Raw genomic sequence first — 72089 nt, 5'->3', positions numbered from 1 at the left:
TGATTTCCTGTGCATTTCTACAGAAAGCATCCGAAAGCATATTGCTAAAAGTGAAATCCCAACTACCCACTGGCTGTTTATCAACTGTGCATATCAAACTGCCTTTTTCTCTTCACACACTGGCAGAAAATTCTGATTGAGGAAACTGAAAAGTGAATTATGTCAGAGGGCATCAAATGAGTAAAGTGATTGAAAAGTAGAGACTGTCTCCTCCAGCAATGCTTTGAATAACTCCTACCTGCTTTCTGCTTTAGAGCAAAGAGAAAACAAGAGACATTTTAAAATTATTTCTTCTAGCCTCAGACTTTTATCGTTATAAACTATTTCAATTAATACTCTTCAACCTTTCAAATTTTGCTTTGAATGAGCCCTAAGACAATATTAAATGCGTTCTTGCCCAATGCACTTTAAGATCCGATACAAGCTTTTTTTTTTTTTTTTACATTAACTTTGGAGCAGCAAGAAAATTAGAACTATTCATTAGGAACTTTTTACTTTTAACCTGTAATGTTTAGATGTTCAAAGAATAGTGTTTCCCTCTGTAGTAGTCTGTTTTCATGCTGCTGATAGACATACCCGAGACTGGGCAATTTACAAAAGAAAGAGGTTTAATGGACTCACAGTTCCACGTGGCTGGGGAGACCTCACAATCATGGTGAGGCAATGGTGAGGCGTGGTGAATGCAAGGAGGGGCAAGTCACATCTTATGTGGATGGTGGCAGACAAAGAGAGAATGAAGAGGATGCAAAAGCAGAAACCTCTAATAAAATCATCAGATCTCATGACACTTATTCACTACCACCAGAACAGTATGGGGGAAACTGCCCCCATGATTCAATTATCTCCCACCGGATCCCTCGCACAACACGTGGGAATTATGGGAGTACCATTCAAGATGAGATTTGGGTGGGGACATAGAGCCAAACCATATCACCCTCTTAGATGTGTCACTTTAAAAATCAAGAAACAGAGCACCGGTTTTACTCAGTTGACTGAAATTATTGTTTATGAACCTGTTGGGGAAAGTCCATTTGTTGTTCTTTAAGGGCTGTGTTACTATGGGGTATGTTAGAAAGGAACTGCTAAATTACAATGACACTCTACCTGTGGAATTTCTAGGTGCCTCTGGTGGCGGAGATGTGTGGGCAGGAGGGACTGGATGAGGTGGTTGAGAAAGGTATACACAGGGTGACCCCATGGGGCTGTGCAAGTTGTGATCTCACCACAGATGGGAAAGACTGGCAATCCAACCATGCTCAGCTCACCAGGCTGTGTGTCCTTGGGCAGGGCTGTATCCATCCAGAGAAAGGGCCCTTTCCTAGCTTTCACAAAGATACTATATAAGCCCAACACAAAGCCTCATTAAGGCACCCTATAGACCAACAGTGGACATTCTGATTTGTAATAATCAGTTTAATCATACGTTTACAATTGGTATAAAATTAGGACATAGGAGGTATGTCATAGAATCTGAAAATCAGAACTTGAGTACTGTGCGTAAGTCCTGTATGGAGTGTATATCTTGGGGACAGGGTCTGTTTTGCTTCTGAAATAGCTGAATTCCATTTGCAAATACTCTCTCTTTCTTTCTCTTTCTCTCTGTGTGTGTGTGTGTATCTACAAGCTGATCTCCATAATAAGCTTCACAAGGTTTGCTGTGTGCCTTGAGCTGCTCTATATTGCATATTCCCATGTCTGAAAATTTCTCACTACCTGTAAAAATACTTTAACATCTTGCTGCGAAACAGGAAAAGGTTTTGTTTCCTGGTTTTGGAAAAATTTGCTTAATGCATATATTAGTCTTTTGGGGCTGCCTAATAAAGCTTCTCCTTTATGATCAGAGAGATACTATATATGTCATTTATAAATGATTCCCTTAGAGGCATGTTGGGAACAATGACTTTCACAATTGTTCTTCGTAGCATCCAGTGTCTTGGTTATTTATGTGTGATATGGTTTGGCTGTGTCCCCACCAAATCTCAACTTGAATTGTATCTCCCAGAATTCCCATGTGTTGTGGGAGGGACCCAGGGGAAGGTAATTGAATCCTGGGGGTTGGTCTTCTCTGTGCTGTTCTCATGATAGTGAATAAGTCTCATGAAATCTGATGGGTTTATCAGGGGTTTCTGCTTTTGCTCCTTCCTCATTTTCTCTTGCCACCACAGTGTAAGAAGTGCCTTTCACCTCCCACCATGACTCTGGGGCCTCCCCAGCCATGTGGAACTATAGGTCCGATTAAACCTCTTTTCTTCCCAGTCTTGGGTATGTCTTTATCAGCAGTGTGAAAATGGACTAATACAATGTGGTTGTCACCTCCACTCTTTGGTCTTTTGAGGTAGGTGGAAACCAGCTTTCTGAATTGTTCCTTCCTGATATGACAGAAAATTTTAAAATTCTGTGTGCCAAATATAGTAGGCTCTTCAAAGCAAGATCTAGGTCTCAATGGCTAGAATATTTAACTAATAGAATATCACCATCCTTCCTTGTTCCCTGTGAATGCTATCAGAGTATTTATTCATGTACCTGAGGGTACCTCATCATAGTAAGCTTAGTCTTCAATTTTATTCATACTCCCATGCCTGCAACAATTATAATTTTCCATCATAAAATGAATGGATCAGAATAAACTATTTCAAACATTCTTGATTCCTTTTCCTTTTGACCTTCAGAGATTGTTTTTATGAAAGTGAGTTTTCAGCTGACTTTCTTATTTAGCCTCCATACCAGGGAGCCAGAAGGCAGTGCTTATGAAATCCACCATCTTTCCAGTGGGGGAGAGAGGCCAGTAGCTACCCCTTTTCCTTCCCTATCAGTTTTTTGCTCATCGAGACTGCCCCCAAGCTAGGAATTATTATAAGTTCTCCAGAATTGCATGATAATTATGAATAAAAAGCTGACATGGGCCAGGTGCAGTGGCTCATGCCTGTAATCCCAGAACTTTGGGAGGCCAAGGCAGGTGGATCATCTGAGATCAAGAGTTTGAGACCAGCTTGGCCAACATGGTGAAACCCCGTCTCTACTAAAAACACAAAACTTAGCTGGGCGTGGTGGTGCATGCCTGTAATTCAAGCTACACGGGAGGCTGAGGCAGCAGAATCACTTGAACCCGGGAGGCGGAGGTTGCAGTGAGCCAAGGTAGTACCACTGCACTCCAGCCTGGGCAACAGGGCAAGACCACCTCAAAAAAAAAAAAAAAAAAGCTGACACGATAGGTATCTATGGAATGGGTCACAAATTTGAGTTCGCATTATAATCACCTGGAGGTCATCCTAGGCTACCGAGTCAGAAACTCGAGGTGCCCAGGCATCTGTAATCTTTGAAGCTCTCCAGATGATTCTGTCACCTCCTGCAGACTGAGGACCGCTGAGCTACCATCATTTCTTTGTTCCTTTGTTTTCTCTTACACAAAACTTTATTGCCCAGTGAAAAAAGGCTTAAGCAATTCCCCTTCCTTCCTTACTGGATCTAGTTTTCAGTACAGATTATATGCATGCCTGAAAAGAAAATTAGAAAGCAGAAGCAGATTTTTGGTAGTTGGTTGTCAATTTTCTTTTGAATTCTTCACCGCCATGCAAATTGAAGCAGGACTTATTTTTAGCAACTTGATGAATGCAATTTACCAAAGTTTATTACATTATCTTTTATTGTAATAAGACAGCAAGGTCAGTGGAATTGTCTGATGTTTCTTTCTCATTTGCCATAGTTCTCTTTCTGGGAACTCATAGTACAGAATCAAGCTATGGGATATATAGGTTATTTTGATGCTCTATTTGTGCCCACTTCTATATTTTTGTATAACCTCAGCAGTGTATACACTTTTCACCTTTTTGGAGACATTATTAGGAATAGCAGTCTCCTCGTTGACTTTCTGTTGTAGTTTTCCTAATGTTTGCTCCCTGGTGACCAGGAGACCTTCTATGTCAGTGGAGACAACTCATCTGAGGCTGGCTGAGCCAAGAAAGGTGGGCAGGAAGGCAAGGTGAAGGTCCCTTTCCCTCCTTCTTTACCACACCTCAATAGAGAATCTTTATGTCTCCTGTACCCTTTCTTTTTCTCTTATTAGCACATTATGGACTTGCACCTTCACATGAGCTTGGGCCTTTGCCTGATTTATAATTTGTTATCTATGACTTTATGGTTGTTCAATCTTGAGAAGGAATGACTGTCCCTGGACATCTCCCAAAACCATTTTCTATATGGTTGAATTGTACTTGACTCTTCATATTGTGATGAGATGATTTCCCCCAATAGCTTTTTAATGGCTCTAGGAGAGCAATACAGAGCACAGGACCTGTCTAGAATGAGCAGGATACATACAAATGATCCCTAGTGTCCCAGGGCATGGCACAGTCCCTTAACTACCCATTTCCTTCCATTGAAGTGCCTTGTAAGGCTTGGCCAACATGTAAGGAAGGCAGGCATCTCTCACCTATTCTTGCCTTGTTCATCAAAATGCATCCATTCCATCTCATCCACTTGTTGCATGGTAGACTATATTGGGTACTAACTTAAGCAGACGGGTACAGCTCAACTCTATGCAAACTAGCTAATGTGCTTTCCCCAGGTAGCATAAAATGTTAACTTGATTGCAATGCATAGACTTTTAAAAGTTGCTAAGGAGTTAGTCCTTTAAACAAATAGTATTTATTGTTTTGTGGGGGTTTTTAAATTATGAAATGTGTGTGGACATTGTAAAAATTTTGGAAAATACAGAAAAGCGAAAGGAAGCAATTTAAACCATGTATAATTCCACAATTCAAAGAAAACTATAATTAACATTTTGATGTGTATTATTCAAGTTTCTGTTTCAGAATGCTGCACATTCTCTTTCTCCATAACTACTTTTTATGCCTAATAGAGTATATATGCTTTTCATGCCATTAGATAGCTTTCTAAACTCTGTGACTTATGTAGAAGCCAGGACCTCATTATTGTGCATTTAACTTATTTCTGAATTTCTGTAAAAACAAGGTGGTGATGAAAATACTTAGAGCGATGAGTTTCATACACTTTTGCATTATATCTTTAGAATAAATGCACATATGTCAAAACAAATGCACACTTGAAAAGCTTTTGATACATATTACTAAACTGTCTTCCAAAAGATTCTATCAATTACCAATTTTTTAAAATAATGAATAGATTTTATTTGCAAAATCATTAAGTTGCAAAAACAAAGACACCACAGGAGTTTTAAATTAGACTATTTTTTTAATCTAGAAAAAAAATTTAATGTAATTGCTTAGTTCAGCAGAAGCTGAGAGAGGTCTCAGGACCCTGAACAATAATATTGATTTTATTATTTTATTTTATGTTTTTGAGTTCTGGGGTACACGTGCGAGATGTGCAGGTTTGTTACATAGGTAAACATGTGCCATGGTGGTTTGCTGCACAGATCATCCCATCACCTAGGTATTAAGCTCAGCATGCATCAGCTCTTTTCCCTGATGCTCTCCCCTCCCCTGCCCTTCCCCCACAGGCCCTACTGTGCGTTATTCCCCTCCCTGTGTCCAGGTGTTCTCATTGTTCAGCTCCCACTTATAAGTGAGAACATGCAGTGTTTGGTTTTCTGTTCCTGCATTAGTTTGCTGAGGATAATGGCTTCCAGCTTCATCCATGTCCCTGCAAAGAACATGATCTCATTCCTCTTTATGGCTGTATAGTACAGTGTAACATTGATGGGCATTTGGGTTGGTTCCGTGTCTTTGCTATTGTGAATAGGGCTGCAGTGAACATTCACATGCATGTGTCTTTATCATAGAATGATTTATATTCCTTTGGGTATATACCCAGTAATGGGATTTCTGGCTCAAATGGTATTTCCAGTTCTAAATCTTTGAGGAATTGCCACACTGTCTTCCACAATGGTTGAACTAATTTACGTTCCCACCAACAGTGTAAAAGCATTCCTATTTCTCCACAACTTCCACCAGCATCTGTTGTTTCTTGACATTTTAATAGTCACCATTCTGACTGGCATGAGATGGAATTACCAGTATGTTTTGAGAGTTCCCAGAATCCTTACCCATTTGAAAACTTATTGTTTTTAAAAAATTCCTGCTAACTTTATGGGCAAGAAAATTCTCAGCAGTTTAATTTGCATTTCCTTGTTTAACACAGAAGTCTTTTGTGACTATATTTTTATACTTTTGCTAAAGATTATTTAGTGCAGTGGTTAAGTGGTGCTATTCTGACACCTGAGTGTTCACTTACTGGTGACCCTGAGTAAATTTCTTGATCTCCCTATGCCCACACAACTCTGATAATAGCAGTACCTACTCACAGAATCTGTATGAAGACTAAAGAGGGTATCACATGAAAGATGCCTAGAAAATATCAGGCATATATAACATACGTTTATGTTCTCTGTCATTTACATCTTCTCTGAATTGCCTGTTCACTGTCTTTGGGTAAGTAGATTTTTTGGTAGCTTAGAAATATATATATTAAGTATCTTAACCTCTTGTCTGTCACATATTATAATTTCTCCCCAGTTGGTGGTTTGTGTTTCAATTTTGTTCAAAGTGAGGAAACCGTTGAATATCAAGAAATTCAGACCAGGTGAAGGCATAGTTTTGGTCCAGGGTGGATCTTTTTTCTGCCTGTCAACCATACTGCTAGGAGATTCACCTTCCCCATCATTGAGAAGGTCTGGTATTGATTATAGCCACCAGATATCAGAAATGGCACTTTAAGCAGCTTACATTGTTATATTAAAAATCACCATCATAGAATAAAACTTCTGCATAATTTATGTAAATAATGATCACGGTAGATGAAAGGACATGGTTAATATTTCACCATTTTCCATTTACCACCAAATCCAACTTTTCAGAATTCCATTAGTGGTGATATAAAATTAATTACTTCAACTTGAAAGAAGCTTTTAATCTGAGACCAAGAACCCTGATAGATTGTGTAACCATTAAGTGTTAATACTTTTCCCCTCTTTGCTGCAAATTGTGTAGTAGAAAAAGAATCTTTCTCATCATGAAGTCTCGTGTATAAACGCAAGATGTTCCCTATATTAGCATATATACATGCTACTAAAAATGAAAGTTTATCACTTTACTGAAAAGCAATATGGACATAGAGACTATTACTTTGCCTTACTAAACAGAGGAATTATCAGAACCATCCTTGTGAAATCATGAACATTCTGCTTGAGCTGCCAACTTGTTTCAAAAAGCTGTTACAAGTGGGCAAACATTGCTGCTACATGATGAATGAATGGGAGTGTGTTATTGCTACTAGGCCACGTATGATTGGAATTTTCCATATAAAAGCATTTCTAAAAGCAGTGTTATTTACGATGCTTATCATTAGGGAATGATATTGAGGAGTAAGGAAGCCTCAACTTCTAAATTTTACACTTAGATTTCTGTATTTTGTTGTCATTTTACTTCAAGCATGTTTTACTTTTACAACATCTTCAAGAGAAAAAAACTTAAATCATGATTTGCATGGTAACTATTTTAAGAGTTGTTAGTGTGTACAGGAGCGGATACTTCCCAGTGCTGAAATAGACACAAAATAGGCAACATTTAGATGTTGGCCCAAAGCCTTGTAGATTGTCCTCAATTAAAAATACTTAAGTTTGCAAGTCTTTCTTCTTCTTTTTTCTTTTTTTTTTTTATGTGTCTGTTTTAATTTGCGATGATTGGAAAACATAAAGCAATAAAAAGAGATGGTTTCCCAATGCAATCTAAAAATTTCACACACCAGAGCCTGTTGTGGGGTGGGGGGAGGGGGGAGGGAGGAGGGGGAGGGATAGCATTAGGAGATATACCTAATGTAAATGACAAGTTAATGGGTGCAGCACACCAACATGGCACGTGTATACATATGTAACAAACCTGCACGTTGTGCACATGTACCCTAGAATTTAAAGTATAATAAAAAATATATATATATAAAATAAAAAAATAAAATTTTAAATTGCTGATTGAGTTCTGGACAGCTATGATATTGAACTGCAGGTGCCTATAGGCCTTAAAATACAACTGTTTCATGTTGTTCAGTCATCTTATTTCTTTCCTTATAAGCAAAATGTCAGAACACTTAGCTCCTTTAATGCACTTATTGCCCACACCGAGGAATACAAAATTGGGACTGCTGAGTAAAATGTTTAAGTTTCAATCCCTTGAAGGTAAATATTTGACTCTCAATAGAGAAATTTAACTTCATTATCCTTACTTGCAGGCAAAATGAAAGACCGGCTAGCAGAACTTCTGGACTTGTCCAAGCAATATGAGCAGCAGTTCCCAGACGGGGACGATGAGTTTGACTCGCTCCACGAGGACATCGTGTTCGAGACCGACCACATCCTGGAGTCTCTGTACCGAGACATCCAGGACATTCAGGATGAAAACCAGCTGCTGGTGGCCGACGTGAAGCGGCTGGGAAAGCAGAACGCCCGCTTCCTCACGTCCATGCGGCGCCTCAGCAGCATCAAGCGCGACACCAACTCCATCGCCAAGGCCATCAAGGCCCGGGGCGAGGTCATCCACTGCAAGCTGCGCGCCATGAAGGAGCTGAGCGAGGCGGCCGAGGCCCAGCACGGCCCGCACTCGGCGGTGGCTCGCATCTCGCGGGCGCAGTACAACGCGCTCACCCTCACCTTCCAGCACGCCATGCACGACTACAACCAGGCCGAGATGAAGCAGCGCGACAACTGCAAGATCCGCATCCAGCGCCAGCTGGAGATCATGGGCAAGGAAGTCTCGGGCGACCAGATCGAGGACATGTTCGAGCAGGGTAAGTGGGACGTGTTCTCCGAGAACTTGCTGGCCGACGTGAAGGGCGCGCGGGCCGCCCTCAACGAGATCGAGAGCCGCCACCGCGAGCTGCTGCGCCTGGAGAGCCGCATCCGCGACGTGCACGAGCTCTTCTTGCAGATGGCGGTGCTGGTGGAGAAGCAGGCCGACACCCTGAACGTCATCGAGCTCAACGTACAAAAGACAGTCGACTACACCGGCCAGGCCAAGGCGCACGTGCGGAAGGCCGTGCAGTACGAGAAGAAGAACCCCTGCCGGACCCTCTGCTGCTTCTGCTGTCCCTGCCTCAAGTAGCAGGCCGGCCCAGGCCGCCACCGCCCGTCCCAGACCTTGGAGCGCGCTGGGAAGGACGCACCAAAGCCGGGAGCTCTGCCCTGCAGGGAGTTGCCCCAACTCTTTCCGGAACTGAGTCTTTAGAGAAGAAACGCCAGGTTCAAGAATTGCAAACCAGCCCGTGCTTGGAAAGATGGTTAGTTGATACCATCCGATGATTGTTCAGTAAAGATAGATTCCTACAAAGTTGTGCAATGTCATTATATGACATCTTGCACTCTTACCCTCTTGACAGAAGCCAAGTAAGGAACTGACGTATCTGACTGTAGGGTGAATGTCTGAGGCCTGCCTCCTAACAAAGACTCAAGAAGGAAGTCAATTGAGCATCTGCTAATAGAATGAACTCATGATGGAAACTTCAGTTCATTTACTTTGTCCTGAAAATTCCCTGGTTCTGTTCCATTTTGAGCGAAATTGGCCTTGGGAAAAACCACGTTTTTCCTTTCCGATTCTTCATCCGGTCTACGCTATGCAATTCCTCCCTAAATATGGATCTTATTTCTGCTCATTTCCCCTACTTATTAAAATCACACCAAACACTTACTATTTTATTATCTCTTTCACTTTTTAAATACCTTTCTCCAGGTTATATTTTGGGATTATTTTTCCAAATATTTTTAAGCACTGAATATCGAACAAGCACTCAAATTGAAGTATCAGTCATGTTTTATGTATTTTTCACTGATAAAAATTATTTAACATTTATCTTTTTACTTGATTACATATGCACATATATATGTAAATGTAAAATACTAATATTCACTAATGTATGTACATAATGATCAATTGGTTTAACTTCTTTTATGTAAGTATGGTATATAAATTTCAAGAAGAACACTTTTCTGGCTCTTGGTGTTGGTTTGCTTGTTTTGAGTTCGTTTCACTCCAGTTTGCCCCTTCCTAGTCCAGTTTGGGTCAAACTTCATGTTAAACAACTCTGCATTGTTTATGGCGGTAGACATATGGCGGTAGAAAATGTATACAGAGCTAGAGACAACTAACATTCTTGGAAATATTGTTTTTGTTTTACTGTGGACCATTTTTTTCCATGCATTGAAATGGAGAAATTCAAAGTAAAAGAATTCTGTTTTTCAAGCAAGGTTAATAAACATTACATTATACACATATTTTTATACACTTCTGTCTTGACCATTTAGTTTACTTTCTCAATTGTTAAAATTTTTTTTTCCTTTTTTTTTTTTTTTCGAGATAGAGTCTCACTCTGTTGCCCAGGCTGGAGTGCAGTGGCGGGATCTTGGCTCATTGCAACCTCTGTCTCCCAGGTTCAAGTGATTCTCCTGACTCAGCCTCCTGAGTAGTTGGGACTATGGGCACATGTCACCATGCCCGGCTAATTTTTTGTGTTTTTAGTAGAGACAGTGTTTCACCGTGTTAGCCAGGATGGTCTTGATCTCCTGACCTCATGATCCACCTGCCTCAGCCTCCCAAATGCTGGGATTACAGGCGTGAGCCACCATGCCTGGCCTTGTTGTTATTTCCCTTTTGAGACAGGGTCTCCCTTTGTCACCCGGGCTGAAGTGCAATGGCATAATCATGGCTTACTGCAGCCTTCAACTCCCAGGCTCAAGTGATCCTGCCACCTCAGCCTACAAATAGCTGAGACTACAGATATGTGCCACCATGTCCAGCTAATTTTTGTATTTTCTGTAGAGACAGGGTTTGCCATGTGGCCCAGGCTGGTCTCAAACCTGTGAGCTTGAGCAATCCGCCCACCTTGGCCTCCCAAATTGCTGAGATTACAGGCCTGAGCCACTGCCCCTGGCCAAAATTTTTTTCTACTAGCTACTGAGCTGCCACATCTGGATGGAACTGAGTGGAGGGGGAAAAGAATGAAAAACTCAAAAGAATTCCCATGCGGGTGTCTTGCTTTCTCTCCTGAGTTACAATATTTAGCAAAATCATCAGGCTTTAGAGATATGGTGTAGTCTGCAAACTTTTTAATGCCCTTACCCACATTTAACGTGTTTCCCGGCCTTCCTCTGTGTCAACTCTTAGCTCTTCCTAATCATTATTTAATACATGAGTGAGTATAGTAGTGATCATATTTCTCAGGTCCTTTAGAAGGTGGAATTTTAAAAGAATTAGAAGGAGGAGTATATGAATTCTTTGGAGCTCACTGCCTGACTTGCTTATGGCCAGGAAAATCTATCTCCTGTATCTAATTTTAATTTCATGGTTAAATTTGAGAATTGTGGAAACCAAGTTCCACAAGGCTATTCTCAGATTTCTCCCAATTTCTTTTTCAGCTAACTCCAGGGATATGTATCACCTTTGACTTAATTCCCTTTCTCTAAGGAAAAGGGGAAAAAATGTTCACATAGCTCCATTGCAATGTTTTTTATAATAGAGGAGAGATATTGTAAATAGAGACTGCCAGCCAGTTTCCACAAAAAAAACGAAGAGTTCATAAATTTGACATGTTGGAACCCATAAAGCATTTTCTTTGCTTAGAACCATTATAAAAGTAAGTGAGTTTTAAGGCTCTGTATACATTTTAATTCCCCACGTTTTATATTGGAGAGTTCGGTGCAGACTGTCCATCACTGCACCAAAAGAATGAGTGAATTGTTGCCTATGGAGAAAGAACACTTCTTCCTGCTGTTTGGGAACCATCTCAGTGTGGCATAATGGTTAGGAGTACAGATTCCAGACCCCGTTTCTTAGATTTAAATCTTGACTCTGCCACATACTAGCTGTCTGACTGAACCTTAGTTTCTCTGCGCTTCAGTGTCCTCATCTGTAAAATGGAGATAATAGTACTTAACTCGTAGAGCTATTGTGAAAAGTAATGGCTGAATATGTAAAAGCACCTAGAACAGTGCCTGGCACATGCTAAGTGCTTTGTTCATTATTTTTGTTATTATGTAATTTTCTCTTAGACTGAGAGCACTGTTAGTGACCCAAGTAAATTTATAGTTTTTAAGTTCAGAGGAAAAATAAAGCCTATTTTTTGTTAACAGTCTTAATAAATAATAAAGTGGAATAAAGAAACCAAGACCCCATCTTCTGTGAATATTAGGGCTTTTTTTTTTTGACAGTGATAAAGATGTTTTCACTATGGCATTTCTATCCGTGTGTATATCCAAACATGACCTGAAGAAGAAATGAGATATTCCACCAAAAACACATAAGCAGGAAGTAGCTGTTCTGCTCAGCTTGGCAGGTGTTCTTTCCTAATTCTTCCCAAGCTGTGAGTCAGAAAGTCCTGGAAGGAGTTGTAGGAAGTTGTAGAGGCTGGGTCACAGACCTAAGGGAAGGGATCATTTGGCCCACCGCATGTCCCGGCCTATTCACCAAAGCCCTTCCTGGCTCTGACTGCCACGCCAGGTAGTGGGTGAAATGCTGGCTTTTTCCTTAAGAAAGTGTGTTCTAGTGCCACCAAGAGATGCTGTAGAGCTGCCTTTACCAATCTCATGATGCTTGCTTGGCAACTCTGAAAGGTGGCTTTGGCCAAGAAGACCTTGTGGCAATTCTGCAAGTTTCATACACTAACATCTTTTAGGGTAGAAAATGAAAGAACAAATCACAAAGAACAATAGATCCTTCAGGGGCTGAAGATAAGAATCTTTTATCGCTATTTTGACATATACAGTGACTACTTTCTACTAGCCAAATACCAAATTTTACAACTACAACCAAGCCATAGATTATAGGTGGTGACAACTCCAGAAATGTTGTAACTAGGAAAGGTGCTCTTCTAGGATGCATTGGTATCCAGGATAATATGCGTTAGAATTTTTAAAATGGCATTCAAAAATATTTGAACTGTGACATCACAGAAGTAATTTTATGGCCTTTTAAGGTAACAACTTAGAAAGATAACAGCGCTCTTTTTATATCAATGCCTTTACATTTATTTAAAAACAGTCCTAATGCTTTATAGTTAAATGTCATATGCAAATATGTTCAGGTTCTGACATATAAAGTTCCTAACTTGACAGGAAACTACTGAAGATTGTGTACAGCTTAAAAATAATAAAATAGGGTAACTATAGTCTTGATTTGTATGTATAAATTCTGTCATTCTATATTTTACCATTAGACATATTTCTACTCCTTTCTTTGAAATATGCAAAGTATCTCCAACTGCAGCATGCAACTCATTTATTTGTAATCAAGAGGATAGTTTGAAACATCCAATTGTAAGCAGAGCAACAGCTGACTTACTTTTGATAGCAGAGTTGAAAATCATTGCAATTAATAAAATGGGGCTATTAGAAATGGAAAATGAATAGGATCTAGAATGTAACTTCATCATATAAATGATGAGTGTCTTTATTATCAATACATGTTATTAAGAATGGGCAAGATGTCTTTATATACTAGAAGCTCTTGTAAAGTCATGTATCTATTGATAATAAAGATTTTCTGAACTGATGTTCTGAGCGAGACTACAAAGGATGCTTTAAAACCAGTGATACCTGGCTGGACAGGGTGGCTCCCACCTATACTCCCAGCACTTTGGGAGGCCAAGGTGGGCAGATCACTTGAGGCCAAGAGTTCAAGACCAGCCTGGCCAACATGGTGAAACCCCTTCTCTACTAAATATACAAAAATTAGCTGGGCATGGCGGTGCATGCCTGTAATCCCAGCTACCCTGGAGGCTGAGGAACGAGGATCACTTGAACCAAGGAGGCAGAGGTTGCAGTGAGCTGAGATCGCACCACTGCACTCTAGCCTGGGCAACAGAGTGAGACCCTGTCTCAAAAAACAAGCAAACAACAACAAAACCAGTGATGTCCTGCAAAATGAGGATTGAGAGACAAGTCCCCAACACTATGTTTTTTTATTCCTGATGTTTCTTTTTAAGTTATACGTTATATTCTATTTGAAGCATCCATAGATACTTCTTGGACCTCTTCTATTTTTCTTAATGTATATTTCTACATTTTCATGGTCCTATAGCCAACTCTTTAGACGTATCCACCCTTCTGTATCTCAGCATCCTATAATGTTTGAAAGAGGGTAAAAATAACAGAGTATATACATATACACATATATATACATGTATACATATATACACATATATATACATATATACATATATACACATATATACATATATACACATAGATACATATATACACATAGATACATATATACACATAGATACATATGTGTATATATGCATCTATGTGTATATATGTATACATGTATGTATATGTGTATATATGTATACATGTATATATATGTGTATATGTATACACTCTGTTATTTTTACCCTCTTTCAAACATATGTTTATATATAATATATACAATTTATATGTATATATATACACACACACATATATATATGTATATATATACACACACAGAATCTACCATCATCCCCATCCTCTGCTCCTTCTGTCTATCTTAATTTGCAAATGGCAGGATCAATCAACTGCCACCTGCCCAGGTCAGACAATTATCCTCTCTTGCTTCCATTACTTCAGCAGCTTTTAATTGGCCTCTGGCCTCTAGTCTTATCCTCTCCAGTCTAATCTCTGTACAATGCTATAGTACAGTCACAGTGCCTTTTTGTTGTTGTTGTCATTATGTTATTGTTTTTAATTGCAGTATTATATACATGACTTAAACTTACCATCCTAACCATTCTTAAGTATACAGTTCCTGTATTGGTTGGTTCTCATATTGCTATAAAAAACTATCTGAGACAGGGTAGTTTATAAAGAGAAAAGGTTTAATTGACTCACAGTTCCACAGGCTGTACAGAAGTCATGGCCAGGGAGGCCTCAAGAAACTTACAATCATGGCAGAAGGTGAAGTGGAAGCAAGCACATCTTCACATGGTGACAGGAAAGAGAGAGAGAGAGACAGAGCAAAGGGAGAAGTGCCACACACTTTTAAACCATCAGATCTCATGAGAACTCACTCACTGTCACAAGAACAGCAAGGGGGAAATCTGCCCCCATGATCCAATCATCTCCCAGCAGCTCCCTTCCCCAACATTGGGAATTATAATTCAACATGAGATTTGGGTGGGGACACAGAGCCAAACTATATCAGTTCCCCTACTGCTAAGTACACTCATATTGTTGTGCAACCAGTCTCCAGGATTCTTTTCATCTTTCAAAACTGAACTCTATACCCAATAAACAAAAACTGCTCATCCCTCCAGCCCCTGGCAACCACCATTCTGCTTTCTATCTCTATGAGCTTGACTACTCTAGATACCGCATAGAAGTGGAATAATACAGTATTTGTCCTGTCGTGTCTGGCTTATTTCACTGAGCATTTTGTCCTCAAGCTTCATCCATGTTGTAGCACGTGTCAGATTTTAAAGCTCAATAATATGCCATTGTATTTATAGACCACATTTTGTTTAGTCATTCACCTGTCAATGGACACAGGTTGCTCCCACTTTTTGGCTGCTGTGAATAGTGCCGTTCATCTGCTTAAAACTCTATAATGGCTGCTGATTGCTGTTGGGACAAAATCTCATCTCCTTAGTGAGGTTCTTCACGGCCCTGAAGGAGCCAGGCCCCACTTACTTTCAGCTTCATCCCCGACACCTTTCATTGCTTGCTTTCCTTCCTTCTTGATTTCCTTCCTTCTTGCTTTCCCTTCTTTCTTTCTTTCTCTTTCTTTCTTTCTCTTTCTTTCTTTCTTCTTTCTTTCCTCTTTCTTTCTTTTCTTTCTCTTTCTTTATTTCTTTTTCTTTCTTTCTTCTTTCTCTTTCTTTCTTTTCTCTTCTCCCTCTCTCTCTTTTAGAGAGAGAGTCTTGCCTAGGCTGGAGTGCAGCGGCACAATTATAGCTCACTGCAGCCTCAAATTCCCAGGTTCAAGCGATCCTCTCACCTCAGCTTCCTGAGTCGCTGGGACCACAGACACGGGATACTACCCTGCCTATTTCAGAGCACTGCACCCACCCGCTCAGTTACATTGTTGTGTAGGAGTTCGGTGAAGTGCATATTTAAGGACTGCATCGCCCCCATCTTCATGGTGTTATGTGTGCTTCTGCTACTAAACTGCTTTTCTATGTTTAAGGACAACCAATAGCATCTTACTTGTTTTGGGATCTTAGCACTTTGCATAGTATCTTTTATAGGCATTTGGGTATTTGTGTTCTACGTGCAGAAATAGAGATATTCAGAATTTGTTTTCTGCTATGAGTGACTTTTTGTATACCTTTTTGAAGATGCATATTTTACAGCATAAAGCACAGTATCTAGTTTCTCCTCCCAGAGGATCTGTGTCGGGGTGCTGAGGCCAGGATGGGGTTTGGGGCACAGTGTCCTGAGAACAGGGGTGGGACTTGTTGAGGGGAGGGGACATGGGACTGGAGAAAGACTGCTTGGGAAGAAGCAGCTCATGCAGGAGAACAGTCAGTCTGAAAAGTTGAGTGGAGAAAGAATGAAGTTTTGAGTCACGGGCACCGAAGCCAGTAGAACTGGGAGCAAACAGAGGCTGGGATTGGGTGCTGTGTGGCAGAGCCTGGAAGAAATAGTTTAGTCAAGGTACAGACTCAAGTTGGATGCAAAGAAAGTTGCAAAACTACATTTTATCTAAAGTGATTTTCTTTTTATTCTTGCAAGCATGTAAAACAAAGTGTTTTTTTTTTTTTTTAATTTTGGACAAAATGTGTTGGCTTGAGTTTCAGCTGGACATATTTCCATCTAACATGGCATCCAGTAGGGTAATTTGTGCAAAGTACTTAGCTCCCTGCTCCTAGTCATACAGGGCTGTGTGGCAGCTTTGGACTTCGGTCCTAAAACGCCCTCAGCCACTCAAGTCGCCATGGTATGATAATGGTCTGAGAAGCCTCAGTCCGTGCCTCTGAGTATGTCAGGGAACCCCCCACCGACCCCACACACATCCAGAGTGCTTATGAGTCCATAATACTTACTCAGTACAAAAATGTCTAACAGCCTGTGGACTGTGCAGAATAGTAACAGCAAGAGTCTTCTTTTCCTACAAGCGTTGAAGACCAAGGAGAGAATGGAGGACCCTAAACTGCCCTTGCTTAGAGCTGCAAGTTCTCTCCCTGCTGAAGCTGACTCTGCAGGTCGACTGCTGCTTGGGCCTGAAGTGCCTTGCAGCCACCAGCAGCTGGTGCCCCAACTCTTTGAAAACATGGATTTGGGCCAGGTGTGGTGGCTCACGCCTGTAATCCCAGCACTTTGGGAGGCCAAGGCAGGAGGATCACCTGAGGGCAGGTGTTTGAGACCAGCCTGGCCAACATGGTGAAACCCCATCTCTACTAAAAATACAAAAATTAGCTGGGTGTGGTGGCGCATGCCTGTAATCCCAGCTACTTGAGAGGCTGAGGCAGGAGAATCCCTTGAACCTGGGAGGCGGAGGTTGTTACAGTGAGCCGAGATCGTTCCACTGCCCTCTAGCCTGGCCTGGGCAACAGAGTGAGACTCTGTCTCAAAAAAAAAAAGAAAAAAAAATAACCTACAAAAAACAAAACAAACAAAAAAACACATGATTGTGAACCAAATCAAGCAAAGAATCTCCAGGGGGGTAGTGCCTATAAAAGGAATGTTACCCCCAGATAAAAACAAACTATTTAGACTCTACATGACAGAGGAATTTCTCTTGTGGGTAGGAATGTTTAACTAACTCATTCCTTGGCTCTACAATGTGGTTTACCCTGGTCTCATGCACCCTTAGAAGGGCATAGATGAGGTAACATGGTTTCTTTTCATAATCTTCATCCACCCCTTGTCATCTGGTTTACGGAAGAAACCTGTCAAACAAGAAATGTTACCTAGTGGCAAGACGTTAGGACATGCAGTTACTAGGAGAAAGTAAATGGCCTGGAAGATGAAAGACGTGGTCATATTTTTAAGGCTGCAACTCCACAGGAAGGGTAGCTTCTCCTGTTTTGGCAATGCTCCCTGCATTGGCCATTATCAATATTTGAAGTGACTTTGCAAGAAGTTCTCATTTCCAAAAGGAAACCACAGCTTTATTAGAAAAACTTGCATCTCTCTTCTCTGATAAGAGTGTCAGTGCCACATTAAAAATGGCCTGGCAGAATGCACTATGGGTATGGGAGTGGTAAGGAGAGGTCCTTTCCTTCTTGCTAAGAGATGAAAAGGCTTAAAATAAATATTTTTGGAAGAAATAATACAGTGATGTGAATGAGTTTGAGTTATAAAATGAAAAAGAAGAAAGGAAGAAAGAAGGATGACCTGTTCCTAGACAGAAAGTAAGTTAGGGCTGGGCGTGGTGGCTCACGCCTGTAATCCCAACACTTTGAGAGGCCAAGGTGGGTAGATCATTTGAGGTCTGGAGCTTGAGGCTAGCCTGGCCAACATGGTGAAACCCCATCTCTATTAAAAATACAAAAAAATTAGCTGGGGGTGGTGGCATATGCCTGTAATCCCAGCTACTCTGGAGGCTGAGGCAGGAGAATTGCTTGAACCCAGGAGGTGGAGGTTGCAGTGAGCCGAGATCATGCCACTGCACTCCAGCCTAGGCAACAAGAGGGAAACTCCATCTCAAAAAAATAAAAAATAATTTAAAAAAAATTAAGTCAGAAAGCAAGAAAAACTTGTGCACTCAGAAGGGCAGACCAAGAAGAGAGGGCGTGGCTGAGTGGAACAAAACTTAGAAAGTGGAAGCTGAAAATACAAAACACAGAATCTCCTGTGAACTAGTTCAGTTTCTTTTCATCTGTGTACCAACAAAGAGAAAGAGTAAGTAAACAACTCTCTTGGCTGATCTTGTCAAAAGGGACAACAGTTACAACTAGAAGTCAGTAAGTTGTTTTCATTTTCCTCTGTGCATGCCCTGTGAGTATAATTTGGTAAAATTATATATTATGATAGTCTATGGCATAATATTGTTTGGGCTTAAATTCAATATAAGTGAGATGAAAATTTTGGAAATTTCTCCTAACAACTAAAGGTATTTACAGATTCCTAACTCAAAGCCTTTGCATTAATCTGTGTATTATTTTATTTTTCCTTTACTTCTTTTTTTTTTTTTTGGAGACGGAGTCTTGCTCTGTCGCTCAGGCTGGAGTGCAATGGCACGACCTTGGCTCACTGCAACCTCCACCTCCTGGGTTCAAGTGATTCTCCTGCCTCAGCCTCCTGAGTAGCTGAGATTACAGGTGCATGCCACCATGCCCAGCTAATTTTTCTATTTTTAGTAGAGACGGGGTTTCATCATGTTGGTCAGGCTGGTCTCGAACTCCTGACCTCATGATCTGCCTGCCTCGATTTCCCAAAGTGCTGTGATTGCAGTTGTGAGCCACCATGCTTGGCCTCTTTTACTTCTTTTGTAAAAAAAAAAAATTTAAGGCCTACCCATTGTCAGTCTGATAAAATACAAATGCCATTCTTTATCTTCTTATTGTATTACTCTTTAATAGGTAAAACTGGGAAAGAACAATGCTGTTAATTCTATTAGGTTTATTGTTATTGTTTATTTGCTTATTCTGCTTTTTTATTCAGAAGAAATATTTAAGAACATATATTTTTTTCCATTTTCAAAATTGTCACAAAGTCTTAAAAACAAAGTAGATACTGTGTTTTATACCCCAAACGAAAATTCAGAGAAATAGAAACACGTCATGTAGCAAGTAAGCAACTGAATTCCTTCTTAAACTTTATTGTAAAAAACAAGCAAAAGGAAACATCCATGCATTCAAATATATATTAGCAACTCCTCTGATCTATTTCTCCTCTATCTACAGGAGAAAGAGGCTGGGATTTGCCAACAGCCCACACACTCTGTGTGGACTTGGTTGACAGTGCTTTCCCCCTCCTTAGCTGTACCCACACACTACACAGCAATAAATCATCACATGTGCTTAAGGAGAGCAGGAAAATTTACTGCTACCCAGTGCTTGGTAGCATAAAAACACAGTTACCACATCCATTATTCATGGTATTGTGTCAAATGTGTGAGCCCACATACCGCGGTGTGAAATGGCAAGGGATTCTACCCTTAATTCTTTCCTACCTTTCTAAGTGATCTCATCTACCCTGTGGCTTTGCTACCTTATCCTGATAATTGCCAAACTTTTGTGGGGAGATGGTTGACTACTGATGACCCTGGCAGCTCTCTTTAGTCTGACTGATAAGGAGCTGACACAGAGTGTCAACATCACCCAAGATTCCCACGTACTGTCAGCATGAGTAGGCAACGTCCCTGGGTGGATGGCATCCAAGCTAGACTCATTTTCCTTTGAGTGCATGACTGGTCTCATTCTCACCATTGGTAAAAGATTGTTTTTGAGTAGTAGGGGTCAGCTCATAATGGCTCCAGTTGGGTCCTACCCAAGCATAGTGTATTAGTCTGTTCTCACACTGCTATAAAGACCTGCCCCTGGTCTAGGTAATTTATAAAGGAAAGAGATTTAATTGACTCACAGTTCCATGTGGCTGGGGAGGCCTCAGGAAACTTACAGTCATGGCAGAAGGGGAAGCAAACATGTCCTTCTTCACATGGTGGCAGGAGAGAGAAGCGCCAGCAAGGAAAAGCCAGACACTTATAAAAACATCAGATCTCTTGAGAACTCACTCACTATCACGACGACAGCATGGGAGAAACTGCCCCCATGATTCAATTACTTCCCACCAGGTTCCTCCCATGACACCTGAGGATAATGGGGACTACAATTCAAGATGAGATTTAGGTCGGGACACAGCTGAACCATATCACATAGCATGGGATAATCAGAGACTACATAAGCATCATCCATATCCTACTGTCTACCTGACCTCTCTTCTTGAAGGTCCCACAGGTTCCTCAAACTCAGTATTCTGTTTTGCCTCCTATAGGCCTTCTTCATTCTGCCTGTTATCTAGAGGCAAAAACATCAGAATCACTTTCATTTCCATCATCTCTGTTCATAGCCAAGTGCAATTAAAGAATTATTGCTAGTACTAAAAAAAATTAATATCTGTGGCCTACTATACGGCTGATGTCATCTAAAATGCACACCAGATACATGAGATGTAAAGACAACTATAATTTCCTGTCTGGATTTTTCTAATTGGCCCAAAAAGGAAGTGGTTTATACATCAGAGAATTGTGTTTTGATTCACACTTAAATTTACATAGTCCTTAATGTTAATGGTTGCTCCTTTAGTAAATGTCTGTTGGACAAAACTGATATTAATTAATTTTGGTCCTACTTTGCATATGTATTTCTTACACATTTGTAAAGTACCTGGGACCAGCTTCTTGTAGACCTGTTGTCCTGGAATGATTTTTAATAGCTACCTATTTCACCTTCAGGAGTGTTTGTGTTTAGGTGATAAAGATTATATTGTCAACCAACATATATATGATATGTAATCTGGATGTACCATTGTTTGACATTTTCTAAGTCCACTCTGCCCTTGGATCTCTAACCACTTTAGTCTGAGACCCCATCCTGAGTAATTGCAGAAAGACCCTGCCTTTAGTTAGATTGTTGCACTCTTTGCTATAAAGCAGGTGGGGACAGAGGATGTGGGCTTTCTTCACTGCCAGGTCCCAAGCCCATATTTCTTGCTAGCAAAAAACACAAGGTAAAATAAATATTCTTCATGAAGAAAGAAAAATTTACCAGGTGCAGTGACTCACTCCTGTAATCCCAGCACTTTGGGAAGCCAAGGCAGGTGGATCACTTGAGGTCAGCAGTTTGAGATCAGCTTGGCCAACATGGTGAAACCCTGTCTCTACTAAAAATACAAAAATTAGCCAGGTGTGGTGGCAAGAGCCTGTAATCCCAGCTACTTAAGAGGCTGAGGCAGGAGAATTGCTTGAACCCAGGAGGTGGAGGTTACAGTGAGCTGAGATCACACCACTGCACTTCAGCTTGGGTGACAGCAAGATTCGGTCTCAAAAAAAAAAAAAAAAAAAAGAAGAAAGAAAGAAAAGAAAAGAAAAATTTAAAGTAAAATTATATGAGAGAAAATTTTAAAAAAGCAAATATTAACATTAAACTACAAGATTAAATATGAATGTAACGATTACAAGATAAAATAATTAGACCAATGATCAAGGAAATAAAAAGGTATAAAATAGAATAAAAATATAAATTGGATTCATTAGTTTTCTTTTTAGTTTAAATGCATTTTATTTTTCGACAACCTACATAACATGTTTTTCTTAAAAACAATGGCTCCACTCCAAATAAGTCACAGTCAAAATAAATGAAGAGCTCAAGATGACATCAGTCCCATTTGCTTAAGTCCTGGTGTTGTGTGGATGACAAGCAGAAGCCAGTTACGATGACAGGTGATAGATCCAAAGTAATTGCCAAATTTGTTAACATTTTTCCATTTCTAAACCATCCTTAAAGAAAATCATATATGGGGTCACACCTTCTTCACAGTAGTCCAATAGAGTAACCATGCCATCTGGATTCATGTTTTCACTATTAAAGAACTGGTAGTTTTTCAAATTAGCAAGGATGTCCTTGATTTGTTTTGCAGCCCCGTCATAGAAGATTTTACTGTTTCTGGTCTCTGTTCTTCAAGTTGGGCTTTGATTGATTTCACGTAATCTTTGATGTACTTCTTGTAGGCTTCTTTTGTGAAACTTGTTTCCTGCAGGTGATGGTTCCTGATAATATCAACACCAGTGATTACTGTGCTTTCTGTACCTTCGCCCTAGAGGCATTCAGCGGCGGCATTTCCACCAATGAGTGAGTCATCAACGTTACCTTCTATCCTACTGACCATCTTCCCCTCCACCTCCAGGTACAGCCCATCCAAGATCTCCCAGATCTTGTAGATGTCGGAGAACATCTCATCGTGGCTGATGAGGTCCTGGTAGATAATCATGGTGGCGGCTGAAGGGAGACGACGCGGCGCTAGCTTAGCAGGAGCCTGAAGCTCGCAGCAAGCATGGTGCAGCCTGAGCGGTGCTAAGGTGGAGAGGGGAGTGGGCGGGGAAAAAAAAAGAAAACTGGATTTATTAGTCTTTTATGAAAAATATAAATATGGATTAAAAACAAAAATTCTAAGCTGAACTAGCAATAAATATAATTTCAAAAGGATGTGAAAGTACTATTTTTAATGGAAATATAAATAAAGACAAAGTAGGAAAAACAAAATAGAGACAGAATACTTAAAGAATAAACAAGTAAAATTGAAATGGGGGAAACTAGATAAAATAAATGAAATAAGATAATATATGTAAAGAGCTTCTCACAGTAAAGTGATGTTGAGACGTTGCTCCATAAAACAACATTTATCTTTTATAAAATTCAAAAATAAAAGATGAGGGGATAATGGGGGGAGGAAGGAGAAGAGTCCTAGTGAAAGCAAGTGAGGAGTCTTTGGCAAAATTCTCATTTAGCTTTGTCTAGAGTTGGGTCCTGGATAGCTGGGAGATAGGAAGCACAGAGGAATACAAGGTCTCTATCCCCTCTGCCCTCATCCCATGTCCCCAGCAACCTTGCATCTCTTTATGGTATCCATCAGAGGGGACCCAGAGCTATCTGAAAGAGCCTCACCACAAACTGGATTTGTTGACTTCACACCTGCTCAGCCACCAACTCTTTTCTTTGGAATCCATAAGAATACCACACGCAGGGATCCAAAAGTGGATTGAAAGTATTTGGTAGTCCTCGGTGTAAGCACAGATGGCTTCCCATTCTCACCCTTAGATGCAAAAATGTGTCCTAGTAGTAATGGTAGTTAGTGATAATATTCTGAAGATCTATGAGATGGCCATATTTCTTCATAATCCGTTTAAATAATGGATTTAAAAGTCACCTGGAAGTGGAAGTATTTAACTAATGTTTAAATAAAATTGTATTAGAATGATGCTAGGAAGTGAGAGATTTCTGGTAAAGTGAAAGTGAAGGTTCTATCAAGGACAAGAACACAATTTAGGAAAAGGAAGCATTAAGGTTCACACAACAATTTATGTATATACATATATATATATATAATTTGGACACACAAAATCTATATATGTATAAATATATTTCATATATAACCCCCCAACACTAAACAGCAAGTCACCCTCTGGAGATAGCCTTACTTATAAAATAAAGATAAATATTAAGAAATAAAGCCAATATCAGGCACTCAGTCAAGGAAGCAACTTCTAGGGAATACTTTAGATTTCTTCACTGGTCTGCACATATTTGTATGAAGATTCAGCTAGGAATGCCTTTGACAGAAACCGTACTGTGATCACAGTGACCCTAAAACTTGAGCATGCTTCAGTATCACTGGACTCTGAGATTGGGGTGGGGCCAGAGAAAGTGCATTTCCAACAAGTTCCCAGATAATCTTTATGCTGTTGGTCAGAGGACCACACTTTGAAAGCCACAGGCTTATATTTAAAAGCATGTTAATTTTCTTGTACAACAAGACTGGAAGTAGGTGGTTTCTGGTTGGCTGTAGCTCCATAAGGTCTTTAAAGGCAAAATCCCTTTCTAATTTACTGTTTTGACATCTTTGGGTATTAGCACATTATCCATAGAAATGCGACCTCCCTGTCCCCAATCCTGGCCCTGTGGTCACAGCATAGCCAACACAGTTCCAAGGCTTCTATCTTCACATTGTCATATCCAAGAGAAGTTCCTCTTCAAAAGTTAAGTTTGTTTAGTTTCCTTAGTCTCTACTTTCAAGGTCCAACTTCCTTATCCTTTTTGCCTCCCTGCTCCTGGTTCCAGTAAACAACTCTCCCACCAGTCCTTATCTGCAGAGCCCACATCGGCCATTCACTCTGTAATTTACCACTCCCACTGTAACAGCTCTTCCCACCAAAGCTGTCTTTCAAGTTAGCCAATTGGGTTCAGTTTAGATTGTGTGGTCCAACTCCAGCCAACAGGGACAGAACACAGTAGTAGGGACAAGTTGCGTTAGGAATAAAAACCCTTTCCCTCCTTTGTTCAGTGTGCTCTTGTGGCAACTGCGAGAAGCACCCTTCTGCAGAAGTAAATTTGCCTGGCTGAGAAATCTTTTGTTTGAGTGCTCATTTTCTTTGCGACTCTGAGCTTTGTTTCCAACAACATGATCCCATTCAAGGCAGGAAGAAAAAGGGAAGGAATAGCAAGCACACGGCTTTTACTTCCCAAGACTCTGTTTTTTAAATCCAAAATGAAAATCCTCTCCAGAACTTCCAACCAGCTTTTTCTTATCTCTCATTGGCCAGAACTGGAACACACACCACTCTGCCACTGTCTCCCAACCAATTACTGTATTGACCAAACGGATGAGATGACAATTACTGGTTTACACTAATAATGATTCATTCCCTGGGGCTGGAGAATAAGTCTACCTTCCCTGAAATTAAGGTGTCTCTGCCCACTGCCTCAATAAAATAAGATTTCTTTTATCAGGGAGAAAGGTGAGGAATGGCTGTTGGATAAACAAAAAACAATGGCTACCAAAAGAGCCCACCTCATGCTGTAGCAGTGAAACAGCAAAAGAGCTAACATAACGAACTCCATTTTTGTTTAAGAGGGCTTTGCCCATTCTTACACATAGGCTAGGATAATTTCAGAGCACTGAGACAATATGCAAAAACAACTAGTAAAGTCTGGGGTTAAAGGGGAAGTAACTATGGTTTGTTTAATATTTATTATTATTTTTTAACTTTTAAGTTCAGGGTTATATGTAGAGGTTTGTTATATAGGTAAACCCATGTTATGGGGGTTTGTTGTACAGATTATTTTGTCACCCAGGTATTAAACCTAATACCCATTAGTTGTTTTTTCCTTATCCTTTCCCTCCTCCCTTCTCCCTCAAGTAGAACCCAGCACCTATTGTTGCCTTCTTTGTGTTCATGATTCCTCATAATTTAGCTCCCACTTATGAATGAGAACATGCAGTATTTGGTTTTCTGTTCCTGCTTTAGTTTACTAAGGATAATGGCCTCTAGCTCCAGCCACATTCCCGCAAAACACATAATCTCATTATTTTTTATGACTGCTTAGTATTCCATGGTGTGTATGTACCACATTTTCTTTATGCAGTCTACCACTGATGAGTGTTTAGGTTAATTCCATGTCTTTGCTATAGTGAATAATGATGCAGTGAACGTTCGCATGCATATGTCTTTATGGTAGAATTATTTATAATCCTCTGGGTATATATGCCCAGTAATGGAATTGCTGGATTGAATAGTAGTTTTGCTTTTAGCTCTTTGAGGGACCAGCATATGGCTTTCCACAATGGTTGAACTAATTTACATTCTCACCAACAGTGTATAAGCATTCCTTTTTCTCTGCAACCTCACCAACATCTGTTATTTTTTGACTTTTTACCAGTAGCCATTCTGACTGGTGTGAGATGGTATCTCACTGCAGTTTTGATTTGCATTTCTCTAATGATCAGTGATGTTGAGCTTCTTGTCATATGTTTGTAGTCACAGGTATGTCTTATTTTGAAAAGTATCTGTTCATGCTCTTTTGCCCACTTTTTAATGGGGTTGTTTTTTCTTGTAAATTTGTTTAAATTTCTTATAGATGCTGGATATTAGACCTTTGTCAGATGCCTAGTTTGCAAAATTTTTCTCCCATTCTGTAGATTATCTATTTACTCAGTTGATGGTTTCTTTTGCTGCGCAGAAGCTCTTTAATTAGATCCCATTTGTCAATTTTTGCTTTTGTTGCAATTGCTTTTGGCATCTCCATCATGAAATCTTTGCCTGTTCCTATGTGCAGAATGGTATTGCTTAGGTTATCTTCCAGAGTTTTTATAGATTTGGGTTTTACCTTTAAGTCTTTAATCCATCTTGAGTTGATTTTTGTATGTGGTGTAAGGGAGGGGTCCAGTTTCAGTCTTCTATATATGGCTAGCCAGTTATCCCAGCACCATTTATTGAATACAGAATCCTTTCCCCATTGCTTGTTTTTGTCAGCTTTGTCAAAGATCAGGTAGTTGCAGGTGTGCAGCCTTATTTCTGGGCTCTGTATTCTGTTCCATTGGTCTATGTTTGTTTTTGTACAAGTATCACACTATTTTGGTTACTATAGCCCTATAGATAGTTTGAAGTTGGGTAGTGTGACACCTTCAGCTTTGTTCTTTCTGCTTAGAGTTGCCTTGGCTATTCAGGCTCTTTTTTGGTTCCATATGAATTTTAAAATAGTTTTTTTCTTGTTCTATGGAAAATATCATTGGTAATTTGATAGGAATAGTATTGAACCTGTAAATTGCTTTGGGCTGTATGGCCATTTTAATGATATTGATTCTTCCTATCCATGAGCATGGAGTATTTTTCCATTTGTTTGTGTCATCCCTGATTTCTTTGAGCAGTGTTCCATAGTTCTCATTGTAGAGATCTTTCAGCTCCTGGTTAGCTATATTCCTAGGCATTTTATTCTTCTTATGGCAATTGTGAATAGGACTGCATTCCTGATTTGGCTCTCAGCTTGATTGTTCGTGTATAGGAATGCTAGTGATTTTTGTACTTTTATTTTGTATTCTGAGACTTCATTAAAGTTGATAACCAGTTTAAAGAGCTTTTGGCCTGAAACTGGGGTTTTCTAGATATAGAATCATGTTATTTGCAAACAGGCATAGTTTGACTTCCTCCCTTCTTATTTGGATGTCCTCTATTTCTTTCTCTTTCCTGATTGCTCTGGCCATAACCTCCAATACTATGTTTAATAGCAGTGGTGAGAGAAGAGGACATCCTTGTCTTGTGCTAGTTTTCAAGGAGAATGCTTCCAGCTTTTGCCCATTCAGTATGATGTTGGCTGTGGGTTTGTCACAGGTGGCTCTTGATATTTTGTGGTATGTTCTTTCAATACCTAGTTTGTTGAGAGTTTTTAACATAAAGGGGTGTTGAATTTTATTGAAAGCCTTTTCTGCAAATATGGTATAATTATGTGGTTTTGTCTTTAGTTTTATTTATGCAATGAATCACATTTATTGTTCGTGTATGTTGAATCAGTTTTGCATCCCAGGGATAAAGCCTACTTGTTGGTAGTGGAGAAGCTTTTTGATGTGCTGCTGGATTTGAGTTGCCAGTATTTTGTTGAGGATTTTTACATAGATGGTAATCAAGGATATTGGCTTGAAGTTTTCTTTTTCTGTTGTGTCTCTACCAGCTTTTGGTATTAGGATGGTGCTGGCCTCATAGAATGAGTTAGGGAGGAGTCCTTCCTCCTCACTTTTTTGGAATTGTTTGCATAGGAATGGTACCAGCTCTTCTTGGTATATCTGGTAGAATTTGGCTATGAATCTGTCTGGTCCTTGGTTTTTTTGGATTGGTAGGCTATTTATTACTGATTCAATTTCAGAGCTCATTTTTGATCTGTTGAGGGATTCAATTTCTTCCTGGTTCAGTCTTGGGAGGGTGTGTATGTCCAGGAGTTTATCCATTTCTTCTAGATTTTCCAGTTTGAGTCCAGAGAGGTGTTCATAATATTCTGTGATGGTTATATGTATTTCTGTGGGGTCGATGGTAATCTCCCCTTTGTCACTTCTACTTGTGTTTATTTGGATCATCTCTCTTTTCTTCTTTATTATTCTACCTAGCAGGCTAACCATTTTATTTTTTATTTAAAAAAAAAAACAAAACTCCTGGATTCGTTGATCCTTTTAATGGTTTTTTTGTGTGAATCCTTCAGTTCTTTCTGATTTTAGTTATCTCTTGTCTTCTGCAAGTTTTGGGATTGGTTTGCTCTTGGTTCTCTAGTTCTTTTCGTTGTAATGTTAGGTTGTTAAATTGAGATCTTTCTGATGTGAGTGTTTGGTGCTGCAAATTTCCCTCTTAACACTGAATTAGCTGTGTTCCTGAGATTCTGGTGTGTTGTGTCTGTGTTCTTATGAGTTTCAAAAAGCTTCTTGATTTCTGCCTTAATTTCATTATTTACCAAGAAGTCATTCAGGAGCGAGTTATTTGATTTCCATATAAATGTATGGTTTTAAGCATGCTTTTTAGTCTTGAATTCCATTTTTATAGTGCTGTGGTGCTGTGGTTGTTATGATTTCAGTTCTTCTGCATTTGCTGAGGAGTGTTTTATGTTCAATCATGTGGTTGATTTTAAAGTACTGCCATGTGGCAATGAGAAGAATGTATATTCTGTTGTTTTGGGGTGGAAAGTTCTGTAGATGTCTGTCAGGTCCATTTGATCCAGTGGTGAGTTTAGGTCCTGAATATCTTTGTTAATTTTCTGTCTCAAAGATCTGTCTAATATTGTCAGTGGGGTGTTAAAGTCTCCCACTAGTATTGTGTGGGAGCCCAAGTCTCTTCAAAGGCCTCTAAGAACTTGCTTTATGAATCTGGGTGCTCCTGTGTTGGGTGCATATTTAGGATAGTTAGGTCTTTTTGTTAAATTAAACCCTTTACCATTATGTAATGTCCTTCTTTTTTCTTTTTTTTTTGGTTGGTTTAAAGTCTATGTTGTCTGAAATAAGGATTGCAATGTCTACTTCTCTCTGTTTTCCATTTTCTCCGTAGATTTTTCTCCATCCCTTTATTTTGAGCCTATGTATGTCATTGCGTGTGAGATGAGTCTCTTGAAGACAGCATACCGTTGGGTCTTACTTCGTTATCCAGCTTGCCACTCTGTGCAATCAGCATTTAGCCCATTTACATTCAAGTTTAGTGTTGAAATGTGTGGATTTGATTCTGTCATCATTATGGTAGCTGGTTATTATGCAGACTTGTGTGGTTGCTTTATAGTGTCACTGGTCTGTGTACCTCAGTGTGTTTTTGAAGTGGCTGGTAATGGTCTTTCCTTTCCATGTTTAGTGCTTCCTTCAGGAGCCCTTGTAAGGCAGGTCTAGTGGTAACGAATTCTTTGGCACTTGCTTATTTGAAAAGGATCTTATGTCTCCTTTTCTTATGAAGCTTAGTTTGTCCACATCGGAAATTATTGGTTGGAATTTCTTTAAGAATCTTGAATATTGTCCCCCAACCTCTTCTGGCTTATAGGGTTTCTGCTAAGAAGTTCACTGTTAGTCTGATGGGCTTCCCTTGGTAGGTGTCTTGACCTCTCTCTCTAGCTGCCTTTAACATTTTTTCTTTCATTTCATCCTTAGAGAATCTGAGGATTATGTGTCTTGAAGGTGATCTTCTTGTGAAGTATCTTACTGGGGTTCTCTTCATTTCCTGAATTTGAATATTGACCTCTCTATCTAAGTTGGGGAATTTCTCATGAATGACATTCTGAAATATGTTTTCCAGCTTGCTTCCATTCTCCTCGTCTCTTTCCGGGACACCAATAAGTCATAGATTTGATCTCTTTACATAATCTCATATTTCTCAGAGGTTTTGTTCATTCATTTTCGTTCTTTTTTATCTTTTCTTGTCTGACTGTCTTATTTCAGAAAGCTATTCATTGAGCTCTGAAATTCTTTCCATAGCTTGGTCTATTCTGCTTTTAATACTTGTGATTGCATTATGAAATTATTGTAGTGTGTTTTTTAGCTCTATCAGGTTGGCTACATTGTTTTCTATACTGGCTATTTTGTCTGTCAGTTCCTGCATTGTTTTATCATGATTCTTAGTATCCTTGGATTGGTTTCCAATGTACTTCTTCATCTCAATGGTCTTCATTCCTATCTGTATTCTGAAATCAATTTCTGTCATTTCAGCCATCTCAGCATGGTTCAGAGCCCTTCCTGGCGATGTAGGGAGGTTGTTTAGAGGAATGAAAGCAGTCTGGCTTTTTGAGTTGTCACTGGTTCTTTCTCATTTTGCTGGGCTAATGTTCCTTCAATTTTTGAAGCTGCTGTTCTTTGGATGGGCTTTTTCCCTTTTATCCTATCTGATGCTCTTAATGATTTTATTGTGGAGGAAGGTGGGTTCAGCCAACTGGCTTCATTTCTGGAAGATTTTAGGGGGCCAAAGCTTAGCTTCCAACTCCTGGACTGTATGCTGTAACTCTAGGGGACTTGTATCAGCCTCAACTTTGTTCTCTGTCTCCTCGAGATTAGGAATCCACTGTGCTGGGGGGCTGATATGCTCCCAGGTGGCTGGTCACTACACTCCAATTGGTGGTGTCACCCAAAGTGTTTTCAGTGTGGTGACAGCAGGATTGTCCTCGTTCTCACATGCAGCAGCAGTGGCAGCATGGTGAGGTGCAGGCTTCTTGGCTGCAGCAGGGTGCTAGTGGATGCCAGGGTGCCTGCCTGCCTGTGGGCATTCACAGCTGCAGTGGAGGCAGCACGCCTTGAGAAGGAGAAGGGCCCCACTGGCAACTGTACATGCAGTTGTGCTGGTGGTGGTGCTAGCATGGGGTTGGGGTGCTGATCAGTGCAGGTCTGAGTGTGCCATCTGTGCACATTCATGCAAGTGGGGATAGCTGGGGAGGATATGCTGTTCTCTGTGCCTACTTTCACTCTAGTGGCAGTGTTGATGCAGGGGCAGGGCATTGGCGGGGACAGGGCTAGTGGGCTCTATGCCCACCAAGGCTCTGACTGCAATGGCAGTATGGCGGGGGAGGGAGGCTGGTAGAGTCAAATGCACTCCTGCCAGCAGCAGTGGTGAAGCAGGGTGCATGTGTACACACATAGTGGTGGGGCAAGGAAAGCAAAATCTGCTCGTGCACATACATGCTGACAAAGCAATGTGGGGGGTGGCCATGGGCCCGGGGGCAGCTACAGTGCAGGGAAGGAGTGGGTAGACTGATGTGTGGCCATGGAGACCACGCCACTGCAGCTCTCCACTAGTCAGGCATGGTCCACCAGTGCAAAAGCTATAGTGTGGGCCCCCAGGGCACCTGAGGCTGCCCTGCAAGCAGACATTGCCAGGTTGGGGTTCCAGAAGGGACCAGAAGAGCAAGGATTACTCAGGTCAGACCAGTCCAGTCTAATGGGCAAGACCACCCTGCAGAGTTCAGGTCTGACAGTTCCCCTAGGACTAAAGTCCCCTGTGAGGGCTGGTAGAGCCTAGACAGATGGCTATCCCTGGCTGTACTCCACTACAGATGCTCCCTCACCAAACACTCTGGGCTCCGCATCAGCTGGATGCCCCTACCACTTCTCTAAGCAGCTCTCCTTGCCAACTCAGGTGTCCGTGGTGGTTGAGGGGACTCTACCTGCTGGGATTTCAGAGGTTGTGACAAAAGCAGGTTGCTCCTTACCAGTTCAGCTCACCCATTACCCCAGAGTTGCTGGGGGCCAGAAACGAGCCCTGATACTTGGTAGCCTCATGCAGGGTTCCCAGCTTCCTCCCCCTTCAGCCCAGCTTCTATGTCTTCCCTGCATCCACTCTTGGTGCCTTCCCTCTGAAGGTCTATTAGGAGTGTGCCAGTTATCCTGGTTCCTCCATTCCTCGGTGGCAGCTGTTCCACCTGGTTGTGTCTAGTTGGTCCTTGTTAAAGATTTGTAGAAGAATTATGACCAAGGACAAACAATTTCCTAACCTCCTCAGACCCTCGCTGCCACCTAGATGTCTTCAGTCATTGGTTAACTCTTGATCTCAACTCTCTCCTCCTCCCTTTGCCCTTAACAAAAAAAAAGCCTGAAATTTGTAATGACTTAAGATGGTATTTTACAACGCCAGTTCACCATCTTCTTGGTTTTGCTGGCTTTCTGAATAAACCTGCTTTTCTTCCCATCAACCCTCATTTCTTGTGTCTGGCTTAAGTGGCAAACCTGGGTTCTGTTTCAATGCCAGACAACCAGCGGAGATATTTTACATGCATATTTCACTTAATTCTCACAACACTTCTCTCAGGTAGGAATTATTATTCCCACTTTACAGATGAGACTTGAGGAAATTAATAAGTTGTCTATGCAGCTAGGAAAGAATTATGGTTTGAACTAACTCTACTGACTTGAGAGTTTAAACAATACATTTACATTACTATGCACTGCTGCCTTTTATCTACAGTTCAGAAAAATTATTGTTATCATAATGAAAACTCTCTATTATGGACAAAAAGGCAAATTTATATCCTGCCTACTGTGTAGGATATGTGTATACTCTATTTCATAAAAGTTTGGGACGAAAATTTAAACTCTACAAGTAAATAAAGAGAAAATTCTGTCGCCAAAAAGAATATATTTCTAATGATGACACAAACTGTAATTTCTATTACAGTAGAGCCCCCTTATTCTTGAGGATACATTCCAAGACCCCCAGCAAATGCCTAAAACTGCAGATAGTACTGAATTTGATATACACTATGATACTTTGATCTGACCACCAGGAGGGTTACTAAGTGACTGACAGGCAAGAAGTATAGACAGAGTGGACATACTGGAAAAGAGATGATTCATGTTCCATGCGTGAGATTTCATCACGCTACTCAGAACGATACTCAATGGAAAGCTTATGAATTGTTTGCTTTTCGAATTTTCCATTTAATGGAAAATTGCAGTTGACGGTGGGTAACTGAAACTGAGGAAAGTAAAACTGCAGCTAATGGGGGGCTGCTGTATAATGAGTAAGGCCAGGCAGAGTGAGAAGGACATTTCTGGAGTGTAATTTGGAGCTTCCCGAGTTTTGTAAACTCACACTTGTCAGTGCAGTTTATTCTTACTCCTTTGACTTTACAACTGTGTGTGTGGTGGGAAGATAGGATTTATGAGGGGCTTGGAAGAGAGTTAGGCAGGGAAGAGCAGGCATGGGAAAAAGCAGAAGAGAGACAGAAAACGGGTTCGCATCTTCAAAAGACAAGGGACCCCAATTTAGTATGACTTGGATTATACGGGTTGTGAATGAGAGGTTTCACATTCTACTTTATTTCTACATTGTTTGGATGTCATACAACGTTTACAACTTGAATCTGTTTCTGTAAAGATGTTTTCATTCTGAAAAGATTAAGAGAAAGATAAGCGTAGAAGCTACATTTCAGAGGATTCTGGAAAAAAACAGAAAGCAAATGAGTAGGCTTGGAAAGTACGGGCAATCTATTTAAGAATTTGAAAACAAATGCAAGAAGGAAAGTTGGATGTTAGCAAGGAGGTTAGCAGTATTACTCTTTCTTTTAAAATAGATGTGTAGAAACCCACGGATGCAAAGATGGGAACAATAAACACTGGAGTATTACAATGGGGTGTGAGAGAGTGGGGAAAAGGGTTGAAAAACTATTAGGTACGAAGTTCCCTACTTGAGCAACAGGTTTATTAGAGGCCCTAACCAAAGTATCATGTAATATATCCATATAACAAACCTACATATGTACCCTCTGAATCTAAAATTTTTTTTTAAAAGAAAAATTTAAAATATATATAAACAGGCCATACATGGTGGCTCATGCCTGTAATCCCAGCACTTTGGGAGGCCGAGGCAGTTGGATCATTTGAGGTCAGCCCGGCCAACATGGTGAAACTCAGTCTCCACTAAAAATACAAAAATTAGCTGGGCATGGTGGTGCATGCCTGTAGTCTCAGCTACTCGGGAGGTTGAGGCAGGAGAATCGCTTGAACCTCAGAGGCAGAGGTTGCGGTGAGCCGAGATCATGCCACTGCAGTCCAGCCTGGGCCACAGAGAGACACTCTGTCTCTAAATAAATAAATAAAATATATATAAACAACTGTGAAAATAATAAAATAAAATAAAATAGATGTAAAGAAACAAAATATATGCCTGTGAGTGCATCATCAGTGCTAGAGAAACTAACTTTGCCTAGTATTAGTGCTATAGTATTAGTATTAGAATTAGTGTATTATAGTATTAGTAGAATATTAATATTAATGTATTAGTGCTCATAGCTGTGTAAAAAATAGCACAACATTTAGCAGCCTAAAGCAACAAATATTCATTATCTCACTTGGCTTCTGAGGGTCATGAAATCAGGGCTTAGCTGGGTGGTTCTGGCTCAGGGTCTCTCCTGAGGTTGCAGTCAAGTTGCTGCCTCTTGTTATGGTCACCAGAAGGCTTGACTGAGGTGGAAGATTCATTTCCAGGCTCACTCATATGAGACCTCAGGTCCTCATGGTGGTTACTAGAGGCTTCCGTTCAGAGCCTCCATGTGGGACATCACAGCTGGCATCCTCCAGAGTGAACGATCCAAGGCAGGACAACCACAGTGGTAGCAGCAGTGCCTTTTGATGATTTCATCTCCAAGGTTGCAGACCATCACTTTCATTTTATTCTATCCATTAGAAATGAGTCACTAGATTCAGCCCGCACTCAAGGGGAGGAAAGGTAGTCTTCCCCTGTTGAAGACAGAAGTATGAAAGTATTTATGGACATATTTTTAAAACCATCGCAGAATGTATGAAGAATATCATGGCTTAAATAAGCACACATACACACTGAAAACTAGTTTAAATAGCATGGAACATTTCTCTGTAAGAAGTATGTTAAATGCAGTTTCTTGAACGTGAAGCCATTTCGATGTTACAAAATCTGTCCTAATATTGACATTTACTCTCTAATATTGTCAGTTATAAGAAATGCCATGGCACAGTGCTTTTCAGATTTTGTTCCAACACTCAAGTGGGTATTTGTCATGCCTTGTAGTTGCCAGCAAGTTTGGCAACTTTTCCCATGTTTGGGGAATTTCTTCCATTTTCAAGACTGCTTCCTGAGGCAGAAGCCAGAACTTTCTTTCCTATTCACCCTTGAAGCAAGCATCCAGGGATGGAACTTCTGTTCTTCCACACAGACACTTCCATGTACGATGTGGATTTGGAAGATGGCAGCATGGCCCTGAATTCAGTTTCTAGGAAGGATGGAGTAAACGACTCCAGTGATGGAATCAGACCTTGGACTCTCTCCATCTCGGGGTTCTGCTTCCCCCGTGCTGGCTTTATTCTCAGATCGCCTGTCTCTACCAGTGCTCCTAGTGCCTCATCACCGCACTCCCAGTTTATCATTCTCAGAATTTTCATTATCAGTTGCTTCACTTAAACAAACAAACGAACAAACAGTAGTGCAAATAATACCTATTTTATTCTTTCCACAGATTTTGTGAACCAGGAATTGGAAAAGGATACTATGGAGACAACTTGTCTACGCTGCATACATAATAATATGGGGTAATTAACTGGAAGGAATCAGTGGCTGTGGGGTAGGAGTCACTTGATGGCTAGGGGCTGGAATCAGCTGAAGGCTCACGCAGTCATATTTATAGCAGTTAATACTGCCTGTTGTTTGAGGGCAGTCACCTGAAACAACTACATGTGGCTACTTGGGCTTCCTCACAGCATGGTGGCTCAGTTCCAAGACCAAGTATCTCAAAAAAACAAAGTGAAGTACAGGTACAGCAACTTTTATGACCTAGCCTCAGAAGTCACATAGTATCACTCCTCCATAGACACAAGCCCCTTTCCAGATTCAACGAATGAGAACACAAACCTCCCCCATCCCCCCACATTCCATCTATTAATGGGAGGAGTGTCAAAATCACATTGGAAGAAAAGTGTTAGTAATGGGAGATAGTGTTATAGTTCTGCTGTGTGGCAGGTTGTATTTTTCCAAAGATGACCAAAGATAAACTAACTTGTACCAGGCCCATCCTTAAACAGCAGCCAGAAAATTTTAATACAATTTTGAGGGTTCAGAAGGCGCATTTCTAAGGGATACCCTACGATGCGGCTACTCCAAACTGTCTTATACTAAGGGCTTGTTGGAAGCTGAGTCTGGGGTTAACAAAAATATCATTCAAATAGTACTGTGGTTTGAATGTGTCCCTCACACACCTACTTTACAAGGTTGTTAAGAAATTTTTATTCATTTATTTTAGAGATGGAATCTCACTATGTTGCCCAGGCTGGAGTGCAGTGGTGGCTATTCACAGGCACAATTATGACACACACAGCCTTGAACTCCGAAGCTCAAGCAATCCCCTGGCCTCAGCCTCCCGAGTAGCTGGGACTACACGAACGCAACACCACACCCAGCTGAAAATTAAATGAGATGATATATGTAAAGCGCTTAGAACAATGCTTGTCACATAGTGACATGTTCTCAATCCATATTATTATCATCTCAGTGCCTTGAAGGCCGTTTTTATCAAGTCTGCGGCCTCTGACGATTTGGCGCCATACCATGGAGATGGCGAGTGGCAGGTGGCACTCTGGTGACTCCATGTCATCACCACGTGGCTGCCTCTTTACCCCGACAGAGTCTAAGTTCCCTTTCTTCTCTCAGCACCGCAGGGCAAGGCCTGAGGAACTGCTCTTGCCTGAGCTCTTGTCGTGTACTTTCGAGGGCCAGGCCTGGCGCTTAGAAGGAGGGGTGCTATTGAGCTCAGGACATGGGCGCAGGCCTCTGACAGCTTACAATGCTGTGTGGCAAAGTGTGAAGGGGGTGATTCTCCCGGTTACTATCCTGAGGCCCTCTCGCAGGGGCTGTTCTCTAGGAGTTGGCGGAAACTCTGAGAACCAGGGCAGCAGGCTCGTGACAGCCCGTGTTCCCAGGGATCACAGGAGTTCCAGGAAGAGGCAAGACAATTCTTACAATGTGACCCAGTAGGAGAGCCATGAGTGAGGTCTTGCACAGTGAGGTTAGTGTGTGCACTCTCCAGGCTGATAGAAGTTCTTGATGAAGAAGTCGCTGCCTGCACCGTGTGAACAAGGGCGTGGCCGGACAGTCGTGTGGCTGCCAGATCCCAGCCCAGCCACCAGGCCCTACTACTCCACAACACAGAGCCTGGGTTCTGGGTTCTGTGGTCGATATGAGGTCCTGGGTAGTGGGGAATGGAGTGGACGCCCTGGGAAAAGGAATAACAGGACAAACTGAATCTCATGTGCACAGAAAGGAAGGAGAGCACTGCAAAACAAGAAAGGGGAACAGAAATATCTCATTGCATTGTAAGGTTGCGGGGGCAAAGAGGAGGCCACCGCACTGCATCCAAGGCAGTGCAGTGGCGATGGTGCCTTCAGCCACCAGGAAGGGCGACTGTGCCACGCTCCCCGGCATGTGGCGTGGCACAGGCGACACGCAAATTTCTACAAAGCCTCCCTCCCGTGTGACTTGTGGCATGCGCGAAGAAGAAAAGCGGCCCCTAGGGGCAGGGGTCCAGGAACTCTGTTGCTGCCCGTGCACCTCATTCCTTGAAACCTACTCTGCTTAGAATAACACAAACTAAACGCCGCCCTGTGGGACGCGTCCCTGCACCACCAGCCAGGCGCCTCCAGAACGCGCTTCCAGGAACCCAGAAGTTTGCTGGTGTGTGTTTGCGGCGCCCGCGCACTTCGAAACTGAAAGCGCAACTGGAGGGCCCGGAGTCTCGCCCCAGCCAAAGGCCGGCGAGCGCCGCCGCCGCCGCAGCCACCGCCCCAGCAGAGAGCGCGACGCTCCGCTGCAGTTGTCTTCACTGCCGCAGCGGGCCGGGGGCAACAGTGAGCCGCGGCGGCGAGAAACCGAGGTACCGGCGTGGCGGTCGCCCCAGCCCGGGCTGGGAGAGCGGAGACAGTGGCGGCGAAAACTCTCGGCGTTCTGGAGGGAGGGAGCGGGCAGGAAGAGATAGTGGACGCCTTGTAGGTAGAGCGAAAGGCACATTCAGCGTCTGCACCAGGATGGCCGAGTGGTTAAGGCGTTGGACTTAAGATCCAATGGACATATGTCCGCGTGGGTTCGAACCCCACTCCTGGTAGCTTTAGGTTTTTCTCTTAAATTATTTTATTTTTTAAAAATACGAATCTCACTGAACACACCATGCCTTGGGCATTAGAATTCCGACTTCTGGCTGGGAGAAGCGCAACGCTCACACGCAAAGACCTGCTTCCCACCAAGAGACCGCGCAGGCGGCGGCCCGCAGAGCTCCGCTCACCTCCCCAGCTGCAGGGCGGGAGGCGGCCGGGAGGGGGAGGGCTGTGACCTGGAGGGTATTTTTAAAACTGCCTCTGCAAAAAAGTAAAAAATGCATCTCTCTTTTTTTCCTCTCTCTCCCTTTTTTCTCCCCCGCCACTGTTAATTTTGTGCACACAACTCTCCTATTAACTCCTAGAAGGCGGAGACTGTATCATCCTAGATGTAAAATGCACTCCAACTTGGGGTCGGCTTAGAGTTTTTAAATACAGCGTGGTCAAGTTTTTTTTCTTCTTCTTCCTTTAAAATTGTTTGTTTAATGAGAGCCATCTAAGAATTTGTAAAAGTTGCAAGTACAATGCAAATAACTTTTTTTCCTCTCTTGAATCATTTAAAAGTAAAATACTGAGTGGATGCCCAAGTACTACTATTAAAATCAGGAAATTAACATTGATGATTTAATACCATCTAATCCTCGTTTCCCATTCGGTCACCAGTTGTCGCAAGAATGTTCTTTATAGCAAAAGGCTCCTCTTCAGAATGTTGCGTTGCATTTACTTGTCCTGTCTCCTTCGTCTTCTTCCTTGTGGATCAGCTCCTCAGCCTCTGCTGACTTTCATGATCTTGACACTTCTGCTGACAAGCTAGCCGGTTTGTAGAATGTCCCTATGTCAGTCTAGGTTTTCTGGTGTTTCCTCCTGATGAGATCTAGGCTCTGTTTATTTAGCAGGACTTCCACAGAAGCCATGCAGTGTTCTCATGGCAGCCTCTCAGGCGGCATGATTTCCGTGTGGCCTGCTTCTCTGCCAGGCTTCTCCTCTACAAAGTTACTGTTTTCCCTTTGTGATTAGTACATGTTTTAGAGGGAAGTGCTTTGAAGCTGTGTAATATCCCGTGCCTTATCAAATTTTCATTTTATTCAATTATTTATGGAATTATAAGTTATGTACGTATGTACCCATGGTGCCCTATTTTAATGAATGGTTACAATCCATTCATTCATTTTGATGCTCAGAGTGTCTCAGATTGGGCCAGTGACAGCCCATTCAAGCTGACTTTTGACCTGTCTGCATTATTCTTTAGCACTTCCTTACTTCCTACTCCAAGATAGTCCAGATTTACCTTGTACTTTCCTGACCCAGTACTAGAATCAGCCGTTTTCCAAAGATCCTTGGTTCCTTTTAGTGGAGAATGGTATCTAGAAACCAAGGTCTCAATGCTAGGTGTGCTCATTGCTCTTGAGGTGTTGCTACTCCCAGGCCCTCTGGGTAGACAGAATTAAGGAGTTTGTGCGTGTGTGTGTGTGTGTGTGTGTGTGTGTGTGTGTGTGTGTGTGCGTGCGCATATTTATCTATTTGTATATTTATCTATATAAATATATATCTATGTTTATTCATATATCTTTATGTATATCAAGGAGTTTATATGTACCTCCAATTCTGATCCAACACTATAGACTTTGTTCTATTTTTTCTCCCCGTCCATGTTTGTAACTCCCTGAATTCCTGCCTCCCCAGTGCAGATCTATACATTGCTTAAGCTCATCTAATGGCTTTAGAATTGAATTGCTCAAAAAGGAAAGAGAAAAGGAGTGTCTACATATTTTGGAAATAAACATCCTGCCAGCAACTGAGAACAGGCTCTAGCCACTCACTATTAGATACTTGAGATATGCAGATAAATAACCCGGCCTCTGTCTCAGTGAGTTCAGATAGCAAGAGACAGAGATTTTAATAAGCCATATTTGTAATGAAAAAATATGAATTATGCCCAAGGTGCTAAAGGAGTGGTTTGGGAAGGCCCGACTCTTCCTCAGAGAGCCAGCTTTAGTTGAGAAGTGAAAGAAGAGAAGCAGGGATGAGGGAGGAGCAAGGGGGAGAGGGAGACAGATACAGGTGGGGTAAGCCACCTGGGAGCCGTCTGGGGGCCCTGTGAAGTATGATGCCCAGGATGCCCTGAAGGATTTGAAACAGAAGGAACCTGACAAACGTTACATTTGGAAGTATCTGTGTTTACTGAAGTAGAGAATCTTTGTCTGTCTTTATAGGCTTGGGATTGGGGGGCATGTTGAATCGGTAGAAAATATTTTGGGGGAAAATTTGTTTAATTCAGTTAACAGCCAGTTAGACTGAGCTCAGTCTTTCTCTTCCTCGTTAAAAGCCCAGGATTTTTTCCTTGAAAAGCAGATCTGTTGTATTAGACTCTTTATGTATTTTCAAAAGTTCTTAAAACATAGCGAATATATTGAAGTTAAATTTGAATCGTTAACTTAGTTTGAATTAAATTTAAATTAGTTTAAATTAAATTTGAATCATTAAATTTGTATACTGCCACTAAGCTTATAATGATTTTCTAATAATTATTTTAACAGAAAGAACTTAAGTCAGTCCTTTGAATTATAAATTAACAGTGTGGGTTTATAAACAGTCTCTGTGGGTTTGAACTAGCTGTAAGTTATTCAAAATTGTTTGATTATTTTCTACTGGGCTCTTAGATGGATCTCTGCAGGAAAAGCTGCTACCAGTGTATTTACGCAGTGACACCTACTGGTTAATTTGAGGCAAATTTTTTGTTAAATTCTGTCTGCCTTATTCTGACTATAGAATTCTGATAATTTGCTCCACAGTTACTGTGTTTGGAAGCAGATTCAGGCTATATCTATGTCAGCCAGTAAATTGACTTTCTTTTTTCTCTTTTAATGATTAATGATAAACCTGCCATTGAAAATAATCCTGAATCACTGATACAACTTGCACGAGACATTATTTTCATTGTATCAATAGAAGCTTTATCGCACTGCATCTTCTTTGCTTGTTTCAGTTTATTTTCCAACTCCAAATCTGGCTATGAAGTTGAAGGATAATAGATATCTGGATTAGCCATCAGCTTTAAAACACAGAAGTCATGTCCAATTTGAGAGATCCTGAACAAGTAGCATTCTTGGTCCTCAGTAGGAAGTTGGAATTTGGAAGCCTTAATTATTTTGCTTGTTTTTCATTTTACTTTCAAATACAATTGCAGCTAGCTAAAGAACAAATTCAATATATGCTATGAACCTCACCCATATGTTAATTGTTCAAGTGGGATAAATGGTAATGCTCCATGTTTTAATAAGTCTGTTTAGTTCAAAGATACTGTGTAAGAGGCAGAGAACATAATCCCAGGTGCCTTGCATCTCCTCATTACTCTGCTACCGGATCAAGGGTGATTGCGAACCAACCCGGCCTGTGTTTCATTTTCATCAAACTAGATTTTGATGCCTCTGAACCCTTTATCAGACTGCCTGGCAAAGAAGAATGATTCTTTTGTTGTTATTATATCATTTTAGAAGAAAATAACATTGAGGCAGAATCCCAGGTTGTAGATCAGTATTTGGCAAAGGCTAAACTCAGTATTAAGAGCTCTGAAGCAAAAAGTGGATGTCCCAGTGTGAACAGGCTGCACTGGGCAGTGACAGCCTGTGACTGTGGAATGTAAGCCAGCCAGGGCCAGAACTGTCTCATTAGCTACACCAGTCAAGGGTCAGCAGTGGGTCCTTACAGAACTGAAATGAAAACTTCGTCCAGCAGAGTATCTCCAGTACGTTACATGCACTCAACAAATACCTGCTGAATAAGTGAACTACCCCGAAATCCATTGAGTATTCATAATTCATTTTGTGTGTTGTACACATATTAATCCTTATTCAGGGTATGTGTTTTAGAATGTACTGTGGATGTATTTTAATCAGGAACAATAGGACACGACACAAAAATGACTGTCATGAAGGAAGCAATTTTTATGTTGCAGATCCCTAGACACAGGAGTCGCACCACACCATGCAGGGCCACATGGGGAAGGAGTGGAGTCAATCAGTAGCAGAAAGATTGAAGGGAAAGCATAAGTGACAGTCTTTATTATGGGTACCAAAAAAAAAAAAATAGAATGAATAAGACATACTATTTGGTCACACCACAGAGTGACTATTTTCAATAATAACTTCATTAAACATTTTAAAATAAACAGTGTGGCTGGGTGCAGCTGGTCATGCCTGTAATTCCAGCACTTTGGGAGGCCGAAGTAGTTGGATCACTTGAGCCCAGGGATTCGAGACCAGCCTGGGCAACATGGCAAAATCTATCTCTACAAAAAATACAAAAATTAGCCAGGTGCGGTGGTGTGCGCCTGTAGTCCCAGCTACTTGGGAGGCTGAGGTGGGAGGATAACTTGCGTCCAGGAGGCCGAGGCTGCAGTAAGCCGTGATCACACCACTGCATTACAGCCTGGGTGACAGAGCAACACCCTTTCTCAAAAATAAAGTAAAATAAAAAATAATCAAACAACTAAGAGTATAACTGGATTGTTTGTAACACAAAGGACAAATGCTTGAGGGCATGGATACCCGCTTCTCCATGATGTTATTATTTCACATTGCATGCCTGTATCGAAACATCTCATGTACCCACAGACATATACAGCTTCTATGCACCCATAAAATTTCTTAAAAATAAGAATGAAAAAACAGTAAGATTTTTTAAAACAGCCTTTATTGTGGTTATTGCAGGAAAAAAGGGGGTAACAAAGGGTAAACATGCTTAAGATTGGCTGCTTTGAGTAATTTCAGCAGGCTCTGAGGTGTAAGGGCTATTCTGAGTTGTCTCCTGTCTCTAGGAATTAGCTGACCTTGGGAGGGACAATCTCTGCTCAATCAGTAAGACCCCAGAGGCCAGAGCATTAAAAATACAGAAAAATTTAAAATATAGTTAATACAGTGTGGGTTCAGGCGTTCTCATACTTCTACTTCTTTTCCCTCTCCTCTTCTTTCTTCCACTAGGGTGGACCTTACCAATCAGGATTCAGAAGTCGGCCGGGAGCAGTGGCTCACACCTGCCATGCTAGCACTTTGGGAGGCCGAGATGGGCAGATAGCTTGCACCCAGGAGTTGAGACCAGCCTGGGCAATATGGCAAAACCCCATCCCTACAAAAAATACAAAAATTAGCCAGGTGTGGTGGCGCATGCCCGTAGTCCTAGCTACTCAGGAGGCTGCGTGAGAGGATTGCAGCGAGAGGATTGCCTGAGCCCAGGAGGTCGAGGCTCACAGTGAGGCGAGATTGCGCCACTGCACTCCAGCCTGAGTGAGGCCCTGTTTCAAAAAAAAAAAAAAAAAAAAAAAGCATTCAGAAGCCCAAAGAGGCAACACTTAAGTAGTTTTTGAGTCATTGAGTCATTTCTATCTGGGTAGGCTAGACAATACACTTGTGCAATTCAAGTTCTAAGTTTATCTTTGAGTTTAGGTTGTATTTTCAGCCATTTTATTCACTGCCATAGCATGGTAAGTTTGGCAGTTACTGAATAAAATAATAACTTTTTTAAGTTGCATGGATAAGATGGATTATTTAAAAGAGTGTTGAACATTTGCCTCAATTCCACAATTTAATTTATATATAAACACAGAATTGTGTGTGTTTGTGAAATACACAGCATAGGTCCTATGAGGCAACACAAGAACTGTGATTAGGAGTCTGCCAGTTCAATTTTTAATCCTAGCTACAACCCTTGGTAGCTGTGTGACTTTAGACTGGCCATTCAGTTTCTCCAAGTCCCTGTTTTCTCGCCTATGAGATGGGGTTGACAATAATAGTACCCATCAAGCAATTCATTGTAAGAGATAAATGTAATGTTGAAAAAGTGCTTAGAAAGTGCCTGGCATATAAAATGATCAATAGATGAAGCTATTGTTATACTTTAGTGATTCTTATGAAGTGTATATATGGATTGACTGTGAGATCAGTTTTGCTATAAAGGCAAAAGTTGCTCATTGAATTGATTTCGTTGGATGTACATTGTGAGTGTAAACTAAAAATAAAATTCTAAGTCCCCACTGACTAAACAGACCTCCTCTTAACCAAGGGGACCCCAGAGTAACCTTGAAAACTGAGTTGTCACTCATGGTGAGGTGAGAGGTCAGACATGCCTCCTTATATCCTCTCCCTCACTAACCAGGATAAGGCTTTCTTCCCTAAGGCCTAAACAGAAACCGGCTCGTTCAAAAGACTCCACCACTGACATCAACCAACTGCCTGACACTGCCCCTCCTTTTTTGCCTAATAAGAGACTACCAAGCATGGAGTGGTTCCTGTCAGTCTGTGGAGGAGGTACAGTAAAGGTTTTTGTGTCCTCTGCTTCACCTTTTTTTTCCCTCTGAGACAAAGAGTCTCACTCTGCTGCCCAGGCTAGGGTGCAGTGGCATGATCATAGCTCATTGCAGCCTCAAACTCCTGGGCTCAAGCAATCCTCTCACCTCAGTCTCCAGAGTAGCTGGGATGACAGACTCAAGCCACCATGCCCAACTAACTTTTTCTTATTTTTCATAGAGACAGAGTCTCACTATGTTGCCCAGGCTGGTATCAAAATCTTGGCTCAAGTGATCCTCCTGCTTTGGCTTCCCAATGTGCTGGAATTACAGGCATGAGCCACCCCATCTGGCCTCTGCTTCATCTTTTGACATCAGAGGGCTGAAAACTGCATTCTGGGATCATGCTAACACCGCCAATTTTTGTACCTAGGACCCATGAAGGGCATGAAGCTCAAATGCTCACGCACATGTTTCTCCTTTCATAAGTATGCATGAGTCCTCCTCTGGCTCATTAAATATGTATTATATATTTGCCATCCTGCCCAGCATAAATTCCTATTCCCTTTGCCCCTTCCTCAAAGTGTCTGTTTCTGGCTTCTGGCCGGAGGCTATATTTCCCTGCCTGTCATAATGGCCATCCTGCAGGCTGGAACTCTTTATGAGAAATAAAGCTCTCCTTTCCAAATTTAAGAACCTCATCATTCTTCAGCTGACGATTGTATTTGCCACAGCAATTGCAGGAGAGTAGAATGAGATCATCAGCAACAGATATAATTTTTAAAAGAGAGAAAATTGGGAGAGGGACATAGATTGCGTTCTTCTGATTTATTAAACTTTTTTTTCATTTAAAAGTTTTGAAATGTCTAATTTTTCATCATCAACAAGCTCTTCTTAAAGAAAAGTCTGGGTAATTCCCTGAATAATTTCTGAAATAGCAGAGTTCTAAACTCTAACTTTTCAAATGCACAATAAGAGAACTTATTGTTTCTCCCTGTGTATCACACCCACTGAGTTAGTCACAAATAGCTCTATTAAGGATGTTTTTCACATTTTTTAAACACTAGCAATTTGGACCCACCCAGTTCAGCTTTTTAAATGCAACCTGACTTAAAAAAAATTGTTTTTAATCCCACATAAGAAAAATAAGAAACTCGTAACACTTGGAAAATGTGCAAAATAATATATGATATCCTGCTTTTAAGAGCAGCAAAGTGCACCAGAGAGTATAAAGTGGAATTGAAGTCTATTATTATAGAGCTCTTTTACTGTGATTCAGTGTAATGCCTAATTCCATTAGTGCTCTACAAAGAACAACATGCACAAATCTACTCTTTCAGCTGCAGATAACAAATGAAGTTTTAAAGTGGCCTAATGAGTTAAAGTGACCTCAATATTATACTAATTGGGTCAATTAGTCAATTTCTTTTTTGTTTGTTTGTTTGTTTGTTTGACATGGAGTCTCGCTCTGTCACCCAGCCTGGAGTGCAATGGCGCTATCTCGGCTCACTGCAAGCTCCGCCTCCCGGGTTCTCGCCATTCTCCTGCCTCAGCCTCCCTAGTAGCTGGGACTACAGGTGCCTGCCACCACGCCCGGCTAATTTTTTGTATTTTTTTTAGTAGAGACGGGGTTTCACCGTATTAGCCAGGATGGTCTCGATATCCTGACCTCGTGATCCGCCCACCTCGGCCTCCCAAAGTGCTGGGATTACAGGCGTGAGCCACTGCACCCGGCCCAGTTAGTCGATTTCTTTAGTCTCCTGCGAGTGGCCCTCAGACGAAAGTAAAATGAGGATGAACTTGGGTAAGTCTGGGTGGAGAAGCCGGCTTGGGTGGATTTGGGGTAAAAAGTGTTTTCCTCACTGAATTTCTCTGTTCTGCTTCTATATCTCAGCACTGTGAGCCAGCCCAAAGGCTCCTTCCAGAACACACAGCTTACTGCTGCCATTTACCCATTTTTTTCAAAATGTCTAGGAAAATCTTGTAGAGAGATACAAGCACTGAAAGCTGGCAACCTCTAGTTCCAACTAGGCAATTCATTAACTCAATAAGTATTTTGAAAGTGGCCAGAATGGGCACACCCACCTATGCTGGGAGCTGGGATATAGCAATGAATAAGAAAGACAAGGTTCTGCCTTCATGGTGTTAAACAACTAAAATCATACAATTGATTATTTCATAGTTATTTCATGGATCTCCCCTTGAACTGTGGGGTACAGTTCAGAGCAGTAGAGAAGAAGCAGAGGCTGTTCACAGAAGTGATAGAATGTGAATGAGGGACAACCAGTAGTATTTGCCTATCACTGGGAGAGAGAGTGCAATCAGCCAAGGGAGAGGGAGAAGGAGGAGGAGGCAGAGAGAAGGAAGAGAGAGAGGGAGAGGGGGAGAAGTGAGAGAGAAAGAGGAAAAGAAAGAAAGAATAAAAAAAGAGCCGGGTGCAATGGCTCACACCTATAATCCCAACACTTTGCGAGGCTGAGGCAGGCTGATCACGAGGTCAAGAGATTGAGACCATCCTGGCCAACATGGTGATATCCTGTCTCTACTAAAAATACAAAAATCAACCGGGCATGGTGGCGTGCACCTGTAGTCCTAGCTACTTGGGAGGCTAAGGCAGGAGAATCGCTTGAATCGGGGAGGCGGAGGTTGCAGAGAGCCGAGATCACGCCATTGCACTGCAGCCTGGTGACAGAATGAGACTCCGTCTCAAAAAAAAAAAAGAAGGAAGGAAGGGAGAGAGAAAGGGAAAAGGAAAGAGAAGAAAAAAGGAAGAAGGTAGGAGGAAGAGGAAGGAAGGAAGGAAGTGGGGAGGGCCCCTCCCAAACCTCACTTGAATTTCTGGATCACGTTGTAGAATCAACACCATCCTTGCATTTCCAATTTAAGACAGTAAGTTCCTCTCGTGTGTAGATAGATAGTAGTTTGTATTGGTTTCTGTTATTTGCAGCTAAAAGAGTCCTGGCTAACTAATACAGCTTTTAAAGTATTGATATATATTTGAGTATCTTCATCAAAGGAGTAAAAAAATTGCAGTGTTTCAGAAGGGAAACAGGTAATGGCTACATGAGATTTAATCATGGGCTTGTTGAATGTAAGAGTTGGAAGGGATTTACTTGAACAAATCTTCCAATAAAGTAGCAATAACCCACTGATCACTTCCGACAGTGGCAAAGTAGTCTCTGAATCAGTGGTTCTTAATAGTGGTGGCACTGGCCCTGGGAGACATTTGGGGAAGTATGGGAGCACTTTTGACTTCTCTTGGCTTGTGGGGGCTTCTGCCATGAGGGACAGCCAGGGCTGCTAGGCATGCTGCAATATCTGGGAGTCCCACACAATAACTAATCGTCCTTCATCCTGCCAGACTTTGGAATGTTCAACAGGATGTTCCTGTGCGTTAAAAGGCTGTTTATCTGGACCCACAGACTAACTCTGCGTTTCATATTAAGCACAAAATATTCTTGCAAGCTTTCATTATACAGTTAGTTTTGCAAGTACTACAGCTACCATGTAAATTAAGGGAAAATTGTACTTTGTCTTACTCAGAATTTCATCAAGAGTTAGTTCCTGGCCGAGCACAGTGGCTCATGTCTGTAATCCCAGCACTTTGGGAGGCCCAGGTGGGCAGATCACATGAGGTTGGGAGTTCAAGACCAGCCTGGCCAACATGGTGAAAGTTGGTCTCTACTAAAACAGAAGTTAGCCTAGTGTGGTGGTGCACACCTGTAGTCCCAGCTGTGCAGGAGGCTGAGGCAGGAGAATCACTTGAACAGGGGAGGCAGAGGTTGTAGTGAGCCGAGATCATGCCACTACACTGCAGCCTGGGAGACAAAGTGAGACTGTCTCAAAAAAAAAAAAGTTTCCACACTGGAAAGTCACATCACTCACAGCAACAGCAGCTGTGGTATTTGAGTCCCTGGTTCAATACATTCATATCAGTGTGCATTTGCAGCTGCTGTATTCCTGTGACTTGATGGGCTCTGTCTTTTATAATCATGCTCTAGCATTTACATACTGACTTTCATGACCTTTACCCTTTGGAAGGTGCACATCAGTTCTTTTGGTTGAATGTTCTTCAATTTATGTTTGTCTCACACATTGTCATAACTAGATCCAGCAATACCACAAACGTGCTGTCATGTTCTTCTTAGTATATCATATCAGGTGGCACATGATGTCAATTTGTCCCATTTCTGGTGATGTTGATTTTTACAACTTAGATAAGATGATACTGGACAGGTTTGTCCACTGTAAAGTTATTTACCACGTTTTTTGTACTTCCTCCCATTAATGTGAGCATCCATTCATGATTTTTGTCTGAAACAATTATTCTTACCTACCTTACAATTATTGTTAAACTGTGATTCTTACCAAATGATGATTTCTATGTCCATTATTCCTTCTACATTTACTAGTTGACATTACTTGTTTATATCAATATTGGCTCATGGATTCCTATTGTATTCAGTTAGTTTTAATCCATTTTAATCATTAACTAAAATTTAGCTGTTCAAATTTCCAGATTTGGCCAATAGGAGCTCCTTCAGGCTGGTTCTTGTATTTATTCAATAGTTTTCATTGAACACTTCTTACTTTCTGATACAAGTGTTCTAGGCTCATCTAGAATATTTCCTTCCAGTGGCCTTGAATCATTCTGATTTCCAAGGAGATGATTCCTTTAGAGGAAAATGGTATTTAGAAACCGAAATCTGGTTACCAAATATGTTCATTGCTACTGGGATATCATTGCTTCTAGTCCCTTTCAGCAGATAGAGCTTTGAAATATATGTATGCATACATACACACATGCATACACATGTGTGTATGTATGTATGTATGTCTACATACACCTCCAATTCCAGTACAACTGCACAGGGTTAATTCTAACTTTCTCCACTTCAATATTTGTACCTACTTTCTCCAACAGTGAGAAATTTGCCTTCCATTATCCCCACCATATTCACATAATCTCCCAATATGTAACCAATGTCCAGTCACATGGATCATCTCTTCTTCCTGGCTCACTCCACACCTGCTGGTCAAGTAGGTCCAGTTGGCTTGCTCTGGTCATACTGAACCAACACCATCCTTAACCCTGGGCCATGCCCAGATCCCAAGTAGTTATGAATCTAAATGCTGAACTTGATAGATCTCTTTTAATAGTCTTTATTTTAGCTATTTTAAGTAATTATTTTGAATTTTGATTATGTTATCCACTGCATTCACTGCCCCTCCTAGTTTGGGGCTATCAAAAACATTTAATAAATTTGTATTCAAGTTGTTGATCAAATCTTGAACACAACTGGAATTCCTGAGGGAATTAATACATTAATATACACTTTTTGTATGTCATTGTTCAACTGGCTCCAAACTTATATTTAATGATTAACTGATCTGGCATTTATTCATTGTGACCATAAGAATATCTGGAGATGTGCTTTCTAATACTGTGCCAAAATTAAATTACATTCTGTCTATGCATAGTAACCTTACAAAAAATATTATGTCGGTTTGACCTAAGATGTTATTAATGAATCTATGCTGGATTCTACTACTCATTGCTTTCTTATGAGAGGGGTTAAGTAACTTGCTCACAGTGTAGTTAGTAAGTGAAGGTCTGAAATTTGAACCCAGGCTGATATATCACTAAAACCTTGCCCTTTCCACAATGCCTTCATCTGTTTTCACTGGGTTGGGAAAAGGTCCTCCTTTTTCTGTTTTTATTTCATGGCAATTTAATGAGATATTGTCAGAGTGCAGGTCTTGGCCTGTAGGCATGCTCAAGGGCACTGCTTCAGTTCCCTGGGGGTATACAGTCAGCCATTCTTTTTCTTTTCTTTCTTTTTCTATTTTTTTTTTTTAATTTAATGAGACAGTGTCTTGCTTTGTCGCCCAGGCTGGAGTGCAATAGTGCGATCATGGCTCATTGTAACCTAGAACTCCTAGGCTCAAATGACCGTCCCCAAGCAACCATTCTTAACAGCTTCTTGAACCCTGTACCAAGATGTCCTGGTGAATTGCTCATTTGATGTACAGATTGAAACCTAAACTAGAAAGGCAGCTGTGAGTCTCTTTACGAGCAAAGCATTTCTAAAAGACGATTATGACAGTAAATTATTTGTCCATGTGAAATATTTACTTAACATTCTTTTACCTCTCAGAATATCAATATTTCAAATGTTAAGGAGTTCAGCACAATTTTTTAGTTCGAAGGAGAGTTCAAAATTTGTCTTGGTTTTCTCCTTTTTAAACACCTTTAATCTAAGGCACATTAAAGCTTAGAAATGCCACAAAAGTCACTTAAGACATACCCATGTACTTGATAAAAGTGTCTATGCTAGATTTAAACAAGAGAAGAGAAAAGCAAAAATCTCCTTAAGTAGAAGAGTTGTCCACTGAGGCTGTTTTGCTGGATTTCATAGAACGTTGTAAGTGCAAACATCACATTCTTGAGGTTGTGGTCGTGTTGAAGGGGTAAGTCCAGAGGAAGAGGAAAGATTCTGAACAAAGGAAGACTGAAGCTGACAAGCAGGGAGAAAAACCCCCACAGAGGAGTCTGTACATTCAAGAGAAGTGGTGGGTGTCCTCACTGGAATACTTAGAGATGCACTGCACAAAATAACAGAGGCGCTTCTGTGGGGACCATCACAAACTGGCAGCCACTCAGAAAAGTTCGCCCACCAGACTCAGCTGCTTAGGGCTATCTGGCTGTCTGAGCTCCTGCGGTCAGGGCTGGCTGGCTGCTGTCTGTCAGGAAAATGGCCCGTGGGTCCCTAAGTCCTCATGGTGCACAGGATGCTACCGATGTGATGCGTCTGAGGCTGAGCACGCATGAGAGCCCTTGAAAAGAAGCCTGCCAGGCCATTCATTTCACTTCATCCATATAAATATATTGTTTCTCCACTAAATCTTCATGCGGAAACTAACAGTCCCATCCTGGTGTCATCCAATCAATCTAGATATTTTCTACTGGTTTTATTTAGTGTTCAGAAAACAGTGTTGCCAAGATTGCTGGTTGCTCCTCCCCCGATCTATTCTCCATTCCTTCTGTAGAAATTGCAGCACGATGCTGAACTGGACACAAAGCTGCCGGGAATAAAGCTGCATTGTCCAGCTTTGCTCTCCGCTGCGAACAGCAATGGCAATAAGTTCTGGCCAGTGACTTACAAGTAGATGTGTTATTGGACAGCTTCCAGTAAAACATCCTCAAGACACCACGTGTGTGCCCATTGCCTGTTCCTGGGAACATGGATATGATGGCTGATGCTTCAACCATCACGTTGCACCCTGAGGATGGAGGCCACAGCCTGGGGTTGGAAGACAAAAGAGCTAGAAAAAGCTTCTTCCTGAGGCCTTGTTAAAGCAAAACAACCATCCCAACCCTGGATTACCAACCTTCAGACGTCCATGAAGGCAGAAATAAACTATTAGTGGTGAAGGCTTCTTTCACCTGCAGCCAATGTTAATCCAACCTGATATTAATACAAATCAATATAAATATTAGTATTAGTATTAAAAATGTAAGAAAGGAGTCACTAGCCATCCTCTGCATACCATTGCTTTAGCGTTTTCTTCTTATTACACATCCTCTCAATTCTGCTCTGAAATGCTGGCCTACAGTTTAAGGAAATTGTCAGATTCCCAACTTGTCTATCTGAATATCAATTATTAGTCTGTTCTTGCACTGCTATGAAGAACTACCCGAGACTGGGTAATTTATAAATAGAAGAGGTTTCATTGGCTTATGGTTCCACAGGCTGTATAGGAAGCATGGCAGGGGAGGCCTCGGGAAACTTTCAATCACAGTGGAAGGCCAAGGGAAGCAGGCACATCTGACATGGCTGGAGCAGGAGAGAAGAGAGAGTGGGGAGGTGCTACACACTTTTAAACAACCAGATCATGTGACAACACACTTATTATCATAAGAACAGCACCAAAACGGACACCTGCCCCCATGATCCAATCACCTCCCACCAGGCCCAACCTCCAACATTGGGGATTACAACTAGACATGAGATTTGGGTGGGGACACAGACCCAAACCATATCAATCGACTTAGAAGAAAATGTATCTAATTGAAAATACAGCCAATAATATGAACATTGTGGTGCAAAGCAGAGCAGACAACAGCTTGTATGTATATTTATTTTTAAGTTTCTTTAGAACATTGAAGGAGCAAAAGAGTTTCTAAAACTGAAGGCTCTGGATCCCTCATTCTCTGCTTCTCCAAAGATCCTCAAATGTATGAGATTAAAACTCGAGAGAGTAATAAGATGGGAGTCATCAATGTATAGGTGGCAAAGGAAGCAAAGCCCTGAATACAATTATGCAAGAAGAGGGGATGGTGAGAAGAGGGTCTCTGAGAGTACTACAGAAAGTGAGTTTTTTTTTTTTGAGATGGAGTCTCACTCTGTTGCTCAGGCTGGAGTGCAGTGGCGTGATCTCAGCTCACTGCAACCTCCACCTCCCAGGTTCAAGCAATTCTCGTGCCTCAGCCTCCCAAGTAGTTGGTATTACAGGCATGTGCCACCATGCCCGGCTAATTTTTGTATTTTTAGTAGAGACAGGGTTTCACCATGTTGACCAGGCTGATCTTGAACTCGTGATCTCAAGTGATCCGCCCACCTCTGCCTCCCAAAGTGCTGGGATTACAAGCGTAAGCCACCTTGCCAGGCCAAGAAAGTTCCCATTTAAGTGATATTAGATATATCCTTGGATATATCTCTGCACACAAACTAATTTGGCTGGCTTTTGTTTGCATTCCGTGGCAAAGTCAGTTATAAAGTCAGTTGTTTGATTAGACTTTCCAAGTCCTTTGAAGTAAATTAATACTTGTGTGCAAGCCCAATCTATGTTAGAGAAAAGCAAAACTAGGAAAGCAGCATTTTTTGGAAGGGAAAACCTTCTTTATGTCAGGCTCCACAGTCCTGCCAAAGTCCTTCTTTAGGAGCATCTGGGAAAAGGAAGGGAATCACTAACTCCAATCTTAACCCTGGCTTGAATCTTCACATTGGCCTTGACCCGGGAAGGTATTATCATCTAAGCTACTTTTTCATTTTATCTAGAATTGGTCACTTACACATGAAGAGAGGCTGGAAAATGGGAGGGAATAAAGTTCCTGAGAAAGTGACCTGCCGTTTTGGAGCTAGAATCAGAATGGAAATTTGGAACTTGGAAGACTTTCTGTTTTTTTTTCCTCTGTTTGTATTTTCTATAATTATTTCCTTTTTGTGAATACATGGTATTTTGTAAAGTTCTCTATTCGTGTAAAGACAGTTTCTTCTATTTACTTCTGTTTCTCAGTGCCTTGCATTGTTGCTTGCTAAATATATTTCACCATTTACTCCAGGCTGAAGCATTGACACCATTTTGTGGCTTCCCCACATCCAACTCCAAGCTGCACATTTCACAGATAAATCACTGTAATTATTCACGCTCTTGAAAAGGAACAGGAGATGTAAAACCCAAACTAATGTGCACCTTTAGCCCACTCCAATGATGCTTTGGAAACCGACTGCTGGAACCCTTAACTTTGGCTCTGTATTTCCAGATCCTCTAGCAGTATGAGATCATTGAGATTGTGGAATGAGCTGGGAAATTTTATTTTTCAAAAGCAACCAACCATACCTATATATTTGTAAGGATTTTTATTGAGTCCTGCAGTGTCAATCCTTAGGCTTGGCTAGTTCGTCAACAAACTCAGAAACAAACTGAAAACTAGAGGTTTGGAATTCAGACAGAACTTTCAAAGCCAGGGCTAGAGATGTTTGTATTAGGTTGCTTTGGTTTATTTTTAGAAGGCAACTGTTTTCTCATGAGCAATTTTCTTAGGTAGCTTAAAATGCAATCATAACCACAAATTTGAATCCTCTTTCCCTGAAAAAAGGGGGGAAAAAGAAAAGGAAGATTGCTAAAAATTATTTCCTATTCTAGTAAGAGGTAGAAAGAGCTTTCTAATTTTTTTTTTCCTCAGGTAGATGAACAAAAAATGCCCCACATAAGTACCTTGAATTGACTTTGTAAGGATAAAGGCGATCACTGTTTATGCTTAGGAAATGTATCGCATTGGGACCTTAATGTCAAGTACAACCTCTTACCCCACCATAGTTGCCAAGTTTTGCTAAATTTTTTTTTCTGCTGCAAAAGTTTATTGTTTCATTGCCGGGGAGCACCTCCCAGGCCCTTGGGAAAAAGCCTTGGTTCTCACAAGTGGTTCATATTTTAATCCACTTTATTCCTGCCCTTTCTATTTTAAATGTTTTCAAAATGAAATCTCCAAATTGCATTCTATACAAGGAAATCTTGGTGGAAAATACTAGGGTATAACTCATTCTCACATAAGCAATTGTTTTAGATAATTTTAAAAAATCCTTCTTTCTCACAAGAAGAAGCTGAGAAAACAATTTCAAGAATTCTCACTCACTGAAAGCCAGTTTTCTGAAAGATAATTTATAGAATAATCTGACATATCAAATTTACATGAATTTACAAAATTTGCTAATAGTGAATTTAATAAGAATGTTAAATTCACTATGGGCTTTCACAAAATGTTCAACTTTTCAAAATTTCAGCATCTCCTATGGGAATCCTTTAGTCCATATTTTCTTCTTAATATAGAAGATCATTTCAGCTAAATTCTGATTTACTTTTAGATGGTTTTAAACTTAAAATTTAAAGCTGATAGAACTATGAAAATATTCCTGATAGGGCTAATAAATATGTAAGTAAAATTGATAAACCTGATAAGTTGGTCATTTGGCAAATTTGCTTGGTGTAAACTTGATGGGTGGTGACTGAACAAGACTTTGCCCCATTATATGGTGTGGTGTGTACACTGCATAAATCCAGGGGCGCCATTTACACAGAGTATAATATGAATAGAGCCCCCTGGAGTCGTGCAACACAGAGGCCCTAGACTTAACTTGGATCATAAGATGTCTGGCCCCAGCCAAGTGGCATGTTGTGAGCTCTATTAACTAAACTAACAATTCCAATTTAATTTGAAGGAGCACACAGATCCTAGGAGTTCATACTAAGAGGATGAAGGAGAGTCAGCAGCACAGCTTATAGGATATGTGCTACAGACTGAATGTTTGTGTACCCACCCTAATTCATATGTTAAATCCTAATACCCAATGTGATATTTGGAGATGAGGCCTTTGGGAGGTGATTAGGTCATGAGGGTGTAGTCCTCATAAATGGGATTAATACCCTTATAAAAGAGGTCCCAGAGAGCTCCCTTTCCCTTTCTAGCATTTAAGGATCTAGCAAGAAGACAGCTATCTATGAATTAAGAAGTAGGTCCTCACCAGACACAAAATCTGCTGGTGCCTGTATCTTGAGTTTCCCAGCCTCCAGAACTGTGAGAAATAAATTTCTGCTGTTTATAAGCCATGCAATTTACAGTATTTTAAAACAGCAGCCTGAATGGAACAAAGCAGTGTGTTAGAATCATCTGGGGGTTTTAAAGATCTTCATATTCAGGTTGTTCCCCAGACCAATTAAATGAGACTCTTTTGGTGGGGTCCGGGCATGAACATTTTAAAAAACCTTCTTAAGTGACTGCAATATGCAACTGTTCTATAAGAAAGGATTTGCCTGGCATTTGTCTCCGGTTCCTGAGAGGGAGATTTTAAATTCTTAGAATTACTTCCAGTGATAGTAGTGTCTTTGTTATTCATGGCGGCCCCTTGAACCACACCTGAGTTTACACTAAGGCAATGACTCAGAATGGGAACTGGGCATGCTGGGAGGACCAGTCATGTGATTAGAGGGTTGGGTCTTTGAACAACAGTGATATTAGCCCAACCTCCAAGGTGGGGAAGGGGGATGGAGACTCAGTTCAATCATGTGGCCAATGATTCAATCAATCATGTCTATGTAATGAGACCTCAATTAAAACTCTGGGCACTAAGGCTTGGGGGAACTTCCTGTGCAGGGATAGTGACATATCCTGACTCCTTGGGGAGATGGCGTGGAAGTTCTGCATTTGGGACCCTCCTAGATCCCACCCTATGTGTGTTGTCATTTGGCTGGTCCCAATTTGTGTCACTCGCAATAAAACTGCAATCATAAGAATAGTACTTTCTTGAATTCTCTGAGTCATTCTGTCAAATCGTTGAACCTGAAAAGGTAGTAGGAACTCCCAAATTTGTAGCCAGTTGGTCAGAAGTGCAGGTGACCTGTGGACTCCTGAACTTGCAGCTGGCATCTGAAATGAGGGCAGTCTTATTGAGGACTTCCTGTAAACCTATGGATTCTGATGCTAACTGTGGGTGATTAGCATTAGAACTGTATTGCTGCATCACAGCAACCAAGTTTGAGAACCACTATTCTAGGAAAAGGTGGTTCAGAGCATCCAACGAGTGCTGCAATCAAAAGATCCATCCAGGATCAGAGCGGGGATTTCACTGGGGTCCAGCTAGAATGGGGGTTTATGAAAGGAGGTAGAGGGCAGACAGAATGAGGCACAGTGTCTTGGCCTCAAAGTCTCATATGGGAGTAAGAATAGAAATTATGACCAGGACAAAATGTCAGTGCCTATATATTGCAGGACACTATAGCTCAGCACTCAGATATGCTCCATTGTCCCCAGAAGCAGAGGACTTAGGTACAGAGCCAAAGGCTCTTTCTAGCATCTACACCACCAAAAGTCATTAGAAGGAAGCTCTCTGTTTAACAAGGATGGGTCCTATGACTAGAGTGAAATTGAACTAGCTAGTGCTAGAATTTTCATTGATAGAGCTGGATGGTCTGGAGCCAATAAGTACAAGATTTAAAGAATTTAAATTCATCCAATGAGTGGGTTCTTAAATAAAATATGCTGAACATATTATACTTTTAATATGTTTTGGTGTCTTGGATGTCTTTATATGAAGATTGAATGAAATGTTCTTTTCAAACTTGGATTGTCACCAAGAAAGGTGAGCTGACCCTAAGGCCCAGGAGACTCCTCACCCCTTCCATTGCAAGAAGACACAGAGAGAAATTGTCCATGAGCTAGAAAGCAGGTGTGTGGCCTTGATCTTGGACTTCACAGCCTCCAGACCTGTGGGAAATAAATTTCTGTTGTTTATGAGCCACCCAGTTTATGGTATTTTTGTTACAGCAGAAGGAATAGACTAAGACACACACTTAAAATGCCTAATGTTCTAAAGTTCTGTGAGATGTGTGATGTCCATCTCCACCATGGGGTTATACATGCCTGCTCTGTGACCAGCCTTCACCTTGCTGCATGGGATTGGTTAAGCCCTGAAATGCTTGCCTCTGCAACTGTCTGTTTTCTTTGCTTTCTTTATTGATGAACGTTCTCTGCTGATTGATTCTTCTTTCTTTCTCCCTTTCTCTCTCTATCTCTTCCTTCCTTTCTTTCTCTCTCTCTCTCTTTCTTTCTTTTCTCTTTTGAGGCAGGGTCTTACTCTTGTCACTCAGGCTGGAGTGCAGTGGCACAATCACAGCTCACTGCAGCCTCAACTTCCAGGGCTCCGGTGATACTCTCACCTCAGCCTCCTAAGTAGCTGGAACTACAGGCATGTGACATCATGCCAGGCTAATTTTTTGTATTTTTAATAGAGATCTGGTTTCGCCATGTTGCCCAGGCTGGTCTGAAACTCCTGAGTTTAAGTGATTCTTCCACCTTGGCCTCCTTAAGTGCTGGGATTATAGGTGTAAACTATGGCACTCAGCCTGATTCTTCATTCTTTACATGTCATTAACTTTAATCAGGTTACTGCCAAATAAGGCCTGAGAGTAATTCTGTCTCTTTATCAAGGTGACTTTACACAGCTCTCCTCTGGTTTGTTATGTAGTGGGTTTATGTGTGACTCTCAGAGGATAATTTTTAAAATTATCATTATTGTTTCTTCTGGTATGAAAAATATTTTTACTTGTAAAATACAGAAAAACATAAAGTATAAAAACCATTCATAATTCCACCACCTAGTTGGAATTTAATTATATTTTCTTAGGCCAGGTGTGGTAGATCATGCCTGTAATCCCAGCATTTTGGGAAGCCAAGCAGGAGAATCACTTGAGGCCAGGAATTCAAGACCAGCGTGAGAAATATTGCAAGATCCCATCACAAAAAATTTCAAAGTTAGCTGGGTGTAGTGGCTTGCACCTGTAGATCTAGCTACTCAGGAGGCTGAGACAGGAGGATTGCTTGAGCCCAGGAGTTTGAGGCTGCACTGAGCTATGATCATGCCACTGCACTCTAGCCTGGGCAATGGAGAGACCCTGCCTTAAAAAAAAACTATATTTTCTTTACTTATAAAGTTTGTTTCTAGGTGGCTGTAAGTATTCTGCTTTTAAAAACAACTTTAATGAGATATTATTTACATACCATAAAATTTACCTATTTTAAGTCTACAATTCAGGCCAGGAGCAGTGGCTCACGCCTGTAATCCCAGCACTTTGGGGGACCGAGGTGGGCGGGTCACTTGAGGCCAGGAGTTGGAGATCACCCTGGCCAACATGGTGAAACCCCATCTCTACTAAAAATAACAAAAATTAGCTAGGTGTGATGTCCCACGCCTGTAATCCCAGCGATTTGGGAGGTTGAGGCAGGAGAATCGCTTGAATCCAGGAGGCAGAGGTTGCAGTGAGCCGAGATTGTGCCACTGCATTCCAGCCTGGGCAACAGAGCGTGACTCCATTTCAAAGAAACAAACAAAAAAAACAAAAACAAAAAACACTCACTGACATATATATATCTATATATATCTATATCTATATCTATATCCATATTTTTTTTTTTGAGACCGCAGTCACACTCTGTCACCTGCTGGATTGCAGTGGCACGATGTTGGCTCACTGCAACCTCCACCTCCTGAATTGAAGCGATTTTCCTGCCTCAGCCTCCTGAGTAGCTGGGATTACAGGTGTGCACCATCACGCCTGGCTAATTTTTGTATTGTTTTCTTTGAGACAGAGTTTGACTCTTGTTGCCCAGGCTGGAGTGCAATGGCATGATCTTGGCTCACTGCAAACTCTGCCTCCTGGGTTCAAGAGATTCTCCTGCCTCAGCCTCCCAAGTAGCTGGGATTATAGGTGTGTGCCACCACACCCAGTTAATTTTGTATTTTCAGTAGAGACAGGGTTTCTTCATGTTGGTCAGCCTGGTCTAGAACTCCCAACCTCAGGTGATCTGCTTGCCTCAGCCTCCCAAAGTGTTGGGATTACAGGCATGAGCTACCGTGCCCAGCGTTGTTGTTTTGAGACTGAGTCTACCACTAGTCTATTTTCTGTCTTCATAGATTTGACTCTTCTGGATCATTTAAGTGGAATTATACAATATTTGGTCTTTTGTGACTGACTTCTTTCACTTAACGTAATATTTTTGAGGCTCATTCATGTTGTAGCATTACAAGTAATTTTTTCCTTTTCATTGCAGAATAGTCTTTCATTGTATGGATATACCACCACATTTTATTTGTTCACTCACCACTTGAGGGAAGAGTAAATGGTTTCTGCTTCTTCACTATTATAAATAATGTTGCTGTCAACATTTATGTGCAAGTCTTCATGTGGGTATATATCATCAATTCCCTGGGTCAATATCCAGAAGTAGAATTGCTGTATTGTATGGTAAAATTATGTTATTGTTTTTCGAGACAGGGTCTCACTCTGTTGCCCAGGCTGGGGTGCAGTGGCAAGATCATAGCCTACGGTAGTCTTGAACTCCTGGACTCAAGCAATCCTCCCTCCTCATTCTCCCAAAGTGCTGGGATTACAAGCATGAGCTACCATACCAGGCAGTTAATTTATGTTTAATTTTTAAAGAAAACTGCCAGATTCTTTTGAAAAGTGGCCCTATCATTTAAAATTCCCATCAGCAGTGTAGAGAATTCCATTTTCTTCACATTATTGTCCACACTTGGTATTGTCTGACTTTTTGATTACAGTCATTCTAGTGGGTGTGAAGTAGTATCTCATTGTGGTTTTAATTTCCATTTTCCTAATAACTAATGATGTTGACCATCTTTTCATGTGAGTATTAGCTACTTGCATATTTTCTTTGCTGGTATGTCCATCCATTCTTTTGTCTATTTAAAAAATTGAGTTTTTTAAATTGTTGATTTGAAGAAGTTCTTTTTATATTCTAGATACTAGTCATTTGTTAAATATATGGCTTGAAAATATTTTCTCCCATTCTTATCTTTTCATTTTCTTTTTAAAAACATTTTAAAATTTATTTTATTTTTTAGAGGTGAGGTCTCACTCTGTTGCCCAGGCTGGAGTACAGTGGCATCTTTTTAGCTTGCTGTATCCTGAAGTCCTGGGCTAAAGTCATCCTCCTGCCTCAGCTTCCCAAGCAGTTGAGGCACATGCCGCTATGGCTGGTTAATTTTAAACTTTTTGTAGAGACATGTCCTCTCCATGTTGCCTAGGATGATCTTGAACTGCTGGCCTTAAGCATTCTCTCTCCTAGGCCTCCCAAAGTGCTGAGATTACAGGCATGAGCCAAGACATCCTGGCCCTTTTCATTTTCTTAACGGTGTCTTTTGAAGTGCAGAAGGTTTTAACTTTCTTTTTTTATTTGTTTATTTATTTCTGAGACAGAATCTCCCTCTGTTGCCCAGTCTGGAGTGCAGTGGTGCAATCTTGGCTCACCGCAACCTCTGCCTCCTGGGTTCAAGCGATTCTTCTGCTTCAGCCTCCCTAGTAGCTGGGACTACAGGCACACGCCACCACGCCTGGCTAATTTTTGTATTCTTAGTAGAGATGAGGTTTCACCATATTGGCCAGGCTGGTCTCGAACTCCCAAACTCATGATCCACCCGCCTTGGCTTCCCAAAGTGCTGGGATTACAGGCATGAGCCACCGCACCTGGCCAAAATAATTTCTTACTTTTAATTTTTGTGGGTACATAGTAGGTATATATATTTATGGAGTACATGAGGTATTTTAATACAGGCATGTAATGCAGAATAATCACATCAGGGTAAGTGGGGTATCCATCACCTCAAGCATTTATTCTTTGTGTTACAAACCAATTATACACTTTGAGTTATTTTAAAATATACAATAAAGTTATTATTGATTATAATCACCCTGTTGCACTACCAAATACAAGATTTTATTCATTCTTTCTCAGTGTTTTTTGTACCCATTAGCAATCCCCATTTTCCCCCCATCCCTCCACTATCCTTCCCAGCCTCTGGTAACCATCCTTCCACCCTCTATCTCCATGAGTTCAATTCTTTTTATTTTTAGCTCCCACAAATAAGTGAGAACATGCAAAGTTTGTCCTTCTGTGCCTGGCTTATTTTACTTAGTGACTTCCAGTTCCATCCATGTTGCTGCAAATAACAGGATCTGAATCATACTCCATTGTGTATGTGTACCACATTTTCTTTATTCATTCATCTATTAATGAAAACTTGGGTTGCTTCCTGATACAGTTTGGCTCCGTGTCCCCACCCAGGTCTTACCTTGAATTGTAATAATCCCCACGTGTCAAGGGCAGGACCAGGTGGATGTAATTGGATCATGGGGGCAGTTTCCCCCATGCTGTTCTCGTGATAATGAGTGAGTATCATGTGCTCCAATGGTTTTATAAGCATCTGGCATTTCCCCTGGTGGCATTCACTCCATCCTGCCACCCTGTGAAGAAGGTGCCTGCTTCTCCTTTGCCTTGTGCCATGATTGTATGTTTCCTTAGGCCGCCCCAGCCATGAGGAACTGTTAAGTCAATTAAACTTCTTTATAAATTACCCAGTCTCAGGTATTTCTTCATAGCAGTGTGAGGATGGACTAATACACTTCCACCTCTTGGGTACTGTGAATAGTGCTGCAATAAACATGAAAGTGCAGATATATCTTTGATATACTGATTTCCTTTCTTTGGGGTATATGCTTAGCCACAGGATTGCTGGATTGTATGATACCTCTATTTTAAGTTTTTTGAGGAACCTCCAAACTGTTCTCCATAGTGGTTTTACTAATTTACATTCCTACCAACAGTGTACAAGTTTTCCCTTTTCTCCACATCCTCACTAGCATTTGTTATTGCCTGTCTTTTGAATAAAAGCCATTTTAACTGGGGTGAAATAATATTTCATTGTAGTATTGCTTTGCATTTCTCTGATGATCAATGATGTTGAGCACCTTTTCAACAACCTGTTTGCTATTTGTATGTCTTCTTTTGAGTAATATCTATTCAGATCTTTTACTCATTTTTAATTGGATTATTAGATTATTTCCTATAAAGTTGTTTGAGCTTCTAATATATTCTTGTTATTAATTCCTTATCAGATGGATAGTTTGCAAATATTTTCTCTCATTCTGTGGGTTGCCTCTTCACTTTGTTGTTGGTATCTTTTGCTGTGCAGAAGCTCTTAACTTGATGTGATCCCATTTGTCCATTTTTGCTTTGGTTGCCTGTGCTTGTGGGGTATTACTCAAGAAATCTTTGTCCACTCCCCAATGTTTTATTTTAATAGTTTCATCATTTGAGGTCCCAGATTTAAGTCTAGATTTAAGAGTTTTCTCAATGTTTTCTTTTAGTAGTTTCATGGTTTGAGGTCCTAGATTTAGGTCTTTATTCCATCTTGATTTGATTTTTGTATATGGTGAGAGATAGGGGTCTAGTTTCATTCTTCTGCATATGGATATTCAGTTTTCCCAGCACTATTTATTGAAGACTGTCTTTTCACCAATGTTCTTGGCATCTTTGTTGAAAATGAGTTCACCAAAGATGTATGAATTTGTTTCTGGGTTCTCCATCTTGTTCAGTTGGTCTATGCATCTGTTTTCATTCTGGTATTACACTGGTTTGGTTACTATAGCTCTGTGGTATAATCTGAAGTCAGGTAATGTGATTCTTCCAGTTTTCTTCTTTTTGCTCAGGATAGCTTTGGCTAATCTAGGTCTTTTGTGTTCCATGTAAATTTTAGGATTCTTTTTTCTATTTCTGTGAAAAATGTAATTGGTATTTTTATAGGGATTGCATTGAATCAGTAGATTGCTTTGGCTAGTACAGATATTTTAACAATATTGATTCTTCCAGTTCATGAACATGGAATATCTTTCTATTATTTTGTGTCCTCTTCAATTTCTTTCATCAATGTTTCATAGTTTTCATTGAGAGATCTTTCACTTCTTTGGTTAAATTAATTCCTAGGTAACTAATTTTATATGCACCTATTGTAAATGGGATTACTTTCTTGATTTCTTTTTCAGATTGTTCACTGTTGGCAAATAGAAATGCTACTGATTTTTGAATGTTGATTTGGTACTACCTTGTACTGTATTGATTTGGTATCCTGCAACTTTACTGAATTTGTTTGTCAGTTCTAATAATTTTCTGGAGGAGTCCTTAGGCTTTTTCAAATATAATATCATATCATCTGCAAACAAGGATAATTCGATTTCTTCCTTTCCAATTTGGATGCCCTTTATTTCTTATTCTTGTTCAACTGCTGTAGCTAGGACTTCCAGTATTATGTTGAATAACAGTGGTGACAGTGGGCACCCTTGTCATGTTCCAGATATTAGAGGAAAGTTTTTCAGTTTTTCCTCATTCAGTGTGATATTAATTATGGGTCTGTCATATATGTCCTTTACTATGTTGAGGTATGTTCCTTCTATCCCCAGTTTTTTGAGGGTTTTTATCATGAAAGGATGTTGAATTTTATCATATGCTTTTTCAGCATCAATTGAAATGTTCATATGATTTTTGTCCTTTATTCTGTTGATATGATATATCACATTGATTAATTTGTGTATGTTGAACCATCCTTGAATCTCTGGGATAAATCCTATTTGGTCATGATGAATGATCTTTTTAATGCGTTGTTGAATTCGGTTTGCTAGTATTTTGTTGAGGATTTTTGCATCAATATTCTTCAGGGATATTGGCCTATGGTTTTCTTTCTTTCTTTTCTTTTTTTACTTTTTTTTTTTTTTTTTTTTTTTTGAGACAGAGTCTCGCTCTGTCACCCAGGCTGGAGTTCAGTGGCGCAATCTCGGCTCACTGCAAGCTCCGCCTCCCGGGTTCACGCCATTCTCCTGCCTCAGCCTCTCCGAGTAGCTGGGACTACAGGCGCCCGCCACTACGCCTGGCTAATTTTTAATATTTTTTAGTAGAGACGGGGTTTCACCGTGGTCTCGATCTCCTGACCTCGTGATTTGCCCGCCTCGGCCTCCCAAAGTGCTGGGATTACAAGCGTGAGCCACCGCGCGTGACTTTTTTGATGTGTTTTTGTCTGGTTTTGGCATCAGGGTCATACTGGCACCATAGAATGAATTAGAAAGTATTCCCTCCTCTGTTTTTTAGAATAGTTTGAGTAGGACTGGTATTTGTTCCTCTTTAAAGGTTTGGTAGAATTCAGCAGGGAAGTGAAGCCATTGAATCCTAGACTTTTGTTTGCTAACAGACTTTGTATTATGGCTTCAATCTCATTGCTTGTTATTGTTCTATTCAGGTTTTGGATTGAAGAACTTCCTTTAGCATTTCGTGAAGGACAAGTCTGGTGTTGATGAAATCCCTCAGCTTTTGTTTGTTTGGAAAAGTATTTTTTTTTTTTTTTTTTTTTGAGACGGAGTCTTGCTCTGTTGCCCAGGCTGGAGTGCGGTGGCATGATCTTGGCTCACTGCAACCTCCGCCTCCCAGGTTCAAGCGATTCTCCTTTGTCAGCCTCCCAAGTAGCTGGGATTACAGGTGCCCACCACCACGCCCGGCTAATTTTTGTATTTTTAGTAGAGACAGGGTTTCGCCATGTTGGCCAGGCTGGTCTCGAACTCATGACCTCAGATGATCCACCCACCTCAGCCTCCCAAAGTGCTGAGATTACAGGCGTGAGCCATAGCACCCGACTGGAAAAGTCTTTATTTCTCCTTCATGTTTGAAGGATATTTTTTGCCAGATATACTATTCTAGGGTAAAAGTTTTTTTCTCTCAGCCACTCTTTCCTGGCCTGTAAGGTTTCCACTAAGAAGTCTGCTGCCGGATGTATTGGAGCTCCCTTGTATGTTATTTATTTCCTTTATCTTGCTGCTTTTAGGATCCTTTCTTTATCCTTGACCTTTGGGAGTTTGAGTGTTAAATGCCTTCAGATAGTCTTCTTTGGGTTAAATCTGCTTGGTGTTCTATAATCTTCTTGTACTTGAATGTTGATATCTTTCCTTAAGTTTGGGAAGTTCTCTGTTATTATCCCTTTGAATAAACTTTCTACCCTTATCTCCTTATCTCTTCCTCTACTTTCTCTTTAAGACCAATAACTCTTAGGTTTGCCCTTCTGAGGCTATTTTCTAGATCTTGTAGGTGTGCTTCATTCTTTTTCATTCTTTTTTCTTTTGTCTCCTCTGACTGTGTATTTTCAAATAGCCTGTCTTCAAGCTCATCAATTCTTTCTTCTGCTTGATCAAGTTTGCTATTAAGAGACTTAGATGCATTCTTCACTATGTTAATTTCATTTTTTCAACTCTAGGATTTCTGCTTGATTCTTTTAAATTATTTCAATCTGTTTGTTAAATTTATGATAGAATCCTGAATTTCTTCTCTGCGTTATCTTGAATTTCTTTGAGTTTCCTCAAAACAGCTATTTTGAATTCTCTGTCTGAAAGGTCACATACCTGTTTCTCCCGGGTTTGTCTTGGTGCTTGTGGATGTTCATCGGAGTCTGGACATTGAAAAGTTTGGTACTTATTGTAGTCTTTGTAGTCTGGGCTTGTTTGTGTCTGTCTTTCTTGGGAAAACTTCCCAGGTATTTGAAGGGACTTGGTCCCCAAGCCCAATAATCCTGTGGTTCTTGCAGACTCATAGAGGCACTGACTTAGTGGTCTTGGATAAGATCAAGTATTCTCTGGATTACCAGGCAAGAAACTCTTGTTCTTTTCCCTTACTTTCTCTCAAACAGAGTCTCTCCCTCTCTCTTTCTCTTGCTCTCTCTCTCTGTCTCTGCTGAACTGCCTGGGTTGAGGGTGGGGAGACACAAGCACCCCTGTGGCCATCACCACTGGGACTGTGCTTGGTCAGATCTGAAGCCAGCACAGCACTGGGTCTCACCCAAGGCCAGGTTTAACCCCTACCTGGCTACCGCCTATGTCTGTTCAAGGCCCTGGGGCTCTATGATCAGCAGGTGGTGAAACCAGCCAGGCCTGGGTCTGACTCTTCAGGGCGGCAAATTCTGTCAGGTCCCAGGCAGGTCCAGAGATGGCATCCAGCATCCAAGGTCCTTCTCACTATTGCCTCCCCTTTCCACAGGCAGGTGGCACTCTCCCTGTGGCCACCACCACCACAGTCCCATGGGGGTACTGCCAAGTTACCACCAATGTTCACTTAACACCAAAGGCATACAATCAGCTTTTGATGAATGCTGCCAGGTCTAGGACTCACCCTTCAGGGCAGTGGGTCCACCTCTGGTCCAGGGCAGGTCCAGAAATGCTGTCCAAGAGCCAAGGCCTGGAATTGGGGACCCCAAGAGCCCACCTGGTGCTCTAGCCCACTGTAGTTGAGCTGATACCTAAAGCCAGCACATCTTTGAGTCTCACCCAAGGCTCATGGCTTACTACCCAGGTATTGCTGCTGGTTTTTGAGAGCCCAAGGGCTCTTTAGTCAGCAAATGATAAATCCTGCCAGGACTGGGTCCTTCCCTTCAAGGCAGCAGGTTCCCTTCTGTTCTAGGGTGTGTCTAGACACATTGTCTGCGAGCTAGGACCTGGAATGAGGGCCTCATGACTCTGCCTGTTGCCCTATCCTTCAGTGGCTGAGCTAGTATCCAAGATACAAGACAAAGTCCTCTTTTCTCTTTGCTTTCCTCTCCTTAAGCAGAAGAAAGGAGTCACTTTTGTTGCTGCAAGCTGTGCTGTCTGGGGTTGCGGGAGGGGTGGAGCAAGCACTTCCTTAGCTACCCTGACTAGTGTTCCAGGTCCACTGGCTCTATGTCCAGCACAGCACTAGTACTTGCCTAGGAACTGCAGTTCTTGTGGCCTAGACTGCATTTCAAGTTTATTTAGGACCTCAGAGCATTTTAGCCCTTGATGCTTGCCAAAGTCAAGTTCTGACTGCTGGGATGGGTGATTTCCCTCTGGCTAAGGCTGGTCTAGACTCTCCCTTCATGGGCAGGCGTCAACAGAGTTTAAACTGGTTTTGCTTTCCACTGTGACAGGGCAGCACTGAGTTCACAGCAGGGTCCCACAATCGCTGTGCTCTCCCTCCTTCAAGTGCACAGATTCTCTCTCCACGCCATGCAGCCCCGCCAGGGGGATGGGGGAGGGGTGGTGTCAGCAATTCAAGACTGTCCTTCCTACCCTCTTCAGTGCCTCTTTCAGCAATTTAAAGTTAAAACCAGGTTCTCTGGTTGCCACCTGATTTTTGTGTGTAGATATTTGTTAAATTGGTGCTTTTTGTGTGTAGATAGTTGTTAAATTGGTGTTCCTGTAGGGTGGACAAAGGCTTCTATTTGGCCGTGTGGTTCAGCCCTCTTCCTTGATTACTGCAGTTCTATCTGATGTTTTGAAGTCAAAAGTTTTGTTTTTGTTTTATATTTTTGCTTTTTAAATTATAGCCACCACTTGGTATGGCTTTTCTATTTCCTTTCTTGCTGTGAGCTCCCATACCTGGTTGCTATCAGGGTACCCAATTATATAACTCTCTCTTCTTTTTAAAACCAGCTCATCTTAATTATATGCTTTGGTCTGGAAACCAAAAAACAGTGTTTTATGTTGATATAATGTCCCCATCATGCATAGGCTACCAGTACAGAGAAAGGATAGAAATAACAGCCCCTGATAGTTTTCGAATGGGGAATACCTCTATCTCACTTACTCCCATGTTGACCTATAAAGTTCATCATAAAGGAAGTGATTGTCTTGCTGTATTCTCTGGTCATACCTCACTCGGGGTACTGAGTTTTTATCTGGACATCATTATATGAGTTTTTCTAGTAAACACAACTTGCTTTCCCTCTGGGACATGGATTCTATCCCCATGTAAAGCTCTGTGCTGCCGATAAAGTTGTCTTTACTCCTTGCTTCTGACCAATCAGGATATTACACTCCTTTGCTGACAGTGATTGGTCCAGGAGAAAGCATGTGACACATTCGGAGCTACTGAGATGCAGTGAGACTTTTTCTGGCATTTCTGAGATTCCCATTCTTCTGTACTAGACTTGAGGTTTTAAGATGGTAAGGCTGGACCTCTTTAACCATCTTGCTATGCTGAATGAAATGCCTGCCTAGATATAGACCCTTCTTAGGAGAAACCAGAGCTGAGAGAGAAGAGAGACAGGGAATCTTGATTCTGGGGGTCTTCTGTGAGCCCCTGTATCAAATCACACCTTCAATGAATCTTAATCTGGAAATTTAAACTGTGCAAGGTAGCTTAAACTAGGTTTTCTGCCACATGCAACCAAAATAGCTTTAATTGATTCACACGGTTTAAGAGAGACAGTGATAAATTAGAACAAGCCCAGAAAAGAATGGCCAGGGGGTGAGTATGATCAGAATTGTGTCAGAGGGGGGAAATTGAAGGCTGTTTGGCTTGATGAAAGGAGGTCTAGTGTGTATGTGTCTCAAGAGACAAAGAATGTTAATGGTGCGGGGGTGGATACTAAACATAGAGTTATTTTCCAATATGTAAGAGGGTTTCAGTGTAGAAAGTGATTAGATTTGTTCCATTGGGCTCCAGGGAGATAAATTGGAATTAATAATAGGAAGATCCTGAAAACAGATTTCAACAAAAAGTCTTAAAATTTTAACAGTTTAACCTTTCCTAAAATGGAATAAATTGCACTAATAATATGTCTGCTCTGTCTAGAAGGGTTTTAAGTGACTTATCAGAGATATTGCAGAGTGGATTCAAGCAACTCAATGGATGATGCTTTTGGAACTTCAATTATTTGAATATGAGCTTCACAATTTTTGCCACATGGTAAAGACACAAGTTGTACCACTTTTGATTTAATATTTTCTTTGCATCAGCTCCCTTTTATGTCGAAGTAAGTTTAAGATGAAACTTTAAATCACTACTGTAAATGAAAAACAAGTACCAATGACCAAAAATAAAACAATGGGCCAGGCGCGGTGGCTCATGCCTCTAATCCCAGCACTCTGGGAGGCCGAGGCGGGCAGATCACGAGATCAGGAGATCAAGACCATCCTGGCTAACATGGTGAAACCCTGTCTCTACTAAAAATACAAAAATTAGCTGGGCATGGTAGTACGCGCCTATAGCCCAGCTACTCAGGAGGCTGAGGCAGGAGAATCACTTGAACCTGGGAGGCGGAGCTTGCAGTGAGCCGAGATTGTGCCACTACAGATCCAGCCTGGTGACAGAGCCAGACTCTGTCTCAAAAGAAAAAAAAAAAAAAGTGATTCATATCGAAATAGCAAAAATATACCTGTGATCTAGTTTCTCTTTGTTAAATGAGAAATTAATAGTTGAAGTTATGATAACACACTGATCATTTCTCTTTCTCTGTTCCAATGGATTGAAAGACAATTGAATGGGAAATGATCTCACTAAGCAATTCAACATTTGTAATATCATGCCTATGTGCCACCTAAAATCATCAGTCTATTCACACATTCTCAAAGCCCACAGTGTGCGTGTGATTCACACCAGTGCTTCCTAATCTTTTCACAACTTGTCACACAGAACTATATTTGTTGGCACACTGGGGTAAACTAAGGCAGCTGCTCATCATATGAGTTAACTGGCCTAAGGGAGTTAACTCCAGCCCAGGCAGCACCCCCACCCCACCTGTGGCAGAGGAGATGGATATATTGTCACACTGTTAAATGTTCTAATTAATGTTCCATTAAGAGTTCTTTCTATGAGTCTATAGTTCTATACTCTTTTAAGTTTCTGCTTCAAACACTCTCCTTGAAGTAATTTCTTTTTGAATATATGTCTGAGAGCTCACAGGCTGGCTAAAGACTATCTCTGCACCTTCTGGAAAATTCTCTTGTGAGATATTTGGTATCTCCCTTTGCACATACGACAGAGGAGCGGCCCTGAAATCAAGTTGCTATGCTACAACAGGAAAACAAATCCCCCTTGCTCCCACCACCAAATGAAACCAAAGACAGCTTCTTGGATTTATGCTACCCTTTTCTCTAAATGACACACTGGAAAATCTGACTCAGTAAATAAGTGAGTGTGTGTTTAAAGAAGCCTTCCTCACAATCCTTCTAATCTTAATTCACTTTAATTCTGAAAACAACTGGTTCATTCTAAACCAAACAGACAATCAGGTAGAGCAAAATTGTGTTTAAGAGCAGTAGCTGAGGCTACCTTATTTGGAAGAATTTGGAGTGTTGTTTGGGCTGTCTGCAGCGCTTTGACTGGAGAACATCTGATACCAATTTACAGATTCCATGATTCATTAAAGGATTTTGGTTTGTTCCTATTCCTTTAGTCCTCTGTAGTTATCCTAAAGATTTTCCCACAAACAGATTTAAGTATTTTCCTGAATGGAGACGTTATTTCTCTGAGTTTGTGTGTGTATGTGTTCTGTGTAGTCTTTTATTTTTTTTCTAGTTGTGGTGATTTATGTTACTGGTATGAGTCTTTCAAGTTCCTTTCTTGGGTGGGAGATGATTTTTGGCTTCAAACTAGAATGTCCCAGAATAACTGCTGGTTAAAAGACTCTTTTTGTGTTGCAATTTTAAGGAAGTCTCATGGTTGAAGCTGAGATCTATCTATAGACACCAAATAGAGTAGGAATATTTATATCCCTGATTTCTGCTCAAGGATTCCCATTATTTCAAAACACACTTAGCCCAATTCTCCACTCAAGCCTGGAAGAAGCAAAGCGGTGGGTGGCATCTAATGACATTATAGTAAGAGGCAGGATCGTAATTATCTGTACGTTTCAATCTCCTGGGGACCTTGTGTTAAAATGCAGATCCTGATTCAGAAGGTTGAGAATTGGGCCTGAGAAGGTTTTTTTCTAATGGATTCCCAGGTGACACTGGTACTGCTGGTCCATATGGTATTTCCCAAATTTGCCTGAAGCTGACTCACCTGGGGTGGTTGTTATATAGGCAGACTACCAGATCATTCCCTTAGGAATTCTGATTCAGAAGCCTGAGCTGAGATTTTTACTCTTATTTTTATTTTTATTTATTTATTTTTATTTATTTATTTTTTTTTTTTGAGACGGAGTCTCGCTCTTTCACCCAGGCTGGACTGCAGTGGCACTATCTCGGCTCACTGCAAGCTCTGCCTCCCGGGTTCACGCCATTCTCCTGCCTCAGCTCCCGAGTAGCTGGGACTATAGGCGCCCGCCACTGCGCCCAGCTAATTTTTTGTATTTTTAGTAGAGACGAGGTTTCACCGTGTTAGCCAGGATGGTCTCGATCTCCTGACCTCGTGATCCA

General features: G+C 41.1%; 1 protein-coding gene, 1 non-coding gene and 1 pseudogene across 3 annotated transcripts in view; 2 read left to right on the top strand and 1 right to left on the bottom strand.

The window, feature by feature from the left end:
• The window catches only part of LOC116463134 (syntaxin-11), a 37778-nt gene extending 28015 nt beyond the window's left edge, over positions 1-9763 (top strand). For both annotated transcript variants that reach the window (XM_032146097.2, XM_032146098.2), the window contains exon 2: positions 8203-9763. In XM_032146097.2, coding sequence (XP_032001988.1) covers positions 8208-9071 — 864 coding nt within the window. In that variant the 5' untranslated portion in view covers positions 8203-8207 and the 3' untranslated portion in view covers positions 9072-9763. The remainder of the gene's footprint in view (positions 1-8202) is intronic.
• A 12470-nt stretch (positions 9764-22233) lies between these two features.
• LOC116463133 (translationally-controlled tumor protein-like) lies at positions 22234-22888 on the bottom strand (annotated as a pseudogene).
• Positions 22889-38413: 15525 nt separating this feature from the next.
• On the top strand, positions 38414-38496 carry TRNAL-UAA (transfer RNA leucine (anticodon UAA)). Its single transcript has one exon. It is a non-coding gene; the product is annotated as a tRNA-Leu (tRNA).
• Positions 38497-72089: the final 33593 nt, after the last annotated feature.

The sequence above is a fragment of the Hylobates moloch genome, unplaced genomic scaffold (genome assembly GCF_009828535.3).
Source record: "Hylobates moloch isolate HMO894 unplaced genomic scaffold, HMol_V3 SCAFFOLD_26, whole genome shotgun sequence".
Lineage (NCBI taxonomy): Eukaryota > Metazoa > Chordata > Mammalia > Primates > Hylobatidae > Hylobates > Hylobates moloch.
Note: the sequence above shows the minus strand (reverse complement) of the source record. Positions and strands in the feature narration are given on the sequence as shown.